The sequence below is a fragment of the Bos taurus genome, chromosome 29 (genome assembly GCF_002263795.3).
Source record: "Bos taurus isolate L1 Dominette 01449 registration number 42190680 breed Hereford chromosome 29, ARS-UCD2.0, whole genome shotgun sequence".
In the NCBI taxonomy this organism is placed as follows: domain Eukaryota; kingdom Metazoa; phylum Chordata; class Mammalia; order Artiodactyla; family Bovidae; genus Bos; species Bos taurus.
Genome location: NC_037356.1, coordinates 29144075 through 29214620, shown reverse-complemented (window position 1 = coordinate 29214620; position 70546 = coordinate 29144075). Strand labels below are relative to the sequence as shown.

Here is a 70546-nt window from a genome sequence, read left to right as displayed (position 1 = left end):
AACTCCAGTTAAAAGTATGTATTGTCCCAACAGATAAAAAGCAATATCCAACTAGTTGTCTATGAGAAATGCCTTATAAATTATATGACTTATAAATAATATTAATAGATATATTAAAAGTAAAAGGGGGTTGGGAGGGAGGCTCAAGAGGGAGAGGGTATATGTGTACTTATAGCTGATTCACATTGTTGTACAGCAGAAACTAACACAATATTATAAAACAATTATCCTCCAGTTAAAATTTTTAAAATACAAAAGAATTAACACCTAAATAAATAGATAACCAACAAGGACCTACTGTAAAAAATAAATAATTTTTTAAAGAAAAAAGTAAAAGGGAAGGAAAAGAGGTACCTGTAAACAGTAAGCATAAGAAGGGTAAAATTACGAAAAGAAGAATGGAACTGGAGGAATCAACCTGTCTGACTTCAGGCTCTACTACAAAGCCACAGTCATCAAGACAGTATGGTACTGGCACAAAGACAGAAATATAAATCAATGGAACAAAATAGAAAGCCCAGAGATAAACCCATGCACCTATGGACACCTTATCTTTGACAAAGGAGGCAAGAATATACAATGGAGAAAAGACAATCTCTTTAACAAGTGGTCCTGGGAAAACTGGTCAACCACTTGTAAAAGAATGAAACTAAAACACTTTCTAACACCATACACAAAAATAAACTCAATTCCCAGTGAAGAAATACTCACAAGTCTTACTTCCTGTCCTAGTCCCAGAGCCTGTAAAGGTGAACCCACTGGGGCTGGCTGGGGGAGAAGAGGAAAGCTTGTTCCAGAGGGAACTGTCTGAGGGATCATGAGAGTTCCTAAACAAGGCAAAGGGGGAATAAATGACTGATTGAAAGGCAAATACTTTTTTTTCCCCCTAGAAAAAAAAAAAATAAATAAAAAAAAATAAACTCAAAATGGATTAAAGATCTAAATGTAAGACCAGAAACTATAAAACTTTTAGAGGAGAACATAGGCAAAACACTCTCCAACATAAATCACAGCAGGATCCTCTATGACCCACCTCCCAGAATATTGGAAATAAAAGCAAAAATAAACAAATGGGATCTAATTAAAATTAAAAGCTTCTGCACAACAAAGGAAGCTATAAGCAAGGTGAAAAGACAGCCTTCGGGATGGGAGAAAATAAAAGCAAATGAAGCAACTGACAAACAACTAATCTCAAAAATATACAAGGAACTCCTACAGCTCGATTCCCGAAAAATAAATGACCCAATCAAAAAATGGGCCAAAGAACTAAATAGACATTTCTCCAAAGAAGACATACAGATGGCTAACAAACACATGAAAAGATGCTCAACATCACTCATTATCAGAGAAATGCAAATCAAAACCACAATGACGTACCATTTCACACCAGTCAGGATGGCTGCAATCCAAAAGTCCACAAGCAATAAATGCTGGAGAGGGTGTAGAGACAAGGGAACCCTCTTACACTGTTGGTGGGAATGCAAACTAGTACAGCCACTAGGGAGAACAGTGTGGAGATTCCTTAAAAAACTGGAAATAGAACTGCCATACGATCCAGCAATCCCACTGCTGGGCACACACACCAAGGAACCAGAATTGAAAGAGACACGTGTACCCCAATGTTCGTCACAGCACTATTTATAATAGCCAGGACATGGAAGCAACCTAGATGTCCATCAGCAGAGGAATGGATAAGAAAGCTGTGGTACATATACACAATGGAGTATTACTCAGCCATTAAAAAGAATACATTTGAATCAGTTCTAATGAGGTGGATGAAACTGGAGCCAATTATACAGAGTGAAGTAAGCCAGAAAGAAAAACACCAATACGGTATACTAACTCATATATATGGAATTTAGAAAGATGGTAATGATAACCCTGTATGCGAGACAGCAAAAGAGACACAGATGTATAGAACAGTCTTTTGGACTCTGTGGGAGAGGGAGGGGGGGATGATTTGGGAGAATGGCATTGAAACATGTATAATATCATATAAGAAACGAATTGTCAGTACAGGTTCAATGCATGATACAGGAAGCTTGGGGCTGGTGCACTGGGATGACTCAGAGGGATGGTATGGGGAGGGAGGTGGGAGGGGAGGTTCAGGATTGGGAACACGTATACACCCGTGGCGGATTCAGGTTGATGTATGGCAAAACCAATACAATATTGTAGAGTTCATATGTAAGTGATATCATATAGTATTTGTCCAACTCTGTCTGATTTGCTTTAGTTAGTATGATACTCTCTAGACCCATCCATGTTGCTGCAAATGGCATTATTTCATTCTCTTGTATGGCCAAGTAATATTCCATTATATACATATGTACACATTTTCTTTAAAAAATAAAATAAAATACAAAATAATTTACACCTAAATAAATAAATAGATAACCAAGCACCTACTGTAAAAAATAAATAATTTTTTAAAGAAAAAAGTAAAAGGGAAGGAAAAGAGGTACCTGCAAACACTAAGCATAAGAAGGGTAAAATTACAGTCACATTACTGTTAGATAAAGTTCCTTCAAAATAAAGAATATTTTGGAGGGGGATTGCAATGGCAGAGTAAGAACTTGGATTTCACCTTGTCCCATAAACACATCAAAAATACATCTACACGTGAGACAATTCTTATGAAAAACCAGCCGGAAACTGGAAGAAGATCCCTTATACAACCAAGGCTGCAAGAAAGATTTCCGTGTAACTGAGTAGGATGGGGGGAAAACAGCATTGAGTTGGGACCTGTGCCCCAGGAAGGGTCTAGGAGGGAAATAAAGACCACAGAGAGGACTCTGTCCATGGGGAGTGAGCAGATTGAGGCAGACTGGGTGTTCCAGTCCCAGAACTCCTGCATAGAAACAAACCAGCCCCCTTGGCTGGTGGGAGAACATTAGGACAGAGAGAAAGGCTGGAGAAGCCTAGACTCCACTCCCAGGGAGTGTGCAGGTGCTGGCTTGCTGACAGTGTTGAGAGAGGTTTGCCTTAGTGGCTGCCACCTGGCCATGCATACCAATCTGAGTTGGGTGAATCCACTGGTCCTGCTTGCTCCGTGCCACAGGTGAGCACAGGATCTAGGGCAGACACAAGATCTAGAACTGCCAGGCTGGGGAAAGATTCAATCAAGGGATACAGAGGCACCCTAGGAGCCTGGGGTGTGGTCCATGTGGGGCTACTGGCCATGGTTGGTACTTACTCAAACAGCATCAGGAAAACAGCTCACACCTCTGACAGCAGTGCAGTCACTTCAATTCCCACAACCATAATACCCCTTTCCCTGGTTCCAGCCTAGTGAATGCTCTGGCCCCTTTCACTCCAAGCCACAACTTTGCCCTGGGTCTGGGATGACCAAAACAGAAAAAAGGGTGACCTTGGGCTGTGTCCAGGCAGAGCTGTGGATGCCTACACAGGCAACACAGCACACGAGCCTCGTTTACTGCAGCACAGCCCCTCCTTTGGGCCAAAAGCCCTACAAGGAGAAGAAAAAACACATACTTAAAGGGAACACAGCCAGCTTGAGCCCAACCCTCTGCAATGACTGATATAAGAAAAGAATCTTAAAAAGTGAATATATGTGTAACTGATTTACTTTGCTGTATACCTGAAACTAACAGAGCATTGTAAACTAACTGTACTCCAATAAAAAATAAAAAAAATTTTAAAATGCTGCTGGCAGACTTAGAGAACGAACTTAGGGTTGCTGGTGGGAAGGATGGGGGGAAAGGATAGTTAGGGAGTTTGGGATTGACATGTACACACTGCTAGTTTGAAATGGATAACCAGCAAGGACCTACTGTATAGCACTTGGAACTCTGCTCAGTGTTGTGTGGTAACCTGGATGGGAGGAGAGTTCTGGGGAGAATGGATACGTGTATATCTGTGGCTGAGTCCCCTCACTGTTCACCTAAAACTATCACAACATTGTTTCCTAATTGGCTATTGTTTGCTGTTGTTCAGTCCCTAAGTCGTGTCCCACTCTTTGCGACCCCACGGACTGCAGCATGCCAGGCTTCCCTGTCCTTCACTATCTCCCAGAGTTTGCTCAGACTCATGTCCATTGAGTAGGTGATGCCATCCAACCATCTCATCCTTGTTCATCCCCTTCTCCTACTGCCTTCAATCTTGACCAGCATCAGGGTCTTTTCCAGTGAGTCAACTCTTTGCATCAGGTAGCTAAAGTATAGGAGCTTCAGCTTCAGCATCAATCCTTGCAATGAATATTCAGGGTTGATTTCCCTTAGGACTGACTGGTTGATCTCCTTGCAGTCCAAGGGACCCTCAAGAGTCTCCTCCAGCACTACAGTTTGAACACTTGGCTACACCCAGTACAAAATAAAAAGTTTTTTTTAATTAAAGTATAAAAAATAGTGCTGGGAAAATTGAACAGCTACATGTAAAAAATAAAATTTTTTAGAACATTCTTCAATATCATACACAAAAATAAACTCAAAATGAATTAAAGACTTAAATATACTATAAAACTGTTAGAGGAAAATGTTGGCAGACCACTCTTTGACATAAATCTCAGCAATATATTTTTCAGTCCATCTCGTAGAGTAATAGAAATTTTAAAAAATAAACAAATGGGACCTAACTGAACTCAAAAGTTTTTCACAGCAAAGGAAACCATAAGCAAAATGAAAAGACAATCTACAGAATGGGAGAAAATATTTGCAAATCATGTGGCTGACAGGGGATTAATTTTCAAAATTTACAGTTCCTGCTCTCAATATCAAAAAAACAAACAACCCAATCTCAAAAATGGGCAGAAGAGCTAAATAGACATTTCTCCAAAGAAGTTATACAGATGGCCAAGAGGCACATGAAAAGATGTTCAACATCACTAATTACTAGAGAAATGCAAATCAAGACTACAATGAGGCATCACCTCACACCAGCAGAAATGGCCTTCATCAGTAACTCTACAAACAATAAATGCTGGAGAGGGTGTGGAGAAAAGGGAACACTCCTACACTTTTGGTGGGAATGTAAGTTGGTACTTGGAGAACAGTACGGAGATTCCTTAAAAAACTAAAATAGAGGGACCATGAAAGTGAAAGTGAAGTCGCTCAGTCATGTCCGACTCTTTGCGACCCCATGGACTGTAGCCCACCAGGCTTTTCTGTCCATGGGATTCTCCAGGCAAGAATACTGAAGTGGGTTGCCATTTCCTTCTCCAGGGGATCTTCCCAACCCAGGGATCAAACCCAGGTCTCCCGCATTGCAGGCAGATGCTTTAACTTCTGACCCTCCAGGGAAGCACGACCATGTGACCCTGCAATCCCACTCCTGCATGGCTCAAAAGGTACATGCACCCCAGTGTTTATTGTAGAGCTATTTACAATAGCTAAGACATGAAAGCAGCCTAAATGTCTATTGACAGATGAATGGATAAAGATGTGGTACGTATATTCAATGGAATGTTACTCAGCCATTAGAAAGAATGATATAATGCCATTTATAGCAACATATATGAACCTGAAGATTGTTATACTAAATGAAATAAGTCAGAGAAAGACAAATACCATATGTATCACTTATATGTGAAATCTAAAAAAAAAAAAAAAAAGATACAAGCAAACTTATTTACAAAATAGAAACAGACTCACAGTCTTAATGAACAAACTTATGGTTACCAAGGGGAAAGGGTGGGAAGAAAGGGACACATTGGGAGTTTGGGACTGACATATACACACCACTATATTTAAAACAGATAACCAACAAAGACCTACTGTATAGCACAGGGAATACTTTGCTCAATACTCTGTGACAATCTAAATGGGAAAAGAATTTGAAAAATAATAGGTACATATACATGCGTAACTGAATCACTCTGCTGTATACCAGAAACTAACCCAACATTGTTAATCAACTCTCCTCTGGTATAAAATAAATATTTTTTTAATGTTAGTAATAAAAATGCTAACTGAATTAAGAAAGAGTAGTGATATAAACACAGATAATTTTAACAAAAAACTATAAACTACAAAGACACAATCAGAAATAGATAATGCCATTTCTGAGATTAAAAAAAAAACATTTAGAAACAATCAATAGCTGAATAAATGACAGACAAGAACACATGAATGTGGTGATATGAAAGACAGAATAGTGGAAATCACCCAATCAGAACAACAGAAAAACTAATGAAAAAAAAAATGAAGCAACATATGAGATCGATGGGATAATATACAAGGTGCCAACATCCACAGGCATTATAGGCTTTTCAGAAGAAGAGAGAGAAAAAGGAGTAAAAAACGTACTTCAGAACATTATGGCTGAAACTTTTCCAAACCCAAAGAAGGAAATATATCCAGGTACAGGAAGCATGTGCATGCATGCTCGATCTGTGTGGCTCTTTGCAACCCCCTGGATGATAGCCTGCCAGGCTCCCCCTCTGTTCAGGAATTTCCCAGGCAAGAATGCTGAAATGGGTTGCCATTTCCTGCTCCAGTGGATCTTCCTGACCTGATGATAGAAGCTGCATCTCCTGCATTGGCAGGCAGGTTCTTTATTACTGTATGACCTGGGAAGTCCAGAGGGTCCCAAAGCAAAATGAATGCAAACAGACCCATAGCAAGACATATCATAATGAAACGGGCAAAAGTGGAAGAGAGAATCCTAAAGACAACAAGAGAAAGAGTTATATACAGGGGAATCCTTACAAGGCATCACCCAATTGCAGAATCTATGCAGGTCAGAAAGGAGCAGCATAATATATTCAAAGTACAAACGGAGGAGAATGTGCAACCTAGCACGCTCTACCCAGAAAGATTATTATTTAAGAGAGAATGAGAGAGAAGCTGTTTCTCAGATAAGCAAAACCTAAAAGAATTCAGCAATACTAAACTTCCCTTAAAAGAAATGTTTCCTCTAAATGAAAAAGAAGAAAGAATCTAAAACCAGTGCATAGATTACAAAAGAAAGAAAATTGTAAAAGAAACTGTACAATAAACAGTGAAGGGATAGCATGAAGATATAGAGTTGTTGTTGTTCAGTTGCCCAGTCGTGTCCAACTCTTTGTGACCCCATGAACTGCAGCATGCCAGGCCTCTCTGTCCCTCACCATCTCTGGAAGTTTGCTCAAGTTCATGTCCATTGCATCGATGATGCCATCCAGCCATCTCATCATTCTCTAATGCCCTCTTTTCCTCCTGCCCTCAATCTTTCCCAGCATCAGGGACTTTTCCAATGAGTCAGCTGTTCGAATCAGGTGACCAAAATACTGGAGTTTCAGCTTCAGCATCAGTCCTTTCAACGAGTATTCAGGATTGATTTCTCTTAAGATTGACTGGTTTGATCTCCTTGCTGTCCAAGGGATTCTCAGGAAGGCTTCTCCAGCACCGCAGTTAGAAGGCATCAATTCTTCGGCCCTCCGCCTTCTTTACAGTCCAGCTCTCACATCGTACGTGACCACTGGGAAGACCATAGCCTTGACTATACAGACCTTTGTCAGCAGAGTAATGTTTCTGCTTTTCAACACACTGTCTAGGTTTGTCATAGTTTTCCTGCCAAAAGGCAAATGTCTTCTGATTTCATGGCTGCAGTCACCATTCACGGTGATTTTAGAGCCCAAGAAGAGGAAGTCTTTCACTTCTTCCACCTTTCCCCCCGTATTTGCCGTGAAGTAATGGGGCCGGATGCCATAATCTTAGTTCTTTTTAATATTTAGTTTTAAGCCAGCTCTTTCACCCTTATTACATTACATCCCTAGTAGCTATTCATCTTGTAACTGGAAGGTTGTACATTTTGACTCCGTTCTTCCAACTTCCCCTCCACCAGGAGTCTTACATAAGACATCTTATAGGTAAAGCAACCTAGTTCAAGTTGATAACAACTTAATTTTGAGTATCAATGAAAGTTTCACCCTTTTACTTCGTCCTTTTATATTTTGAAGTCATTATTTTCCTCTTTTTATATTTTGCTTCCCAGGTGGCACAGTGGTAAAGAATCTGCCTGCCAATGCAGGAGACACAAGAGACTTGGGTTCGATCCCTGGGTTGGGAAGATCCCCTGGAGTAGGAAATGGCAACCCACTCCAGTATTCTTGTCTGGAAAATTGCATGGACTCACTCCAGGTGGTTGCAAGGAGTCAGACACAACTGAGCACACACACACACACACACACACATTCATTAACAAATGATAGTAGCTAAATTATTTTAATGCTTTTTCCTTTGATCTTTGTAGTATAGTTCAGTGGTTAACAAACCATGCTATTAGAGTTTTCTGACTGTATATTTACCTGTACCAATGTGTTATATGTTTCCATATGTCTTCATGTCTTTAATTAGCATATTTTTATTTCACCTTGTATTAACTAACTCCTTTCTGTGTTTCTTGCAAGTCAGATCTAGTCATGATGAATTCCCTTAGCATTTTTTTTTTAACTAGGAAAGCTATAAGATTTTTTGTGTTCTTTTTGTGTGTGTGTGTGTGTGTGTTCTTTATACAAATTCTATAGAGGATATCAGTATTGCAAATATCTTATCCAAGTCTTTAACTTCTTTTCACTCTCTTAATGATACATTTTGATGAACCAACATTGTGCATTTTAGTGAAATCTAACTTATCAATTCTTAAAAAATAGTTTTGCTGTTTAGGTGATGTTTAAGTAACCTTTAGCCTATTCCAAAGTTATTAATACATGCTATGCTTTCTTCTGGAAGTTTTATTGCTTTACTTTTCACTTTAGACCTACAATCCAAAAAGTTTGAATTTGCTTTTTGTGTATACTGTGAGGTAGAGGTAATGTGTAGAAAAATTTAACTGAGTAGAGAACCCAGAGTGTTAAGTGCTAATGAAAAGAGGCATATCAAATTAGCTGAGAAAAATACAAACTTTCAAATAAATATTATTGGGTTAATTGGCTAGTCACATGGAAATATAGTAACTTGGATCAATTTCTTGCAAGGATAAATTCCAAATGAGTAGACAAAATGTCAATTTAATCCAAGAAACTATTAGCAGGAAACATGAATGAATTATTTTCTTACCCAAAGTAAGTGGAACTCTCATACAGTACTGGTAGGACTCTATATTAGTATCACCACTTTGGTAAACTATTTTGGTTGTTTCTTTTTAAGTTATGGATATGTCTACCCTGTGACTCATACATTTTACTTTTAATTACCTACACAAGAGAGATGAGGGTATATGACTGTCAAAATTCTTATGTGATACAAATTTTAAAAATTCCTGGGCACCCTTAGGGCTCAGAAATTCACATTTGGAGGGCTAGAATCACTAATGTCCAAGACATCCTAGTTTACGGATATGGCAGGAATACTCCATTTCTCACTGCTATAAAACAGTGTTCTTACCCATTTGATTGACTTATCATCACACTCAATGGGCTATTTCATATATCATTTATACATACCTCATTATTGGAAAGAAGTTTATGTATCTTTTGTCAAACAAATACTACTTGAGATGCTGTTTTTGTAGATATAACCACATAATAAGGGGCACTTTTTCTATTATATCAAAAATAGAAAGTATGATCCATTGGAAATAAAATGACTTTAAATATCCCACAACCACCCACCCACAAAAGAAAAACAACCCTGAAAATTATCAAAGAAAAAAAAAATAAAAATAAAAACGGCTCATCTGAGAATGTTCATAGCAGATTTCCTTACAATAGCCCAAAGCTGAAAACAACTCATGTCCATCCATAAGAGAATTGACTTAATAAATTGTAGTATATGTATGTGCTATGCTGTGCTTAGTCGCTCAATTGTGTCCAACTCTTTGCGACTCCTTAGATTATAGCCTGCCAGGCTCCTCTGTCCATGGGGATTCTCCAGGCAGGAATACTGGAGTGAGTTGCCATGCCCTCTTCCAGGAGATCGTCCCAACCCAGGGACTGAACCCAGGTCTCCCACATTGCAGGTGGATTCTTTACTGTCTGAGCCACCAGGGAAGCCCGGTGTATGTACACAATGGGAGAAAAAGAACAAACCTTTGGTATAAGTGAAAAACACAGGAGTCTTAAAAATATTATGGTGGGTGATCGAAACTAGACTCAAGACAGTACTTTCTGTATAATTGTCTTTATAATAAGTTCAAGAACAGATGAAATTAGTTCTATGGTGATGGAAGTTAGAATAATACTTCTGGGAGTAGATTGTTATTTGAAGAAACTTACAGGAATGATGAAAATGTTCTATGTCTTAATTGGGATGGTGGTTATATAGGTTTATCTGCTTATCAAATCACATCAAACTCTATACTTAAAATATGTGCATTTTATTATACATGAATTATACTTCAATTAAGAAGATAATTACCAGAAGTGGGAAGGAGATTCAAGAGGGAGGGGACATATGCATACCTATGGTTAATTCATGTTGATGTGTGACAGAAATCAAACTAATATTGTAAAGCAATCATCAATCAGTTAAAAATAAATATTACAAAAAGAAGATTATTATTCATCTCATAATGAATGAAGGATCTCGCTAATAATAATCAGTAGGAGCTAAAGCTGTTAGATGCACAATTGAAGGGAAACTTAATATTGCATAGATAAATCTGAGGGCAAAAAAACTTATATAATTAATCCTGACATTGTTAAAACCAGGAAAATGTCTGCCTTCAGATATTTCCAAGTGTTGGGCCAGATTAGCCTTTCTAAACTTCCAGGCCTGTTTTGTAAGGCTTTGATATAATAATAGTTTTAATTTTGAATATTGAAGTAAGTAATGAGTTTTGGAAGAATCCCATCAAAAAAAAAGTTGTTTTAAGTTAATGTATTTGAATACTGGAGGGTCCCATAATCAGAAATGTCCTTTTCATAATTTCTTTGAGGAAGACACATGGTATGTTGGCACTGGAGTGAACGTTCATGTCTGCTAGGGAGTAGTGGTTACCATTCTCAGTACACTCAACAAAATAAGTAAAAAACCAACAAGCCACGATAAACAAATGGACAAGAACAATTCCATCAGCTTTACTGGCAGCTCTTTTAAACCCAGTGAAGTCTAACTGGCCAGCTAAAGGCAACTAGAGATGAGTAAGACAGGTGTTCTTGCTGTGATTTATAACATTCTAGAACAAATTAGACAAACAGAAATGATTCCTTTTTTGTGAGGAAGAGGGAAAAAAAGTACTTATAAAGTGACTTGGGTATTCAGAGGAAGGAGAATTTGTGTAGCAATGGTGTGGGTCGCTGGTGAGTCAGAGTGGAAGCGGTGGCAAAAGAGAAAAGGAATTGAGAAAGACTAGAAGAGGAAGAGGAAGAAATGAAAGTCGTCATATATCTTGAACACACATCTTTCCAGGCCTAGAAGTGGCTGTATGTGAGCTGTGAATGCCACAGAGGCAAGAAGTCCTTTATTTGCTGCCGCCTACTAACATTGTATATACAGACACTTCGTAAATGCCAAGAAAATCATGACTGAGTGTGAGGTGGACACTGCCCACTGGGGACAATAATTTTTGTCCACAGAGGAAAATCTCAAGTGTCCAGCATCTGCTTTTTTGCTATTTCTGCTTAACTACAATCATGATGTGAGTTTCAGACAAAAACTTTTGTGAATTTTCAGCTGAAGAATTTCTAGTCCACCTCCACTAGCTAAGATACTCCACCAGGATCTAGAATGGTCTTATTTTAAAATTTTCTACTGTGCTTCTGAGGGTAAGCTTCTCGAAGTACAGAAATGCCAGTCCTTGTAATGGGAGAATTCTGTTGTTCAGGGTGGTAATCCTCTGACTGAGGTAGAAACCGAGCTTAGGCAATAGCAAGGCTACCACTGAGTTACAGAGAGGGCTGGGGTCGCTCCAGAACAGACAGGGCAGAAAAGCCAGGGCAGGCCAACTGTGAAGGCAGAGAAGTATTGGTAACATTTTAAAGGGACAACTCAGGAGTAGAAGTATTTTAGCGTTTTGAAGTTACAATAATTGTAGTTGCAGCATTTGTGAACATAAATTCGACCCTGGAAACTGTATGTCAGATCTCTGCAGAATCTCTGACACACCAGATACGATAACTGGAGGGTGCCACCTGTAATAAGAAGGAATCATAGAAAAATCAGCCAGCGATCTAAGTTCTTTTAAAGACAAGTCACATGTGGCACTAGTCCTGTCTGTAAACATTTAATAGGGCATCAGGGGTAGGTCTGGGGTTGGCTTCCCATCTTGTACTTCCCAAGGGGACTCAGGCAGGGAGAGGAAGACATCACGGGTCCCCTGCAGGAGTTATTTGCCTAAGTTCCCTGGAAAACCTCAACCCTCTGTACTCATGTTTCTTCCTCCTAGCTCGTTTCCCCAAGTCCTCTTCAATCTGCATGCACAGGGTCCCGTACCCAGGGGTATGTGGCACTTCGGTTCCTCTCTTGAATTTTGACCTTAGCCCGAGATAGATATTTGCTCTCCTAAGAATTTTCTAGGAATCTCACAGCACCTCCCTGGACCCTCTAACTTACCCTGGAAGATCTTTAAGATCATGCAGCTCTCATAATTCTTAGCAACACAGACTCCAAAGCCTCTTCTACAGCGATCCGTCTGTGTACGAAGGTGGCAGGTTATGCATCTCAGTGGTGTCACTGCTGGAGAGCACAGAGCTGGTGTAAGGCCAGGGGAGGCAGAGACTTAGAAGAAATGGCACCCCACTCCAGCACTCTTGCCTGGAAAATCCCATGGATGGAGGAGCCTGGTGGGCTGCAGTCCATGAGGTCGCTAAGAGTTGGACACGACTGAGCGACTTCCCTTTCACTTTTCACTTTCATGCATTGGAGAAGGAAATGGCAACCCACTCCAGTGTTCCTGCCTGGAGAATCGCAGGGACAGGTGAGCCTGGTGGGCTGCCGTCTATGGGGTCATACAGAGTCAGACACGACTGAAGCGATTTAGCAGCAGCCTAGCAGCAGACCAATCTAGACCTGGGAGTGGGCTTGCGGGTGTTTGGGATCAGGGAGTGAGCAGTTTGAGCTCTCACCAACTCCACATCCGGAAAAATGTCATTGTGAGAGCAAAAGGATTCTGACCCCCAATTTAGCCCTTTTAACCTGGTAAAAGTGAAGTGTCTACTCTTTTGTGACCCCATGGACTGCTCTCCAGTCTCCTCTGTCCATGGAATTCTCCAGGCAAGAAAACTGGAGTGGGTAGCCATTCCCTTTTCCAGGGGATCTCCCCAACCCTGGGATTGAACTGAAGGCGGATTCTTTACCATCTGAGCCACCAGGGAAGCCCCTTTAACCTGGTAACTTTGAGCAAAGATTTAGCCTCTGTGGCATGGATTTTCTGGCTTAAAGATGATTCTGTTAATGCTAACCTGGCTTACTTGGCAGCAATGTAGATAGAGTGGGATAATAAGGCTGAATGCTTTAAAGTGTTTGACCCATTACTCTGATGGGATTTCTGATATTCATCACTTAGATATGGTTAGGCGATATAGTCTGTTTTGAACTTCAAACTGAATCTATGTGAAAGCCTCCTGAATCATATACCGTAGTCAGTGCCACTTTATGTGGTACTGTGGGGTGAACTGATTGAAATAAAGTTTAATTTTAAAAAAATGCTCCTAAATACACCTATATGAGAAAGTATCATTTCTTGAGCATCTCGTTTGGGCCATGTTCTCTTTCCTTATTATCTGATTTAATGCTCACAAAAGCCTTGTAACTAAGTATTTCCCCATTTCCCAGATGAGCAGCCAGAGAATTTAAGACAGTGACTGAATTATTTTTTAACCTGTCTGATCCCAGTGCATCCAGTATTTTCTTTACTACAATCACTTGTTTGAATATAAAAATCCCTGGTAAGGGTATCAAAACCCTTGATGTCACTAAAGCCAACTATGAAATTATTCACTGCAGACTGACCAGCTCCCTCAGCAAATAGGGCACAGATTTATATATGGGAAGGATGTACTGAAGGATACCTTGCTAAGAGTTTTGATTATGGGGAATGGTAGGGACAGACTGGTAGGGGAGCCCTACAGGGGCAGCCATAGAGGCTTGAGCCCTTGGTGGGGAATGGTAGAATGTTATAAAGGTCAGACAAGTTGGCACGGAGGCCCAGGGAGCACTCTAAAGGCTGGCTTCCCCTCCCATATAAATGTAGTCAAGACTCAGCCCAGCCTGGACACCACCCACACATACAGAGTGTCCCAGGGAGCCCCCTCGATCCTGGCTCTGGAGCCCGCTTCTCAAGTCTCTTGACTCACCCAAGGGGCAGCCGAGGAGGAATAAAAGCAACAAGAAGTGTCTGCCCATCTTGACAGAGAAGTCCCTCGCACAGGAAGAAAAGAAGCCAGAGGCAGCACACACAGGCCTGTAGGCTACAAGAGGAAACCTTGCCCTTCATCACAGGGCAGGGATTATTCATGCCTGAGGGGAACCAGGCCCACAGTCATCTCTGGGCGCTGCAGTTTCTTGCTTTCTCTGCCTATCACAGAGGATGGTAGTTAAAAAATGTTGGCATTTACATGAAGTTAACTTTTTTTTTGTATATATATATACTATTCATCACAGTAATTATTATTAATGTAGTTATTATTCTTATTCTAATTTCACAGAGAAGGAAGCTAAGGCCTGGTGAGGTCTAGTATCTTTCCCAAGATCACATATCTAGTGACTTATAGTGCCAGGATTCAGAGCAAGATCTTCTAGTTCCAGAAGCCATACCTTTAACCATTTTGATTGAATGCCTCTTGGAGGTTTGTTCATACATTCAACTAATATTCATTGAGCACTTTTATTGGCCAAGCACAGTTTCATGTATGAGAGCAGGGCAACAAATAAGATAAAAAAAAAGCTCACCTAGCTGCACGTCTTATGGGTGAGCAAAAGAAGAGTGAAGGAAGTGAAAAGATGGGATCATCCATGACTAAGCTGGGCCTTCCAATTAGAACTTCTGATGCTCAGCCCAGAACTCTCTCATTTTACCAGAAATCTGTTTCCCAAGGCCAGGAGATATTTACTTTGTAGGGCTGTGAAATCGTCTCTAGGATTATCACATGGCTTGATCTTTTGAGAATTTATATTGTGTATCTGGCCAGTTTGGCCCAGATGCTTTAGGGATCTGTCTCTACAAAAATTAACTCAGGTGAGGTTCACCATGGGTAAACCACTGAAAACTATGACTGGTTCAGGCACTGTCAGTCTCTGACAGTTCACTGACCCATCAGTGAACATATGGTACTTTGGCTAGAGATAATAGGAATCTGCTATCGTGAACTCATTTAATGACATGTTCTTTAGCTGTAGGAACGGTATGTCCTTCAAAATGTCTCAAGTATGACATTTTTAGAGGACAGGTAACAATTGGGTGAAATCAAGCCTTAGCTCAAGTGCCATGAAATTTATGATGTTTCTTTTAAATGAGCACAGTGTTGAGTCCATCTCTGCCTAAGAAGAGAACCATAGGCCTTTAACATGAGTCTGTTCCTTTGAAAATAATTGATTCTAGAATCGAAGTCAACTTTGTGAAGTCTATGAATCCAGTTTTCTATCTTCTATCTTTCAGAAGAAGATGTGAGAAACTGGGATATCACTTTTCAAGAGTTTCCAAAGGCTTATCAAGAAGGCAAGCTTCTGAGCCTTTGTGTGCCACCTGTTTCCTCTTCTCTATCTTTAAAGAGAGTGACTCTAGAATTAAAGCAAAGGAAGAAGAAATTCTAGGTTAAACCACAGAGGGTTTGCCCAATTTCTATGCTACTGCCTTCAAGGTGCCCTCTGGCAGATATTTTCTGAAAGCCCCACTGAGTTTGGAACCTCTTTCCTATTTCCAGTTAGGACTGTAGAATTTTGCAATGCCACCCACGCACTAGGTTCTCTGGTCTTACTTCTCGTCCCTCACCCATCAAATTTTCTCTTGGAAACAATGTACTGTGGTATCTAAAGTAGAATGGATATTTGTAGATGTGAATCTGGAACTCAAAATAGAGGTCAGAGGTAGAGATGTAAAACTGGGCATCATCAGCACGTGGGTGACCTCAAGCTCGAGCTGTGAGAACAGACCCAGTTCTCATGCAGTCTTCAATGACTCAGAACTCAATTAGTTCCCAGCTGCTAACCCACCCAAAGCAAATTAATCAGTTTGTTCTGAAACTGATGGTGTCTCCAAAGTTCATTCCAGAAGAAGCTGTCAGTCTTTCCATCTTTTCCAACACCCAAAGCCCAAGGGAAGCCTTGATTAAACAACATATGACATGATGCTCCCAATTATCATCTTCACAGCTCTTGACCCTTGGATGCCAAAACCACAGCCACAGCTACTCCATCACCAGCTTTCCTGGCCAGGTGCCCTTTCCCACACGTGGCTCCTTTGACTGAAATTTCTGACACCTACACTAGCAAAAGGACCCAGACTGCTCCTTGCCGGGAGCCGATGAGGCATTCCACTCGTGACAAAGGTTATGAGGAAGGAGGCTCGACATACGCAAAGGTGGGATCGAGCCTCAGGAGTCCCCCCGGATATTCTCGAGCATCTACCCCCCAAAAAACCAGAGTCTGCCTACTTTATTGCTTTGTGCTCTCACCTCTGACTTTACTGGGGGCTGTTCCCTACCACCATCTCACTCTCTCTGTCAAAGAGTTAACTTACAGCTCCAATTAATAAAGTTCCTGGGCAATTAGGAGTGTTTAAATCCAAACCGCTCAGATGGCTCTCTAACTCGCCTGACAAATTTACCCGGACTCCTACAGCTATGCATACGATTGTTTACAGTCTCCTAGCCTCGAGAGGCACGGGAAGCTTAAGATATTCAAATAGCTTAGAGCCTCTCAGAGAGTTAAAAACTGTCAGAATAAGACTAGTAAGGGATTTCATTGATGAGCCAATGTTTGTTGCCAAGTTTTCACATCCCCTGAATTGTATCCTTGAATATGTATTAATTAATAGTTTGTATGTAGAAAAAATAAGTAGTGGCCTTGGTGTTAGTAACTTTAGACCCTTAAGGTAATAAATTCTTTCCTTTGTTGTAAACCCATTACACATCCGCCCTATAGGAATGCAATTTTATCTTCGGAAGATGGCGCCAAACCTTAAAATAATTACTCTTAGAGAAAATAAGTCTTTGTTGATAGGTCCTTGTCAAGAGTCATAAAATGTTAATAGGCCTTCTGGCCAGAAGATGATGTAAATCACCTAAACCATTTGTATACGATAAATTTGCAGGAAAGAAACCCTGGTTTTTGATAAGGATCAAAAACTGCTGACTTTGCATCCCCTATTATCCTCTATGTGTAACTTAGGGTATATAAGCCCCTGTTGAAAATAAAGCTACGGGCCTTGCTCACCAAAGCTTGGTCTCCCCATGTCATTCTTCCCTTTAACTTCCAGCTGAGTCTCCATCGGGAGTGCGGAACCCACCACGCTTACTAATTATGCCTGGGCTTCTAAGATCCGACCGGGGAGGCCTCAGTGTCTCCTCTCCTTCAGGAGAACAGAAGGACGCCTGCGGCTTATGTAAGTGGTGCAAACTTCTTGTCTTGAAGTTTTATTGGTCTCCCGCGTAAACCAAGCTACTCAGCCTCTTTTCTCCACTGAATTTTCCTACTGAGCTATCCTCATTCTATTACTCTTATATCTCTAATTAATATATAAATAGTCGCCTAGGCCATCTCTCCTTCGAATACCCTGGATCAGCCAGGGCTGGACCTTGGCAGCTCCTGAAGTTTTAAGCCCTGCACAAGGGATTTATGTTTGATAGTTTCCACGGCCTCCACGCAGACTTGAATATACAACTAACACCAATCTTATGATGAAAATTCATTCTCAACATTGGTAACATACCCAGAGTCACAATACTGGCAAGCAGCAGAGCCAGGATCTGAACCCACATGTGTACCAAACTTGAGCCTGGGATAAAGGAAGATGTCCTTTCTAGAATTCAGTATCGGTACAGAAGAGTGGTACTTTAATGTCTTATCCAGTCCTGGGAAAAATGATGCTTTTCATTGACATCTTGCACTTGTAATAGTGAGCAAGAACTCCCACTTTATGTGCATGGGACTAAGTAATCTCAGTAGCAAGCACTGAACATCGTCCCCTGCAGCCCCTCTCTCCACTTACCTGCCATCACCTCCAGCAAGATGCATCTCTCTGAGTTTCTTGCTCACCCATGTCTCTAGAACCACATGACCAGCTCTCATCCCCATGTGGCAGTTTGCTTGATATCTCTGCACTTTGACATTTGCTGTGCCTTTGGGTGCCTGTCCTTATTCACCACCCTATTGTGGTGCTGGAGAAGACTCTTGAGAGTCCCTTGGACTGCAAGGAGATCAAATCAGTCAATCCTAAAGGAAATCAACCCTGAATATTCATTGGAAGGACTGATGCTGAAGCTGAAGCTCCAATACTTTGGCCACTTGATGCAAAGAGTTGACTTATTGGAAAAGACCCTGATGGTGGGAAAGATTGAGGGCAGGAGGAGAAGGGGACCACAGAGGATGGGATGGGTATATGGCATCACTGACTCAATGGACATGAGTTTGAGAAAACTCTGGGAGATAGTGAAGGGAGGCCTGGTGTGCTGCAGTTCATGGGGTCATAAAGAGTCGGACAAGATCAGTGACTGAACAACAACAACATCAACCCTATTCACTTATTCTAGCTATTAATAACACATCACTAGATGGCACCCAACTCCAGTACTCTTGCCTGGAATATCCCATGGATGGAGGAGCCTGGTAGGCTGCAGTCCATGGGGTCGCAAAGAGTCAGATATGACTAAGCAACTTCACTTTCACTTTTCACTTTCATGCATTGGAGGAGGAAATGGCAACCCACTCCAGTGTTCTTGCCTGGAGAATCCCAGGGACAGGGGAGCCTGGTGGGCTGCCGTCTGTGGGGTCGCACAGAGTCAGACACAACTGAAGTGACTTAGCAGCAGCAGCAGCTTTCAGAGTCCTTCACAAGTATCCTTTCTTCAGGGACACCTTCCCTGGTCATGCAGTCAAATTTGAATGTCCTTTATCTAGGTCTCCAAGTCAACTGTGGCTGATGTACTTGTGTTCACCTTAACTAGCCACTAACCTTCGTGATGCTGCAGATTTGTGGCCTGATTTGCTTGGTATCTTCTCTTTTTATAATACTGCCATTCAGAGAAGGCAATGGCACCCCACTCCAGTACTTTTGCCTGGAAAATCCCATGGATGGAGGAGCCTGGTAGGCTGCAGTCCATGGGGTCGTTAAGAGTCGGACACGACTAAGCAACTTCACTTTCACTTTTGACTTTCATGCATTGGAAAAGGAAATGGCAACCCACTCCAGTGTTCTTGCCTGGAGAATCCCAGGGACGGGGGAGCCTGGTGGGCTGCCGTCTATGGGGTCGCACAGAGTCGGACATGACTGAAACAACTTCGCAGCAGCAGCAGCCATTTGGTATGTGTGTAGAAAATATTTACTTTTTAAAAAGACATCAATTAATAACACCTGAAGTCAAAGTAGGCACATCTCTCCTTCTCCTGAAACTTCCCTTTGCTACACCACAGCAGGGACACTTTGGTGTTTCCCTCACATTCAGACCATACTTGAAATCCTGGATTTAATTCCTGGTGCCTCAGTCTAGGGCTTCCCAGGTGGCACTAGTGGTAAAGAACCCGGCTGCCAATGCAGGAGATGAAAGAGACGTGGGGTTCGATCCCTATGTCAGGAAGATCCCCTGGAGGAGGGCACGGCGACCCACTCCAGTATTCTTGCCTGGAGAATCCAATGGGCAGAGGAGCCTGGTGGGCTACAGTCCACAGGGCGACAAAGAGTTGGATATGACTGAAGCACACGCCTCAGTCTAAGTGAGACAATGACAAATCTGATTATTCTGAGATTATCAAAAAGAGCTAAAAGGAACGAAAGTACCCAAACCCTGTCTTAAAAGGTTAAAATGTGGCAAAGAGACTTGTCTTTCCTTGCAGAGCACAAGGCTTAGCTATAGAGGAGAATTTTACAATAGATGGTTTATGGGCACTGGACTGGAGTTGGTGCTTTGGTTCTTTCTGGGAACACTGAGATACTAATTTTATGATTATATGATTTAGAAGAATAGCCCAAGGACAGAACATGGATGGAGATCAACCAGGGCCTTCCACAGGCAACTGCACATGACCAAAGTCCCAGGATGTCTGTTCTGTTTCTGCTGCACATTGTCATTGTAGTCTGCATGAGTAAGGGTGAGTCCTGGAGGCAAAGGGAGGGCTGGTTGCTGGTTAAGAGAAAGGAAGGCGCTAGGGGAGGAGAAACTTCCAGAATTGGCTCTTGGGGCTTTGGCAGATACATATGCAGCTATGATAAGAAAAACTTCTCTTTTCACAGGTGAATTTTATGAACACATGAAAGGTACGACCATGGCTAGTCTAAAGTCCTCGGTAAAAAGGTTATTGGTGACACTTTAGGAGTACCTCTCCCTCCCTCTTTCGAGAAAGCTGTAATCCATTCTTCCTGTAAAATCCTAGGAGTTTGATCTTACCAATTTAGTCCATTTTGTGAAGTTAGGGAGCTAAAATCCCTGTCTTTGCTTCCTTTTCTCCATTACTGAACAAAATCATCAGGCTAGATAAGGGGCTCATTACTTGGGGACCAGAGATAAATCTTTAGGGGAACTCTGACCTCTTGAGATTACATTCAGGGTTTGATTTAAACCTGTCTGTATAAGTTTGCTTTCACAAGATTATCAAAGGAGTCAGGGTCCCAAGAAAAGTTGGGGAGCACTGGGCGGTAGTAAGTTCCTGTTGGGAAGCCCCCCACCTGGAGAACCTTCACCATAAAACCGCATCCTATAAGCACCTCTTTCTGTGTCTGGCAGAGCCTTCAACGATGTGTTACAAATGTAAAAAATATCATCTCGGGATATGCTATGAAGCCATGAGGTCCTGCACCCTGAAGTACAAACAGACATGTGCTGTTGAAAACATCTACGTCCTTACCAGAAAAGGTAGTGTGGGCATAGAGTAACTGAGAAGTAGCCGCCTCTCCCCCACTTAGAGGCAGTCGCCTCCTTTCATCATTAGGACACATGGGTGAGTCGATGGGTAAGGATGGGATGGTCCTGCAAAGCTGGACTTTTCTTTAAGACAGTATTGAGTGAAGGAGAGGTGAATGTCCCCCTCTAAGTTAGAAAATAAAATCCGTTCTCTGGGTCAGTAATTAATAGATTCCGTCTTAGCTCACTAGGGTCTAGAGAAAAGTCAGTGACGGTCTGAAGAAAGGTGATTCCTAGGAATATGGTAGGAGAAAACAGAGTCATCATGGCTGTATTTCCTTTCTTTCACATCCTCAGGGCGGAGTATGTACTTTTATTCAAAACTGTCGTGTAAGGCCAACTGTGAGGACATCAACTTCTTAAGTTTTGAGAAGAGAACAGAGCTCATCTGTTGCAAACATAAAAGCTACTGCAACCTCCCTGAAGGTGTCTAGTTCTGCATCTCTTCTGGAGTTTTGATTATTCTTCAACTCATTATCCCCTTTATGTTTTTTTGCCAAACCTATATTTTGTTCTCCTTTTCTAACCAGTGGCAGGGAGTGAGAAAATCAGCAGGTAGTTAAAAGAGGAGTCATTATTAATGATGGAGCCCCAGACAGAATTTTTGCAAATCCCTATTTACAAGGTTTTGGGTTTTTTATGATGGTACTGCCATGGATATTGTTGAGATTTCAGTTGGTTATTCATTATGTCCTATATGGAAAAGCAAAGTGTTAGTCACTCAGTCACGTCCGCCTCTTTGTGACCCTATGGACAGTAGCTCACCAGGTTTCTCTGTCCATGGAATTCTCCAGGCAAGAATACTGTACTGGGTTGCCATTCCCTTCTCCAGGGGACCTTTTCAACCCAAGGATCGAACCTGGGTCTCCTGCATTGGCAGGCAGATTCTTTACAGTCTGAGCCACCTGAGAAGCCAACTTTAGGTAATGTAGTAGTATCAAATCTTATTTTAATCACATAAATGTCTGTTTTATTTATCCCATTCTGAATGGAAATGCAAAGACTTGTGTCAAAATCATCCCAAACCAGTACTGGGAATTCTGCAACCACACTTTATCCTCATTCATACTCACTGCTCTGGGCTAGGATTCTCTGGATTAGCCCTGGCACTCTCCTTGTGTCCCTGGGTTATGGCAATAAGAGAAGACTAACTCGACTTTTCTAATCTGCTGGCAACATGAGCCACATCTTTCTCTTGTAGACCTCTTGGGGGGAATCTCAGGCCAAGAAAAAACTGGACAAACATAGGAATGAGGCTTCAAGAACTATTTTAGGGGCATTTCAGTTTGTGGAAATTAAGATTCGAGAAACAGTTTGTTGTGGGTGGAGCTGCCATCACCCTCTCTGACCACTTGGTTGAACCAAGTGATTGAATTGGAAATGGAGACCTTGTGCCAGAATAGCTAATCTGTTTCTTCTCATAAAAATGTGAGAAAAAAGTGTTGATAATAAAGCAGGTGAAGATAATAGAACGTATAGCGACTCCATGCAGTAGTGTTCTAGTTACAGAGAGCCGTATGTAAGATGCAGTTATGAGTAAGCAGAAGGAGTGATACAGCGAAAGCTACTGGTGGTGGGAGATCAAGACAGTCAGCCCTACAGGAAATCAACCCTCAATATTCACTGAGGGGCTGAAGCTGAAGCTCCAATACTTGACTGCCTGATATAAATAGCCACTCATTGGAAAAGACCCTGATGCTGGGAAAGATTGAGGGCAAGAGGAGAAGGGGGCGACAGAAGATGAGATGGTTGGATGGCATCACTGACTCGATGGAAATGAATCTGAGCATGTTCCAGGAGTTGGAGATGGACAGGGAAGCCTGGAGTGCTGCAGACCTTGGGGTCGCAAAGAGTGGGACATGACTGAGCGACTGAACAACAACAACAGTGGTGGGAAGAGATGCAGATCCCTCCCCCGCCCCCTCCCTGCCTCCTCCCCTCCCCCTCCCCTCCCCACCTCCCCCTCCCTCCCCCTCCCCCTCCCTCCACCTCTCTCCATTTTTCCATCCCTCCCTCCCTAATATAATAAAACAGACAGGCAGAGAGAGACCACTCAGCATTGGTGGTGGAACTGCACACCTGTGGCCAAGGTGGCGAAGCCTCCTCGGGTATGAAGTAACCCCAGCATTTCTCTCCCTGTGAATGACGCATACTGCAGTTCTTGGTCCTGGATTTCCATGATCAATTTTCTCCCTTATTATGCCACATGAGATTCTTACAATAAACCGATCACCCCTCTACTTGAATAGTCTGGTGTAGTCTCTGCCTTTGCCTGTGTCTGAAAATATAATCCTTCCTGAGATATTCTCATTTGGGATTTTATCCATACAAAGCTGGGATAAAGAGAGACGTGTACATAACTTTTTAAAAATAGGCAGGCAGGTTGGAAAAGTCAATCGAACAGGGATATTTTGAGTTAAGGAAACACATATTTTAAAAAATTTTTATTGAAGTATATTTGATTTACAGTGTTGTGTTAATTTCTGCTATAGCAGAAATTACAGCTAAGGGATTCAGTTATACATATACATATATTCTTTTCCATATGTTTATCACAGGATATTGAATATAGTTCCCTTTGCTATATAGTAGGTCCTTGTTGTTTATCCGTCCTAAATATAATAGTTTGCATCTGCTGACTCCAAACTCCCAACCCTTCCGTCCCCTATACCTCACCCCCATTGTTAATCACAGCCTGTTTCATATGTCTGTGAGTCTGTTTCACAGATATGTTCATCTGTGTCATATTTTAGATTCTACGTACAAGTGGTATCATACGGTGCTTGCTTTTTCTGTCTGACTTACTTCACTTAGTATGGTAATCTCTAGGCGCATCCATGTTGCTGCAAATGGCATTCTTTCCTTCCTTTTAATGGCTGAGTAATATTCCATTGTACATATGTACTGCATCTTCTTTGTCCATTCATCTGTGGATGGACATTTAGGGGAAACAGCATATCTTTATTTCTGACTTTATATAGGCTCTCTCACCTGTTGAATTATGGGGCTGGGAGACATAATCTAGGAAAAAGAAAAAAAGAAAGAGAGAGATCATTGTTTTCTATTGGGTTTCAAAATAGACTTTAAAAAATATTTGTGAATCAATGTTTAGACAAAACTTGGCTTTGTTGAACAAGAAGTTTCTAATTTTTAAAAACTTTCCTTAATCTTTCAAGAACAAGCATTGGTACTCTCAGCATTAAAGCACTGAATATGACATTATACATGGATGACTTTTATTTGACCTTGGTGCCCTGCTGGAATCCTTTTTCCTGATCAGTGTACCTGTCACTCAACTGCACTGAGTGTTGGTCTATGACAACTCACAGCTATTTCCTTCTCTGGAGAATAGCCCTCTGCCAAATGGGAGCTGCCTCACCTGGATACTAAGCTCCCAACTAGAGCAAACACCTCAGCCAACAAATGGCCAACTCCTCCCATCAAGTTGGGACTAAGTCTGTGGCAGTTCTTGTGCCAGAGCTTTGCTGTGGGATCTGACTAAAGCCAGTCTCCAGTTGAGACCATGTTATTGCTAACATTTCCCCTGACCTCCCTTGCTTTCTTGACTCCCCCTGAAAATTTTAGGTTGAGAAGGCCAAGTGTTTTCTACCATCATAGGGCACAGAGCACTAAAACAAGATGAGGGAATTGCCCAGTGGTCCCATGGTTAGGACTCTGCACTTTCACTGCTGAGGACATAGGTTTGATCCCTGGTTGGGGAACTAAGATCCCACAAGCCATGTGATGTGGCCAGAGCAAAAAATTTTATAAGTACTAAAATAAAACAAGATGAGGTTGAGTTACAAATGTTACATTTTGGTACCTCTGAGTGATAGTGCGTGTGGTGTGTGAATTGCCCTTATTAGGCTTCCTTGCAGCCAGATACAGAGAAAGCGATGGCACCCACTCCAGTACTTTTGCCTGGAAAATCCCATGGATGGAGGAGCCTGGGAGGCTGCAGTCCATGGGGTCGCTAGAGTTGGACACGACTGAGCAACTTCACTTTCACTTTTCACTTTCATGCATTGGAGAAGGAAATGGCAACCCACTCCAGTGTCCTTGCCTGGAGCATCCCAGGGATGGGGGAGCCTGGTGGGCTGCTGTCTATGGGTCGCACAGAGTCGGACACGACTGAAGCGACTTAGCAGCAGCAGCAGCAGCAGCCAGATAACATTGCTCTAATCTTGGAGAGACTTTTCTTTTGGTTTACCACATCTTGGGATATTATTCCTATTTGCATTTTCCAACTTGAACAAATGAACAGAATAAGACCTAGGTGAAAATTTTATATAATAAATATAAACAACAACAACAAAAGACCTGTTACCATGATTGTCTATTGTTGTCAAAGAAAGAATTGTGGAAACAAGAGGAAAAAAAGTCTCCAATGGGTCAGAGAGCAGAGTGGAAAAGGATAGAGAATTGATCTCTGTACCCGTTTTCTTTCATTTAAGTGGAAACTACATTCCCAGCACAGGGAATGAAAAACTTCCCATTGCAACCTTGGGAGATGATAGCAATTCAGTCATATTTTCACCAAAATCTAGGAAATAGCTACCACCCAGGGCTCTTTCTGGACTTCCAGGTGGCTCAGTGGTTAAAAAAAAAAAAATCTGCCTGCAATGCACATGTTCAATCTGTGCAGGAGACATAGGCTCAATCCCTGTGTCAGGAAGCTCCTCTGGAGAAGGGATGGCTACCCACTCCAGTATTCTTGCCTGGACAGAGGAGCCTGGTGGACCACAGTCCATGGGGGTCAAAAAGAGTTGGACACAACCAAGCGACTAACAACTTTCAAGTTCAACTTTCAGGGCTCTTTCTAGTGGGAGTCAAGGGAGAGACTTGAAACGATCAAGCAGTGTAAATCTTTGATGCAGTCCTCACTTTTGTAACTGGACATGAGGCCGAAGATGACAGTCACAGCTGCACTCACACTGCCTGCTCCACCTTCTCTCACTTCCGCCCATGTCTCAGCTGGACAGGGCTCTTGACCTGATGGCATATTCCAGCCTTCAATCCTGTGTGATCTGAACTCTTGGTGGTTTTGTCCTTATAGCATCATTACAGGTTACTATTGAACAAGACTACTTGACAAGAGAGTACTAAAGATATTCCAGCATATCCTATGGTTTTCAAAAAAGTTCTTCATGCCATCATTGTGTAGTAACAACCTAAATTCCCTTGTAATCAAAATCAATTACCTCTTTTCACTGCCTGTGAGACTCTGATATTTTGCTCCCTCTCCTCCCCCTGCCCCCACCTTTGTCTTATCCTAGGGTCAAGCTGATGCAGGGGACTGGGGAGACCGGGCATACCCTTTACACTGTAAAGAGAATCATCCCATGGGTGTCTCCCAGGTTCCACCATAAACGAAAGGGAAAGGAATTTGGGAAACTCCTCAGAGTAATTCCCTGGCTTACTAGGCTATTGTCTTGTTGCAAAATATGTTTTAAAAATATAAAACCCTGCCTATTACAGGGCTTCCCAGGTGTACGAGACAGCAAAAGAGACACTGATGTATAGAACAGTCTTATGGACTCTATGGGAGAGGGAGAGGGTGGGAAGATTTGGGAGAATGACATTGAAACATGTAAAATATCATGTATGAAACAAGATGCCAGTCCAGGTTCGATGCACGATACTGGATGCTTGGGGCTGGTGCACTGGGACGACCCAGAGGGAGGGTATGGGGAGGGAGGAAGGAGGAGGGTTCAGGATGGGGAACACATGTATACCTGTGGCGGATTCATTTTGATATTTGGCAAAACTAATACAATTATGTAAAGTTTAAAAATAAAATAAAATTAAAAAAAAAGAAATTTGGAAAAAAAACCCAAAAACACTCCTGTTAATGCAGGAGATGCAGTTTCCATCCCTGGGTCCCCTGGAGGAAAAAATCTCAACCTACTCCAGTATTCTTGTCTGGAAAATCCCATGGACAGAGGAGCCTGGCAGGCTACAGTCCTTGGGGTCCCAAAGACTTGGACACAACACCGTGTTCTCTCTCTCTCTCTCTCTCTCTCTCACACACACACACACACACACACACACTGCATATTACTACATTATTTTAGCTTTCTTCTGTTTTATACCAAATCTTGTTTTATTCCTGGACAGAGGCTTACCCAGGATGCATTGGGGTCAGGTTGGTTCCTGCGGGAGGCAAAAGTGAAAAATCACATAAAAGATAAAACTGGACTTCCCTGGCAGTCCAGTGATTAAGACTCAGTGCTTCTACTCTAAGGGGTGTGGGTCAGATCCCTGGTCTGAGAGCCAAGATCCCACATGCTGCGTGGCCAAAATAAATAAATAAATAAAATACAACAGAGCTTTGCCTGGTACCACCTTTCGCAGTCTCAGAAGCCTTTACCACTGCGTGAGGGACTTGGGTTGCTGGGCTTCAGTGCCTCTCAACTAGGCTGGGTTTGGGTTCAGAATGTCAACTTGAGAGCCTTCAAGCTTCTCCTACCAACCAACATAGTGTTTCTTCTATCTTCTTCCTCTTTAATTAACTATAGTAAGCAGTGAGAATTTTCTAGGACCTCCTCATATCTTATGAAATCTAAGCTTCTACAGTACTATTTTTTAATTTATTTAATTAAAGGATAATTACAATATTGTGTTGGTTTCTGCCATACATCAACATGGATCAGCCATAGGTATACATATGTCCCCTCCCTTGTGAGACTCCCTCCAACCTCCCAACCCATCCCATCCCTCTAGGTTGTCACAGGGCCCTGGTTTGAGTTCCCTGAGTCATACAGTAATGTTTTGCTGTTAAAAGCCTCAGAAATCTTCTCGAGTCCTAAATTTCCCAACTATGTTCCTGTTTGCATGGCCTCCACCATAGTTTATCTAACTGCAGTATATAAGCAAAGATATTTTGAGTTTTTTTCCCCATAGGTGGCCATAAGCTAAATGTACTCTCTATGATACTATCCATGAAACCAAGTTTCTATTCTAGGGCTGTTGGACACTGGCCATCATCTACCCTGAGGCATTGACTGCTTTGAAGCCACAGGCAGTGAGCAACACAGGCCCAGAGGCTTTCTCACACTTGGCTGCCCCCCAGCTCAAGAGAGGACATGCTCCCACATTTGAACAGTTTGATCCAGCAGCAATTCAAAGTACTCCTCTTCAAGTTCTGTTTCTGAACTTTCTGCAAACTCTGTATTCACAGGGCTCCTCTTGCAAACATATTTGAGAATAAAGGAGACTTGGGGCTTCCCTGGTGGCTCAGTGATCAAGAATCTGCCTGCCAGTGCAGGAGACAAGGGTTTGATCCCTGGGTCGGGAAGATTCCCTGGAGAAGGAAGTAGCAACTCAGTCCAGTATTCTTGTTTGGGAAGTCCCATAGACAGAGGGCCCTGGTGGGCCACAGTCCATGGGGTCACAAGAGCAGGACACAACTTAGTGACTAAACAACAAAAACAAAGGAGAGTTAGTCTTATCCTCTCTCCTAATTTAGTTTAATCCTATAACTGCTTCTCAATGCAATCTTGTTTCCACAATAGGCCCTGGTTCACTGAATACTGTTCACCCTCTGGGACTCCTTCATCACCATCCTTCTTGATATAGTAACAATTTACTATAAGCTTAATTTTAGCATTCAGCATATAATGAGCATTTTCTCATGCCAATTGTTGCTCTAAGCCCTTGACACACAGTACCTCATTTTATTCTCACTGCAACCTTATGAAGTACCAGAATTTAAGATGCTTTGGTAAGGTTACATGTGTAGTCAGAGCTGCCATTTGAAGGCACAATTTATCAATTCAGTTAGTCAGTTCAGTCACTCAGTTGTGTCCGACTCTTTGCGACCCCATGAATTGCAGCACACCAGGCCTCCCTGTCCATCACCAACTCCTGGATTCACTCAGACTCATGTCCATCGAGTCAGTGATGCCATCCAGCCGTCTCATCCTCTGTCGTCCCCTTCTCCTCCTGCCCCCAATCCCTCCCAGCATCAGAGTCTTTTCCAATGAGTCAGCTCTTTGCATGAGGTGGCCAAAGTACTGAAGTTTCAGCTTTAGCATCATTCCTTCCAAAGAAATCCCAGGGCTGATCTCCTTCAGAATGGACTGGTTGGATCTCCTTGCAGTCCAAGGGACTCTCAAGAGTCTTCTCCAACACCACACTTCAAAAGCATCAATTCTTCTGCGCTCAGCCTTCTTCACAGTCCAACTCTCACATCCATACATGACCACAGGAAAAACCATAGTTTTGACTAGACGGACCTTTGTTGGCAAAGTAATGTCTCTGCTTTTGAATATGCTATCTAGGTCTGCCATAACTTTCCTTCCAAGGAGTGAGCGTCTTTTAATCTCATGGCTACAGTCACCATCTGCAGTGATTTTGGAGCCCAAAAAAATAAAGTCTGACACTGTTTCCACTGTTTCCCCACCTATTTCCCAAGAAGTGATGGGACCAGATGCCATGATCTTCGTTTTCCAAATGTTGAGCTTTAAGCCAACTTTTTCACTCTCCACTTTCACTTTCATCAAGAGGCTTTTTAGTTCCTCTTCACTTTCTGCCATAAGGGTGGTGTCATCTGCATATCTGAGGTTATTGATATTTCTTCCAGCAATCTTGATTCCAGCTTGTGTTTCTTCCAGTCCAGCATTGTTTTAAGCTGATATGACACTTCTTCCATAAAGTGGACCTCAATAAAGGAGTTAATGTATGAATGCTCAGTTCCTTTATTTCAACAATACCATCTTGCAGGGCTGAATGAATATATCAGACTTTATAGAGTGACTGGCCTAGGTGGAACAAAAAAGCAAACTATTGGTTTGGTCAAAAAGTTCATTCAGGTTTTCCATATGAGCTTACAGAAAAACCCAAACAAACTTTTGGGCCACCCAATATAAGCTAAATACGGCTATCTCCATATCTATGGTACATCCATAGTGTGGAATTTTGTTGTTCTTTAGTCGTCCAACTCCTCTGTGACCCTAGGGATTGGGGTATTCCAGACAAAAATACTGGAATGGGTTACCATTTCCTCCTCTAGGGGATCTTTCTGACTCACGTCTCCTACCCACATCTCCTGCATTGCAGGTGAATTCTTTACCACTGAGCCACCAGGGAAGCCCAGCTATCTCCATAGTCCAATAGAAAGAAAAGGAAAGTGAAATTTATCCTAGGCCCTCCTACACACAGGACCCAGGTCCTAGCTTTGTTCTGTCAACCTAAATAAAGATGGAAACCAGGGCAAGTTTCAATGACCAGAATTTGAGGTTATTCAGGAATAGCAGGGGAATTGCAATTCGGGAAAGGCATGCTGTCACAAGACACAAACGTATCTATTGAGGGCTTGGGGTGGGCTGTATTTACAGGCAACAAGTGCAAAGAGGGGTAAGTCCAGCCAGAGTTTGAGCAGTAAGTTCATTGGCTTGAGGATGGGGAGAGATTTCTGCTGAATGTTCATCGATCAGGAGATAATTCTCAATCTCCTGTAAATCAGGCATGTATGCAAAATCAATCTCTCAGTTATTAAGTTCTATACTTCTCAGGGAGCACACATGAGATTCTTTGTTACATATCCTCTGGTTCCATTCTTTAAAATTTGTTTATTTTTAATTGGAGGATAATTGCTTTACAATTGGCTTCCCTAGTGGGTCAGAGGGTAAAGAATCTGCCTGCATTGCAGCAGACCCGGGTTCAATCCCTGGGTCAGGAAGATCCCCTGGAGAAGGAAATGGCACTCCACTCCAGTATTCTTGCCTGGGGAATCCCATGGACAGAGGAGCCTGGCACTCTGAATCGAAAATGACTGAAGTGACTTAGCACAATTGCTTTACAATATTGTGTTGGTTTCTGCCATATATCAGCATGAATCAGCTGTAGGTATACATATATCTCCTCCCTCGCTCTTCAACCTTCCTCCCACCTCTCTCGCAATCCCACCCTTCTAGGTTGTCACAGAGCCCTGGATTTAAGCTCCCTTAGTCATACAATGAGTCTCCACTGGCTATCTAATTTTCCATATGGTAATGCATGCTTCAAGGCTACTCTCCTAGTCTGCCCCACGTCCCTCCCTGTGCCCGCAACTCTGTTCCCTCTGCCTGCGTCTCCATTGCTGCCCTGCATATGGGCTCTTCAGCACCATCTTTCTAGATTCCAAATATAGGCATTAATATATGATATTTGTCTTTCTCTTTCTGACTCACTTCATTCTGTATAATAGGCTCTAGGTTCATCCACCTTATTAGAACTGACTCAAATGTGTTCCTTTTATGGCTGAGTGATATTCCACTGTATATGTGTACCACAACTTCTTTATCCATTCATCTGTCAATGGACATCTAGGCGGCTTCCATGCTCTAGCTATTGTAAATAGTGCTGTGATGAACATTGGGGTGCAGGTGTCTCTTTGAATTATGGTCTATTCAGGTTATACACCTGAGTGGAATTGTTGGGTTATGTGGTAGTTTTCAGAGAAGGTGATGACACCCCACTCCAGTACTCTTGCCTGGAAAATCCCATGGACGGAGGAGCCTGGTAGGCTGCAGTCCATGGGGTCGCGAAGAGTTGGACATGACTGAGCGATTTCACTTTCACTTTTCACTTTCATGCATTGGAGAAGGAAATGGCAATCTACCCCAGTGTTCTTGCCTGGAGAATCCCAGGGACGGGGGAGCCTAGTGGGCTGCTGTCTCTGGGGTCGCAGAGTCGGACACGACTGAAGCGACTCAGCAGCAGCAGCAGCAGTGGTAGTTTTATTCCTACTTTTTAAAGGAATCTCCACACTGTTCTCCATAGTGACTGGATCAGTTTGCGTTCCCACCAACAGTGCGAAAGGGTTCCCTTTTGTCCACACCCTTTCCAGAATTTATTGTCTGTAGGTTTTTTGTTGACGGCCATTTGACCGATGTGAGGTGATACCTCATTGTAGTTTTGATTTGCATTTCTCTAATAATGAGCGATGTTGAGCATCTTTTCATGTGTTTGTTAGCCATCTGTATGTTTTCTTTGGAGAACTGGTTCCATTTTAGATCAAAATCCCTTCCTCAACTCATTTGAAAAGACCCTGACGCTGGGAAAGATTGAGGGCAGGAGGAGAAGGAGATGCCAGAGGATGAGATGGTTGGATGGCATCACCGACTCAATGGACATGGGTTTGGGTGAACTCCGGGAGTTGGTGATGGACAGGGAGGCCTGGTGTGCTGCAGTTCATGGGGTCACAAAGAGTTGGATATGACTGAGCGACTGAACTGAACTAGCCCTCTGAATCCTTCTTCAAAGCACTGTTTCCCCCTCTCCTTGTCTCTTTTGTTCATAGTAGTATCTCCAGCACCACAAACAATTCCCAGTATCTATCAGATGGCAAACATCCACTAATATTTGCTGATGGTTGAGTAATCGACTATTAATTATTACTCTATTAGACCTGCTCCCTCCCCAGCAGTCTGATGGCAATACTTGACAACCCACAGAATTTTGAATCTAAAGCACTGAGTTGGACCATACTGCTGTGGGCTTGAGCATGTATATTTCAGGACGGTCTCCAAATTGAGCCCAAAGTGCAATGAATAGTTTCAGCTCCCCAAACCCTATTGCCTTTGAGATCTTTCCAGCAATACCAGGGGAGGCTAAACCCCCTCAATCATGGTGAATTTAGGACTTCTCTGGCAGTCCAGCAGTTGAGAATATTTCTGCCAGTGCAGGGGACATGGGTTTCATTCCTGGTTCGGGAAGATTCCATGTGCTATGCAGCAACAAAGCCTGTGCTTAGTTGCTTTAAATTATATAATTTTCATGTATACAACATTATATTTCTACTTCTATATACATTAAAGCATGCTCAACACCAAAAATTTAGTTTCCATTCATCATCACACACTTGGTTCCTATACTCATTTCATCTTCTAGCCACCCCTTCCTCTCTGGGGTGACCCTTGAACAATGTCAGGATTGGGGTGTCAACCCTCCACCAGTCAAAAATCCACATATAACTTTACAGTCAGGCTTCCTTATAGAAGATTCCACACCCAGAGATTCAGCCAAAAGAGGACTGTGTAGTGCTGTGGTATGTACTTAATTTTAAAAATCTAGGAATAAGTGGACCCACGCAATTCAAACTTGTGTTGTTCAAGGGTCAACTGTACTCTGTTTTCTGTATCTGTGTGTTTGGTTTCTGGTTAGGTTTGTCATTGATTTTTGTTTTTGTTTTATATTCCATCTATGAGTGAAATCATACAGTATTTGTTTTTTTCTATCTTATATTTCTCTCAGTGTAATACTCTCAAGATCTATCCATGTTGTTACAAATGTCAAGATTTCATCTTTTTGAAAGGCTGAATAGTATATCATTGTACATATATTAATATATATAATGTATGTATGTGTGTGTGTGTGTGTGTGTAGTGTCCATATATATAAATGGGCTTCCATGGTGGCTCAGACTGTAAAGAATCTGCCTGCAATGCAGGACACCTGGGTTATATCCCTGGGTCAGGAAGATTCCCTGTAGTAGGAAATGGCAACCCACTCCAGTATTCTTGCCTGGATAATCTTATGGGAAGAGGAGCCTAGCGGGCTGCAGTCTATTGGGTCACAAAGAGTCGGACACGACTGAGCACGCGTGCAACTCAAATCAAAAGTTTTCTTTATCTATTCTTTATAATAGAATAAAGAATTTTCTTTATCTATTCACTCATTGATGGGCACTTAGGCTGTTTCCATATCTTAGCTAACATAAACAACACTAAGATAAATGCTGGGGTGCATATATCTTTTCAAAGTAGTGTTTTTGTATGTTTTGGATAAATACCCAGAAGTGGGTTCTGGGAAAGTGGGATAAGTGAATCATATGGTAGTTCTTAACTTTTTGAGGAATATCCATACTGTTTTCCATTGCAGCTACACCAATTTATGTTCCAACACTGTATGAGGGTCCTGTTTCCTCCACGTACTTGCCAACACTTGTGATTTCTTGCCTTTTTGGTAATAATCATTCTATTTTGATAATAGCACATCCATGGGTGTGAGATAATATCTCACTGTGGTTTTGATTTGCATTTCCCTAGTGATGAGTGCGGAGAAGGCAGTGGCACCCCATTCCAGTACTCTTGCCTGGCAAATCCCATGGACGGAGGAGCCTGGTGGGCTGCAGTCCATGGGGTCGCAAAGAGTCAGACACGACTGAGTGACTTCACATTAACTTTTGACTTTCATGCATTGGATAAGGAAATGGCAACCCACTCCAGTGTTCTTGCCTGGAGAATCCCAGGGACCGGGGAGCCTGGTGGGCTGACGTCTATAGGGTCACGCAGAGTCGGACACGACTGAAGCAACTCAGCAGCAGCAGCAGTGATGAGTGATGCTGAACATCTTTTCATGTGCCTGTTGGCCATCTGTATGTCTTTGAAGAAATAAAAGTCTATTCGATAAACAAATCTGTCTATTCAGATCCTCTGCCCATTTTTTAATTGAGTTTTGTTAAGTTGTATGAGTTGCTGAGTTGTATAATTCTTTATATTTTGGATATTAACACTGTACTGAATGTATTATTTACAAATATCTTCTCCCATTCGTCAGATTACCATCCTTTTTTTTCCCTTGGCCGTGTTTCACATTCTTTCTTTGTCTTCGACTTTTGACCGTCTGTCTTGAAGATGGTCTTTTTGCATTGAAGCAATTAGATGTTCTCTTAGTTTCACGGACTTGTGTGTCCAGTTCCTTGTCAGGTTCAGGAAGTTTCAGATATTATTTCTTTAAGTAAACTGTCTCCTCTCTTCTCCTTCTCCTCTTCTCCTTTTGGGATAACTGTTACCCTAATGTTGCCCTTCCTAAAAGATTTAGTTAACTCTCATAAACTTTCCTCATTTTTTTTTTTTTTAGATCTTAATTCTCATTCCTTTTTACCTGTACCACTTCTAGATTTCCATTGTCTAGCTTGCTAATTCTCTCTTTCATATGATCTGCTTTATTGCCAATGGATTCCAATGCATTGTCTATCTCATTAATTGAGTTCCTCAGCTCCAGAATGATTTCTGCTTGCTTCTCCCTTAGAATTTCAATCTCTTTGGTAAGGTCCTCCTTCTGCTCATTACTTTCATTCCTGAGCTCATTGAATTGCCTTCTTAGCCTGTAGCGCATTGAATTTCATGACACCTATTTTGAATTCTCTATCAGTTAGACCGTAATATTCTGTGACTTTTTTAATTTCTGGAAAGTTTTCATTTACTTTTTATGTATTATGTGGTTCTTCATACTGCTTGATGGTTCCTTTGCCAGCACATTTGAAGTAGCAATCACCTTTTTTCCTTAAAGATTTTTTTAAATTTGATTCCAATGATACAGCAGGTTAGACATGAGAGGCTTCTCTCTTGTTTTCCAATGAGTGGCCCTATGGCAAGTTTTCAGTTTCCTATACCGGCACTGCCTCTGGCTGTGAGTCTGCACTGTGTCACAGGTGGAGCCCACTGTGCTCCTGAACGCTGCTGTGTCTCTGGCCTCACCTCCTGGGGCACAGAGACGGCAGGCACTTCCACAGCAGCTACGGTCTCCTGAATGTCACTCTCTGCTGCTTAGGGGAAGAGCGGGAGCTGACATCAGGGTACCTCTGCCATCTGCGGTACCGTTGGGTTGGTGGGAGCCGCTGCTAAGGGTGGTGGGTGGAGACCAGCATTGTGGATGCCTCTGTGGCTGGAGGGCAGGGTCCCAGGCTCCTCTGTCGCTGATACCCACTGGCCTGTGTGTGTGGGCACCGCAGCAGCGGGAGCCCCAGGGCATATGGCCATCTCTTCAGCTGCCACCGGGTTCTCTGGGGCTGCAGGCTCAACCAGAGTGGCTGTGGGCCGGGACTGTGGGCACCACCTGTGCTGTGGTCCTGGTTCCAGCTCTTCTTTGTGTTCCAGCCCACCTACCTTTAGATATACCGATATGTGGATTTTCCAGCGTCCTGAGTGTGTTGGGCAGAGCTGCTCTGTTGAGTTGTGGATGTTTAACTGGTTGTTGATTGAGGGGGAGAGACAAAGGGTGCATCTCAATCCACCATGATGCTGATATCAATACCATTGTCTTTTTTGGTTTGTTTTTGGCCACACCTTGCAGCATGTGGAACTTCCCTGACCAGGGGACCAGGAATTGAACACGTGCCCCCACAGTGGAAGTGGGAAGTCTTAACCACTGGACCACCAGGGAAGCCCAATACCATTATCTTTTTAACAAATATTCTATGATTTGAAAGCCCATGACTAGCTGCAAAAGTCTGAGCTGGTTTTCTTTTTTTTAAATATTTTATTTATCTATTTGGCTGCATTGGGTCTTAGCTGTGACACGTGGGGTCTTCACTGCAACACGTGAGCTTCTCTCTAGGTGGGACCGGCTCCAGGGCACAGGGCCTTAGTGGTTGCTCTGCAGCATGTGGGGTCTTAGTTCCCTCACCAGGGACTGAACTCATGTCCCCTGCATTGAAAGATGGACTCTTAACTGCTGGACCATTAAGGAAGTCCTGGAGCTGAAGTTTTGAATCTACTACTTTGCTTTGGGAATAATACTGTTGTAGGCAGGGGATTACTATATTGCTCTCTATGTGTGAAGAGAGATAGCAAGAGAATTAAATAGTATTATATCCCCAAATGAATCAGGAGTCAGAGAGGTGGTTATGTAGGTGTTAGCATATGTGCAGCGAGATGGGTATTAGAATAGGTTGCTCATCTAGATGCATAAATTTTGTGAAACAGCATAATAGTTTCTCTGTCATTTCTTAATTTGATGCATTCAAAACTTCCCAAGAAGTCTTTGCTTTAAATTCATATAACAAATATTATCAAAATTATAAGATGCTTGGGATCTTAAGTGGCTTTTATGCAAGTGAAGAGAGAAGCCAGTTAATCCAGGACAAACATGTTGTTTGCAGAAATAGGAGCCTTCACACTGGGCTACAATGCAGAGATAAAGGAACTCCCCTTACCCAAATTGGCTGGGAAGAGTGATGTCACTGAATGAGAAAGCAAAGGGCCTTCCAAGAAGCTAGGGTAGGTAGGAAGAGAGGTAGAGGGACTGCCAGTGACAGCAAAGGCATGCACGTGTGAGAATCTGGAAAGTCCAGCAGCGGGAGTCTGATAGCGACTTATAAGCAGTGTCAGGGAATAGAGTATGAGATGGTTGGATGGCACCACCAACTCAATGGACGTGAGTTTGAGCAAACTTCGGAAAACAGTGAAGGACAGGGAGGCCTGGCATGCTGCAGTCCATGGGGTCTCAAAGAGTCAGACATGACTGAGCGACTGAACAACAACAACAAATCGGAGAACTTCCTGATTGGAGGGCAGCAGCCTGCTCTTCACTGCCTCTGAGACAGAAGCTCTCCACTACTGTCGTGCTGAGTTCTTGGTTCCCGCCATGAATGGTAGTATGAGTGAGGGAGTTTTTGATCTTCCTATCTACTTGAGGGTAATATGTGAGTTCACAGGATCTGTGAAGCCATCAGAAAATCATTGAGTAATTGATAAGGTTCCTGCTCTGATGTGTTAAGGCTCGGGAAATTTTGCCTGACCTAAACTTAGCTGGGAAATAGATTGTCTCCCAAGAATCCTGACCCTCCCTGCAGGCTCTCTCCTTCCTTTTACCCAACAAGCCCCTCTTCTCCTCCCAAGTAATGTAGGGAATACTGCCAATTCCCAGAAGTTTGGAACATCTAGAAGGGCTCCGGTGGGTTGCCAGAATTCTCTGGGAGTTGGAAACCCTAGAAATGAAGAGGAGACAGAGAGAGGCTTTCTAGACATTTAACACAAGCTTCTTGGGACCTCTATGCATCCTCTGGCTGTTTCCTAGACTGTGACCATCCAGAATTGTCAGGTGGGGTCCAGTCTCGCCCAGATACACTAGCAGAGCTCAGTGAACACCTTTGATGTCCACCCACCAAGGAAAACCAGACAGTCTGCTCTGAACCTGAGCCTCCATCTTCAAAGGTCATTGTAGAAGAAACTGTTCCTGACCTTCCTGTTCACTCGGAACAAGCAAGTCAGATCTAAGCCTTGGTGGCAGTTAAAATTTAACAGACCACTCTTGCAGCCACCCCCACCGCCAAGCTCTTCCTCATCCCAAGCCAGAGCTTTAGCTGCAGGCCCCTAGCCCACTGTACTGTCTGGGCAGACAATATTTTTCAGAGAGTGGTTCCTGCTGGTTAAGGTTTCTGACATCTGTCCTGGCTGGGAGGTCAACGCTATTATGCATATGTGCATGCTAAGTTACTTCAGTCATGCCCGACTCTTAGCAACCCCATGGGCTGCAGCCCACCAGGCTCCTCTGTCCATGGGATTCTCCAGGCAAGAATACTGGAGTGAGTTGCTGTGCCCTCCTCCAGGGGATCTTCCCCACTCAGGGATCGAACCTGCATCTCTTATGTCTCCTGCATTGACAGGTGTGTTCTTTACCACTAATGCCGCCTGGGAAACCCCCAAGGCTACTATGGAAAACTATTAAAAGCATTCCATGTTCTTCCATTCAGTTCAGTCGCTCAGTTGTATCCAACTCTTTGCGACCCCATAAATCGCAGCACACCAGGCCTCCCTGTCCACCACCATCTCCCGGAGTTCACTCAAACTCACGTCCATTGAGTCAGTGATGCCATCCAGCCATCTCATCCTCCGTCGTCCCCTTCTCCTCCTGCCCCCAATCCCTCCCAGCATCAGAGTCTTTTCCAAGGAGTCAACTCTTCGCATGAGGTGGCCAAAGTATTGGAGTTTCAGCTTTAGCATCATTCCTTCCAAAGAAATCCCAGGGCTGATCTCCTTCAGAATGGACTGGTTGGATCTCCTTGCAGTCCAAGGGACTCTCAACAGTCTTCTCCAACACCACACTTCAAAAGCATCAATTCTTTGGCGCTCAGCTTTCTTCACAGTCCAACTCTCGCATCCATACATGACCACTGGAAAAACCATAGCCTTGACTAGATGGAGCTTTGTTGGCAAAGTAGTGTCTCTGCTTTTGAATATGCTATCTAGGTTGGTCATAACTTTTCTTCCAAGGAGTAAGTGTCTTTTAATCTCATGGCTGCAGTCACCATCTGCAGTGATCTTGGAGCCCAAAAAAATAAAGTCTGACCCTGTTTTCACTGTTTCCCCATCTATTTCCCATGAAGTGATGGGACCAGATGCCATGATCTTAGTTTTCTAAATGTTGAGCTTTAAGCCAACTTTTTCACTCTCCTCTTTCACTTTCATCCATGTTCTTATGCTATGCTATGCTAAGTCACTTCAGTCGTGTCTGACTCTGTGTGACCCCATAGACGGTAGCCTACCAGGCTCCCCCGTCCCTGGGATTCTCCAGGCAAGAACACTGGAGTGGTTGCCATTTCCTTCTGCAATGCATGAAAGTAAAAAGTGAAAGTGAAGTCCCTCAGTCGTGTCCGACTCTTAGCGACCCCATGGACTGCAGCCTACCAGGCTCCTCTGTCCATGGGATTTTCCAGACAAGAGTACTGGAGTGGGGTGCCATTGCCTTCTCCGCATCCATGTTCTTACCAGAGCCCAATCATGCAGGTTTTTATTTGGGTAGTCTTGGTGAACACACACTTGATTCACTCCTGGCTTGGGGAAATAGAGATATTGGACCCCACAGTGTCACGTTTGCCAGCCACTTCCCAAGGAACCCTTGACGTCAAAGTCAGTGTTATTACCCTGGCGGACATTGTACTTGGGTTTAGCAGGGTGGGCTCCGGGAGAGGGGGTAAGCAAGAACTGGCAGAAATGCACCACTAGGGGGCAGTATAACCTCCACTCCCTCTTCTCCAGCCTGGCAAGTCAATGTCCCAGAAGCCCTGTGCAGTAGGAAGGACTGGGTGAGCATCTGTTGTGACTGCAGTCCTAGACAATAGGTTGGGGACTGTTGTTTGGGGCGGCTTACAGGAGCCTCCCATCTGTACTCATCACTCCTAAAGTTGGTGGGTTACTCTCAGAGCACGGGACTGGAAGGTGACAACTGGGTGAAGGGGTGGGGCTTGAGGGAATGGCCTCAAGGGAAAGCCTTCTCTACCTTCGAGACTGAGACCCTGATAATTCATTCCTGGCAATGTCTCAGGAGGGGGTCATGGAGAAACGTTTCAGAGGAGTCCTTGTGAAGCAGCTAGTTATTATTCCTGGTCTTACCACAACTGATCCCCTCCCTTTTCATGTGTTCCAGGAGTTAATCTCCTAAACCCAGCATGGAGAAGAGCTGAACTGATGAAAAGTGGTGACTCAAAACCCATATCTGACTCCAAGTTCACGTTCCTTGCTTCTGTTACCAGTCAGACATGATCTCTGCCCTGCTGACTGAGAGGACATGAATCAGCATCTCCCTCTGGCCTTTACACTGCCTTGAAATCTGAATCCAGTCCTGTTTCATAGGTGTAAAGTCAAGGCGTTGGGCAATGATGCTTCCATGCCCAGCTCCGCGAACCTTCGAGACTGTCCAAGCCTAGAAAGTTGAGAAGACAGTTAAAGGAGGGTAAGTGGGGCCAGGTCAGGAGGCTGATTTGGGTTGACTATAGAGGAAGAGCGGGTGGGTCAGTGGTTTCTGGGGTGAGATCCAGACGTGCAGGGCAATGTCCTGAGGTTGATCCAGGCAGCTTGAGGGAGCAGGGGTTGGAGGTGGGTCTCAGCATCAGGAGATCAGCTGGTCTGGTAGTGAAGCAGGAGAGAGGGAAGAAACGTGACTGTTTCCCTAACCCACACTTTCCTTCTCCTACTTGGCCAGGAGCTCTCATGGAACCCAGTGGTAAAATAAGTCTGTCTCCTCTGACTCCTCGGGGACAAGGTGATCCACTCTCGGCCCTCCTCTCTGCTGAGCAAGGCCAGCAGCAGTGCTTGTCTGAGGTTGGCTGAAGTAGTTGAAGACATTGCTGAATGCAGGAAATACTTGTTTGTTTGTTTGTTTGTTTACTTTTATGCTGCACCTGGCAGCACGAGAGATCTTCCTTTCCCAACCAAGGATCGAACCCACACCCTCTACATTGAAAGCACGAAGTCTTAACCACCAGGGAAATCCCTGAGAATTGTTATTTTCCTTTGCCCTCCATGTCCTTTCACTGTCCTCATACAGGGGCAAAGTAAACCCAGCTTTGGGCTGACTACAAAGGAGCCTGATTTGGCCTCAAAGTCATTCCTTTCCCCTCCTTCTGTAGTCCCAGCGGATGGGTACAGCTTCTGCTCTGAGGAGGACAGTGCAGGACGCCATGTCCCACAGCACCGCCTCCACCCACGTCTAGGGAAGAGCAGCAAGTGTCCGCCCTTGAGTGGAGGCCAGGGGTTCAGGGAGCAGGAGCAGGCCCTGGGCGTCAGGAAGCTGGGGGTGCTGCGAATCTAGTTCTTGGGACTCATTTAAAGGCAGTGTGAAAAGAGAGGTTGGAAAGCATGTCCTCATCTATCAGTGGCAGGGAGAGGTTCCCTAGCTGTCCCGGGTCCATCTGTGACCCACACTGAGATCCTGGGCTGAGAGGTGTTTGAAAGGAGGTGTTTCAGTTAAAGTTTGCCCATAAATAATGTTTTCTCTGTGAGCAAGAGAGAGGTTTTATATTTTTATGAAATGGTATTTTTCTTAGCCATTCTCCCCATCTCTCACTGCCATGTGATGATTCAGGGTGCAGGTCACTCTAGAGCTAGAGCCCTGGGAGCCATTCTCCAGATTCTAGAGAGAAGGAGACACCATGATGGAGTGGATGGATAACAGTCCACTAAATCAGGCATGTGCACCTTGTGATACCTAGAGAAAGATGCTGCAGCTCTCAGTGCTCCTGGGTCAGTGGTGAGATGGAGTCAATTATTCCCAACCTACGAAGTTGTTCGGAGAATTCAAAAGATGAAGTGGGTCTCATGCCCAAAGACTGTTTGAGACGCCCAGCAGGTCTTCATGTTTGGCTCCTCCCCTTTGCCATTACGCAGGAGTGAGTCTATTAAGTCCTAACAAAGGTATCAGATATAGCTCCGAGAAGTCCTGTCTCACCTATGCAGTCACAGGGGCACAGAGACGTTCAGTAACTGTTTGAGGTCACACAGCAGACAGGTAACATGCTTGGGCTCCCATTCCAGGTGTGCATGGGGTCCTCTCTGGATGAAGATTACGTGAGGGAATCTCCCTTGGGTAGACTGTGTGTGTGGCTCTGGGGATGCGCTCGTTCAGGTAATCAGCCCCCACCCCTCCCTCCCCCAGAGGGGCGACCTGCCATCACCACTGCCTGTCTTCTGTGCTGTGACTGCTAACCGCAAGGGGAAGGCCAGGAACTCGAAATCAGGCTGTCACGGCAGAGGCCCCATTCCCTGTGCCTCTCCGGTGAACCGCACTCATCGTGCCATCCAGGTTATCTGATCTGTGCAGGGCATCACTCTAGCTGCTGAGAAGAAAGCAGCGCAACACACGAAGCTCTTGTGTTTGTGGAACTCCTGTTCTTGTGAGGGGAGAGAGACAAAGGAAGGAAGGAGAGGCTAGAGAAGGACAAAGTGGGTAAGTACTCTGGAAGTGAAGTGAAGTCGCTCAGTCGTGTCCGATTCTTTGCGACCCCATGGACTGTAGCCCACCAGGCTCCTCCGTCCATGGGATTTTCCAGGTAAGTACTGGAGTGGGTTGCCACTTCCTTCTCCAGGGGATCTTCCCGACCCAGGGATCGAACCCGGGTCTCCCGCATTGTAGGCAGACACTTTACCATCTAAGCCACCAGAGAAGCCCAAGTACTCTGGAGAAGATGCCAAATAGGAAAGGGGCCTGCGAAGTGTGGTGAGGGAGTTTGGGGTGTGCGCATGTACACATGTGTATCCTTAGCTCTAACTTTCTAATCCCGCCACAGCCCTTCCGAGCAAGTAATCGAAGCATCTCTTCCTCTTTCTCCCCATCACTCTGAGCGTTTGTCTCTCCATTGTAATCATTCTTGGTCTTTGTCCCCACTCAAAATTTTAATGAATAAAGCTGGAGGGAAGTGGGGATCACTTTCACCTCGTCGCCTGTTTTCCTGGGCTGTCCCATCCATCTCAGAGAGGGATGCTCCACCGGGCAGTCAGACTGTATCTGGGGAATCGGCTGAGGTGAGTGTCCGGGAGGGTTGTGGTACCTAAGGGACCTGAGAAATTCACTCCCAGATGCTCAGGGCCCCAGCCCTGTTGTAGCTGAGTGGACATCACATGGATGTGGACAACACCTGTTGTGTAGACCAACAGGCAGAAATACAATCATGTGAAGAGGTACTAGGGAAAGAGATTCGATACCAGCATTAATTAGCATTTTATGATAGATCTAATAAAATGAAACAGGACATCTGCTCAGCCTGAGTTCTAAGTAGGTGGAAATAGACAGGATGTACTGTCTCCTGGGAACACTGGAGAGAGAGAATTCAAGTCGACTGACCTGAAATTTATGCCTTTGCGATTCTAGTGGGACGCCTGAGGGCAGGTGGTGGGGATAAAAGAGGCTGGGGCCTCCTCCTGGGACCTCTGCAGGAATGGGCCCCTGGATGTTCAGGTTGCTTCTGATGAGCATGTTCATGGAGCTCTTCGTGAATGAGAGTAAGCCTGGTGAGGGTGGTACTTGGTGGGCAAATGGGCGGGCAGAGAATGTATGGGGAGGAAGAGTGGGACTTGGTGACTTGACTGGTGTGAAGTGGTTCAAGGAGAATTTTTCTTCTTCTCTTTACAGGAGACAGAGTCCTGGGTGCAAACAAATGTACGGAGCAGTTCATTTTCAGTTCTTGGATAAATAACGCCACAAAGGGAGGGAACATTTTTGAGTTCTTTTCATATTATCTCTCTACCCTCCCTGGCTACACTCCCCTTTCCCCACTGACTGTTCTAGTGTCTTCTTTTAGCCCCCAGCCTTGGGTGAGAGGGGGAGGTCTTTAACTTCTTGAGGGGAGTAATGACCCCCTGACAGAAGCTGGGAGGATGTCCGCATCCCTCCTGTGTGTGTTACACCACTCGAGTGTAAAGGTTTCCAGGTGGGGGTGGGCTTCTGAACAGAATCCCTGTCCCTAGAATTCTGCATCAAAGCTTCCTCTTTTCCTTTAGGGTTTCGACTTTGCCATTCTTGTGACTATTTTAATGGACTGCAGTGTCTCAAGCCTAAGAAAGACTGTTGGAAGTTGAATATACTGATCACTAACAGGATTGTGCCACAGAACACTTATACAATTGTGTTACGGATAAGCGGGAATGCTGCTGCTGCTAAGTCACTTCAGTCGTGTCCGACTCTCTCGACCCCATAGACAGCAGCCCACCAGGCTCCCCCGTCCCTGGGATTCTCCAGGCAAGAACACTGGAGTGGGTTGCCATTTCCTTCTCCAATGCATGAAAGTGAAAATTGAAAGGGAAGTCACTCGGTCGTATCCGACTCTTAGCGACCCCAGGGACTGCAGCCTTCCAGGCTCCTCTGTCCATGGCATTTTCCAGGCAAGAGTACTGGAGAGGGGTGCCATTGCCTTCTCTGTAAGCAGGAATAGAAAAAGACAAAAGATACTATCAGTGGTGGCCACGATCCCTGGATTCAACACGTGGAGGGAGACTGGGACCATGGGCCGGTGGGAAAGTGGGACTCTCCGTACACAGACCTGGGATGGAGGCTGTCTAGGAGGCAGATGTCTTTTGCCTGGTCCTGTTGAGAAAGACGTAGATGAGATGCAGACATAGCCTTGGGGCAAGTTTCCTGTGTATAAGAGACTTTTGAGGTTCTGGGGAGATGTCATTGCTTGGAACATGGTGAGATCAAGCAAGGTGATCATACTTGCTTTTCTCTTCTCTTCTTTTTGGTTCTGCTGGTAAAGAATGTGCCTGCAATGCAGAAGACACGGTTTGACTCCTAGGTCGGAAAGGTCTCCTAGAGAAGGAAATGGCAACCCACTCCAGTATTCTTGCCTGGAAAATGCCATGGACAGAGGAGCCTGGAAGGCTGCAGTCCCTGGGGTCGCTAAGAGTCGGATACGACCGAGTGACTTCCCTTTCAATTTTCACTTTCATGCATTGGAGAAGGAAATGGCAACCCACTCCAGTGTTCTTGCCTGGAAAATCCCATGGACAGAGGAACCTGGGGGTTTATGGTCCATGGGGTCGCAAAGAGTCGGACAGGACTGAGGGACTAACTTTTTTTCTCTTCTCTTTAGGCAGACAGCTCTACCATTACTCAGTACTGTCTTGTAAGGATGGTGAAGGAGTGCAACTCCTACATCATGACTTACTAAGAGAAACGTACTGCTGTATAAATGATGACAGGTGCAATGATGGAGGTAACCTCCCAGAGAAGTCAAAGTTTGGACTAGAGGGAAGGGAAAGTATATATGATCTTGAACCAGTTGTCTACAAGTAAAATGATTAACATTTTGAAACCATCCCCCCCAGTAATTTTTGCCCTTCCCTTACCCAGTGGTAATACCATCTTACATCTTCTTCTTGTTAAGAATGTTTTATTAAGAGCAGTCTGAAAAGTGCTTGCTTTCTTCTCATTGTATAACTTATAATATGGAGTAAGCATCTTAGCTCTACTTTAGCAAATTGTCACATTCCTTTTAAGTTTGAATCAGCTTCCAAAATTTTATTCTTTGTGCTGTCAATGTATTGCAACATCTCTGGGAGTTCCTTCAATGTGAAATTGATCAACAGCATCACTTCCTCTGAGACTGGTTCATCCTTTACAACTGTCTTCCTCAGGTAAATCTTCATGTTTGCTTTCACCAAGTTCTTCCTCTTGCACATCTAGAGCTTATTCTTGACTGGCCACAATGTCAACATTCACCCAGGCATCCTTATCTTCTAACTCCATTTATATTCTATTCAAAGTGTATAGTTTTTCACACAGTACAGTCTCTCACTGCTGTGCAAAACAAGGGCTACCTGTAATTCTTGGTGCAAATTTGGGTACACCCAAATGCAAATTTGTACCAAATGCAAATCTGGATGCAAATTTCACAGTAACATCCTTATCTGCGCTTGTAGTTTCACTGAATAGCTTAACATAATTCATGTCAGCTTTGAAACAATGAAACCAGCCTTTATCGGCAGTAAATAGATGTCCTTGTAATTACCATTTTCCTTCAGCACAGCAACTAACTTCAATAACAAAAGGGTTGGGGATTTGGTTTTGACTCCACTCCTCAATCCAAAGTAGAAGTAAATGCTCCATTTCAACCATAAGTGACTTTCTTTTCCCAGTGTAAAGTAAACGAAAAGATGTTGAAGCAAATTTATCCTGTTTTTATATTCATCAGATTTTTAAAATATGGCTTGTACTGCAGCTTCATGTGGCCCTAGGTCTCATTCTATCTTTGCTTTACTGTGGCCATTTTCCAATCTCCTAATCCAGTCTAATTTCACTTCCAGTACATCACTTTTCATTTCTTTGTTCTGTCATATTTGTTGACTAGTTCCCTCTTTTGATTATCGATTTTTGTAAAACACCACATCAGTTTATCACTGGGAGACAAGGAGGAAACACAACTACATACTTCACTATCTATGTATAACTAATAGCTCTTCAGTGACCAATCATTAAGACTTTGAAAGAAGTTATGTAGTGTTATGTAATTGTTCATGATGCATATCTTTTATCTGCATAATGATTTTTAAATAAAGGCCAGTAGCAAAACTAATGCAATTGCTCACGGTTAATATTGTGACAGCTAAAAGTCCAGCCTCGTCGGGGGACAGATGTTGCTTAACTACACTGTGAAAACTGATATTCATGCATGTTGAATTGGTGCAAAGGATTACCTGTAGCTTATTATATAAATCTTTGAATTGTTTATAAATCCAACAGTGTTCTCTAAGAAAACTATCCTTCAATTTTATTCCTCCATTGCATGTTTCTGGCAATTATCTCCCAAGACCCAAGAATCTTTTTCCAACATCTCCAAGAATATAAATTCTTTGAAATGAATCTTTTCAGCTAGAATCTGGATAAAATAAACAAAAGAAGGAAAAAGAGCAATCTTGCTTGGAAATGTTGAATTCATTCTTGCCAGCTTATTTCCTCTTTAATTCCCCCCATTACTGCAAAGGATCTTGCAGAAAAGAAGCTGTTGAATTAAAAGTTGACTTCTTTTGGTATTTGATTCTCATTCAAGCTCTTCTAGGTCATGTACCAGAGAAGGTAATGGCACCCCACTCCAGTACTCTTGCCTGGAAAATCCCATGGATGGAGGAGCCTGGTAGGCTGTAGTCCATGGGGTCGCTAGGAGTCGGACACGACTGAGCGACTTCCCTTTCACTTTTCACTTTCATGCATTGGAGAAGGAAATGGCAACCCCCTCCAGTGTTCTTGCCTGGAGAATCCCAGGGACAGTGGAGCCTGGTGGGCTTCCATCCATGGGGTCACACAGAGTCGGACACGACTGAAGCGACTTAGCAGCAGCAGCAGCAGCAGGTCATATACCTACAGTCAACCATACATTATGGTTTCTACATTACCTCCATGTCAGAGAACTGGAGACCCATTGGCATGCCTCTGGATTCACCTCCACATTGGTCCTGTCTTTCCCATCATCTCACATTTTCTCAGAAGCCAGACCCCACCACTGTATTCCAATGGATCAACTATGGCAGCTCTGTCTTTCCTCTCATATTGCATCCATTAACAGGAAAGTGCAAAGCCATAATCCCCCAAAGTCAATGCTGCCTTCTGGTTGGATTTCTCATCTATTAACTACTTGACATCTCCAGGCAATCTTTACTTGCCCTTAGGTTTGGTGCTAAATTCAGAGTTCTAAAGTTTCTGGCAAAAAGGAGCGAAGTATTTTTCTGAAAGAGCTTCTGAGAGAAGGTCAGGAGAAAGCAGAGGGAATAAAATTAAGGACAAGAAATCACAAGAGATTGTGTGGATATTTGGGAGGAGAATAGAAGAGGTATTTGGTGAGGGCTAGAAAGGGCTGGTATTCTACAGGGGCTCGGGAAAATCAGTGAGAAATTAGAAAACACTAACTTCCATGAAAGGAATAGTCAGTATACTAGACTCATGCGCCAGCCATCATTTTGGGGAAACCGTACCAACCACGGCTACTCCTGACCGTGTAGCACTGGGTCACTATGTTTCTAATCATGTTATCTAATTTTCATGTTCAAAGCCAAGTATATCCAGATGGGCACTTAGCTGAATGGTAGTCAGTTACCCTGTCTCCTGGCATGTGAGCAGTACTCGACCACCCAGTCCTCAAAAATATTTAAATACTACCTTGCATTCAGTGTGCTCATGGATAGAAGACTGAGGTATTTTTGGCTCTTAGCACAGCCCCTCAACAGAAAATGTCAAAGAGAGATAAGAGTTTCAGATCTTCACTGTAGTTTTCTTTACAAACAATTAGTTGTGAAATGAAAATAATGAATTCCCAAGTTATCATTCACTCACCTTTGGTGAAAAAATTTCTTTTATCATATTAACCTTTCTATATGCTAAAATCTACGCATGTTACTATTCTATTTTTTAGCTATGTATTTACATACACATATATATTAGTCTAGATGTTGTCGTATTCCTCCTCATATGCAGACCTCTGATTAGCTATTAGTTTCTACCGTATTTTATTTGCCCAAATAAAAAATTTTAATACAGAAATTAATTTTAAAATATTTCCAAGTTATGTCTGGTGGAATTTCCCCCAAATTGTATCATGTTAGAATGAATATTTGGAGAAGGCGATGACACCCCACTCCAGTACTTTTGCCTGGAAAATCCCATGGATGGAGGAGCCTGGTGGGCTGCAGTCCATGGGGTCCAAGAGTCAGACACGACTGAGCGACTTCACTTTCACTTTTCTCTTTCATGCATTGGAGAAGGAAATGGCAACCCACTCCAGTGTTCTTGCCTGGAGAATCCCAGGGACGGGGGAGCCCGGTCGCGCAGAGTCGGACACGACTGAAGCGACTTAGCAGAATAAATATTATACTTTAACATCTTGCAAAGTAGAAAATACAGTAGAGTCTTCCATTGGTTTATAAGAGTAGAATGGAGATAGTAGCAGCAGGCTCCAAGTATGAAATGATTCATGGGAGACTCACTGTGGTGTGTGATTAGTTTCTAGAATGGTACAAGAGGCAGCTTCACGCTAAAGTCGAGCTGCAGCGTGAGGACAGTAGCTGGCGCAGGGAGGGCAGCAGGCACACACTGAGTGACAAATGGAGACCTCCGCCACGGCGACAGCAAGGCAGAAGCCAGGATTCTGCGGAGCGCCGGGGCCACGCCCCTCGGGTTTCCTCATCGCATCCGGAAGACTCCAGGTCCAGGCTTCCCGAGTCTGTCCTGTCTGCTTCCTGTCTTGGGTTTCCATGAGATTCTGACTCCCATACTGCCCCATGTTACAGCCCCCATCACCCTCTAATTTTCTGGGTCCAGTTGTGGTACCGCCTCACTCCTTACATTTTACAGAAACAAATGGGAAGTAGAGGGAACAGGGAGGGAGGCCAGTCCCTGAGCAAGTGCAGTTACTCTAGATGCAGGTCCAGTGTTCTCTTCCAGCCAATGGTGCCTTGGTGGGTGGTGAACCTAAGCTGGCAAAATGGATCAAATAAAACAACCAATTGTGTGGAACTTTCAAGCTGAAGGGTTTAATAATATTAGGAAACAGGGTTTCTAAACAAGAGACAAAAACAAAGTCAATGAAGCCAAGTGGTGTTTTTTTTTTAAGATTAATAGAATTGACAAAGCTTTATCCAGGCTCACCAAGAAGATAAGAGAGAAGGCCCAAATGAACAACAACAACAACAAAAACCCGAAGAGGTGAAATAATACTCGATGCCATAGAAATACAAGAGATCATAAGAACATTTACATGCCAACAAATTGGACAATCAAGAAAAAAAAGAATAAATTTCTAGAAATATACAGCCTGCCATGATATAATCAAGGAGAAGGAGGCAATTTGAACAGTCAGATCACTAGAAGTGAAATTGAATTTATAATAATAATAATAATAATAAACCTGCAAGGAAATGAAAGTCTAGGGCTAGGAGGCTTCAAAGGGGAACTCTACTTACCCATCTCAAACTATTCCAGAAAAACTGAAGAGGAGGGGACACTGCCAAATTCATTTTATGATACCGCCATTATCCTGATAGCAAAACTAGGCAAAGACACATCAAAAAGGAAAATGACAGTCCAATGTATTTGATTATTGTAGATGCAAAAATTCTCAGCAAAATATTTGCAAACCAAATCCAACCATATATAAAAAGGGTCGTATACTGTGACCAAGTTGGATTTATTCCAGTCACAAGGATGATTCAACTTTCAGAAATCAATCAATGTGATACATGACATTAGTGAAAGGAAGGATAAAAACCATACGATCATCTCCATAGATGCAGAAAAAGCTTCTGACAAAGTTCAGCATCCATTTAAGATAAAAAAAATAATAATAATAACTCCCATCAGAGTTAGTATAGGGCTTCGGGACACCAATTCAATCCCTGGTCTGGGAAGAGTCCACATGTCAAAGAGCAACTAAGCAACTAAGCAATTAAGCCACAACTATTAAGCTGACACGCCCTAAGGCCCATGCTCCACAGCAAGATAAACCACCACCATGAGAAGCCAGCACTGCAGCTAGAGAGGAGCCCCTGCTCACCACGACTTGAGAAAGCCCACACACAGCAGCGAAGACCCAGTGAAGCCATAAGTAAAGAAATAACTTTTAAAAGTTGGTATAGAGGGAACACATCTCAACATAATAAAGGCCACTTATGACAAACTCACAGCCAATATCACAATGGTGAAAAGCTGGGACTTCTAGCTAAATTCAGAAACAAGACAAGGATACCAGAAACAAGACAAGGATGCCCATTTTTGCCACTTCTTTTTAATGTAGCAGTGATAGTCCTAGCCAGAGAAATCAGACAGAAAGAAAATGAAAGAAGAGATACCCAAATTGGAAGAGAAGACTTAAAAGTGTCACTATTTGCAAACAACATGATAACTTCATATAAAGAATCCTAAAGTCTCCACCTGGAAATGATTAGAACTAATAAATAAATTCAGCAGTGCTGCAGGACACAAGATTAATAAATAGGAATCTGTTGCATTTCTATACATTAATAATGAAATATCAAAATGAGAAAATAAAGAAACAATCTCATTTAAAATTGCATCAAAGAGAATAAAATACCTAGGAACAAACTTAAGGAAAGAGGTAAAAAACCTCTACTCTGAAAACTATAAAATATTGAGGAAGGAAGTTGAAGATGATACAGATAAATGCAAAGATATCCTGTGCTCTTGAATTAGAAGCATCAGTATTATTAAAATGACCATACTGGCCAAAGCAATCAATAGATTTAAGGCAGTCTCTGTCTATACCCAGGACATTTTTCACAGAACTAGAACAAATAATTTAAAATTTATATAGAACCACAAAAGACTTGAACATAGATGTGATCCTGAATAAAAAGAATAAAGCTGGACATATAATCCTCCCAGACTTCATACTATACTGCAAAGCCATAATAATCAAAACAGGTGGTATTGGCGCAGAAACAGACACAGATAAATGGAACAGAATAGAGCCCAGAAATAAACCCATGCACTGATGATCAGTTACCTACAACAAAGGAGGCAAAAACATACAATAGAGAAAAGACAGTCTCTTCAACACTGGGTGCTGGAAAAACTGGACAGCCACAAATGATAGAACATTCTTTCATATCATATATAAAAATAAAATGGTTTCAAAATCTAAGTGTAAGACATGAAGCTATAAAGCTCCTAGAAGAGAACATAGGCAGAACACATCCTAATAGAAATGGTAATGCAATTATTTTGAATAAAATAAATATAAAATAAATAATAAAATAAAATAAAATTTTGTCTCTTAAAAGAGATAAAAGCAAAAATAAACAAATGGGACCTAATTTAACTAAAACACTTCTGCAAGGCAAAGGAAATCGTTGACAAAGCAAAAGACAATTTATGGAATGGGAAAACATATTTGCAAATGACATGACTGACAATGGGTTAATATTCAAAATATACTAACAGCTCATTCAACTCAATATCAAAAAACAAACAACCTGATTGAAAATGGGCAGAAGACCTAAATACGCATTTTTCCAAAGAAGAAACATACAGATTAAGCTAACAGACACATGAAAAGATTCTCGACATTATTAACCATCAGAGAATGCAAATTAAAAAACCACAGTGAGATATCACCTCACACATGTCAGAACGGCTATTGTCAAAAAGAGCACAAATAACAAATGCTGGTGAGATGTAGAGAAACCCACATCCACTGCTGGTGGGAATGTACATTGGTGCAGCCACCGTGGAAAACATGATGGAGTTTTCTCAGAACACTAAAACCAGAACTACGCTGCTGCTGCTTCACTTCAGTCATGTCTGACTCTGTGAGACCCTATGGACTGTAGCCCACTCGGCTATTCTGTGCATGAGATTCTCCAGACAAGAATACTGGAGTGAGTTGCCACACCCTCTTCCAAAGGATCTTCCCAACCCAGGTCTCCTGTGTTTCCTGCATTGGCAGGCAGGTTCTTTACCACTAGCACCACCTGGGAAGCACAGAACTACCGTATGACCCAGCAATTCCGTTCCTGAGTACATATCTGAAAAAAGCAAAAACACTGATTTATAAAGATACATGCAGCCCAAATGTTGTGAAAGTGCTGCACTCAATATGTCAGCAAATTTGGAAAACTCAGCAGTGGCCACAGGGCTGGAAAAAGTCAGTTTTCATTCCAATCCCAAAGAAAGGCAATGCCAAAGAATGCTCAAACTACCGCACAACTGCACTCATCTCACATGCTAGCAAAGAAATGCTCAAAATTCTCCAAGCCAGGCTTTCGCAATACATGAACCGTGAACTTCCAGATGTTCAAGCTGGTTTTACAAAAGGCAGAGGAACCAGAGATCAAATTGCCAACATCCGCTGGATCATGGAAAAAGCAAGAGAGTTCCAGAAAAACATCTATTTCTGCTTTATTGACTATGCCAAAGCCTTTGACCATGTGGATCACAATAAACTGTGGAAAATTCTGAAAGAGATGGGAATACCAGACCACCTGACTTGCCTCTTGAGAAACCTGTGTACAGATCAGGAAGCAACAGTTAGAACTGGACATGGAACAACAGACTGGTTCCAAATAGGAAAAGGAGTACGTCAAGGCTGTATATTGTCACCCTGCTTATTTAACATATATGCAGAGTACATCATGAGAAACGTTGGGGTGGAGGAAGCACAAGCTGGAATCAAGATTGCCAGGAGAAATATCAATCACCTCAGATATGCAGATGATACCACCCTTATGGCAGAAAGTGAAGAAGAACTAAAGAGCCTCTTGATGAAAGTGAAAGTGGAGAGTGAAAAAGTTGGCTTAAAGCTCAACATTCAGAAAACGAAGATCATGGCATCTGGTCCCATCACTTCATGGGAAATAGATGGGGAAACAGTGGCTGACTTTATTTTTCTGGTATCCAAAATCACTGTGGATGGTGGTTGCAGCCATGAAATTAAAAGACGCTTGCTCCTTGGAAGGAAAGTTATGACCAACCTGGACAGCATATTCAAAAGCAGAGACATTACTTTGCCAACAAAGGTTCATCTAGTCAAGGCTATGGTTTTTCCAGTAGTCATGTATAGATGTGAGAGTTGGACTATAAAGAAAGCTGAGTGCAGAAGAATTGATGCTTTTGAACTGTGATGTTGGAGAAGACTCTTGGGAGTCCCTTGGACTGCAAGGAGATCCAACCAGTCCATCCTGAAGGAGATTAGTCCTGGGTGTTCATTGGAGGGACTGATGTTGAAGCTGAAACTCCAATACTTTGGCCACCTCATGCAGAGAGCTAACTCATTTGAAAAGACCCTGATGTTGGGAAAGATTGAGGGCAGGAGGAGAAGGGGACGACAGAGGATGAGATGGTTGGATGGTATCACTGACTCGATGGACATGGGTTTGGGTGGACTCCGGGAGTTGGTGATGGACAGGGAGGCCTGGGGTGCTGCAGTTCATGGGGTCACAAAGAGTTGGACACGACTGAGGGACTGAACTGATACTGATATTGATATGCAGCCGAATATTCATAGAAACATTATGTACAGTAGTCAAGATATGGAAATAACCAAAGGGTCCATCAGCAGATGAATGGATAAAGAAAATCTGGTGTATATAGTGAAAGTAGTAGTGTTAGTCAGTCAACTGTTTATGACCCCATGGAGTATAGCCCATCAGGCTGTTCTGTCTATGGAATTCTCCAGGCTAGAATACTGGAGTGGGTAGCCTTTTTCTTCTTCAGGGGATCTTCCTGACCCAGGGATTGAACCCGGGTCTCCTGCATTGTGAGCAGATTCTTTAGCATCTGAGCCATTACAAACTGCTCAAATCTGGTGTGTGTATATACACCCAAAGAATGTGATATTCCTTGGCCATAAAAAAGAATGAAATTTTGCCATTTGCAGCAACATGTATGAACTTGGAGGGTATTATGCTGAGTGAAATAAGTCAGACAGAGAAACATAAACTGTATGACGTTACTTACATGCGGAATTCAAAAAATAAAACAAATTGGTGAATATAATGAGAAAATAAGCAGGCTCACAGATATAGAGGACAATCTAATGGTTACCAGTGGAGAGGGGAAAAGTTGGAAGGGCAATATAGGGGTAGAGGATTAACAGGTACAAACTATTATCTATAAAATAAGCTACAAGGATATACTGTACATCAAAGGGAATATAGCCAATATTTTATAATAGCTATAAGTGGAGTATAACCTTTAAAAATTGTGAACCATTATATTGTACACCTGTAACTTATATAATATTGTACATCAACTATACTTCAATATTTTAAAAGGTATAGGAGGCAAAAGAGAAAATAAATTGGAATACATCAAAATTAAAAATTCTGTGCATCAAAGGAAAGAATCAACACAGTGAAAAGGCTGCTTATGGAATGGGAGATTGTACACCTGATAAGCGGTCATATTTGGAATGTATAAAAAAAACCCTCCTACAACACAGTAACTAAAAAACAGTCAGCTGATGAAAATGTGGACAAAAGGACTCGAATTTTTCCAAAGAAGATATGCAAATGGCCAATAAGCACGTGGAAAGATGCTCAATATCACTAATCATTAGGGAAAAGCAAATAAAAACCATAATGAATAACACTTCACACTCAAAACGATGGCTACTAACAAAAACAAAATGACAAGTGTAGGTAAGCATGTGGAGAAATTAGAGCCCAGGACACTCTTGGTGGGAATGTGAGCCAGCACGGCCGCTGTGGACAAGCGCATGACAGTTCCTGAAAAGTTTAAACACAGAACTACCACCCAATTTAATCATTTCACACACGACTGAGCGACTGAACTGAACTGGACGGGATGTATATATCCAAAGGAATTGAAAGCAGGGTCTTGAATGGACATGTGTATACCTGTGTTCATTGCAATGTTATTTGCAATAGCCAAAAGGTAGAAGTAACCTAAATGTCCATCCGTGGATGAATGGATAAACAAAATGCCGTAAGTACATACTATGGGATATTATTTAGCATTAAAAATGAAAGAAATGCTGGCACATTCTACAAAGTGGATGAACTTTGAGGACATTATGCCAAGTGAAATTAGTCACAAAAGGACAAACACTGGATAATTGCATTTATATGAAGTATCTAATATAGCGAAACTTAGAAAGTAGAATGTGACTGCCAGGGGATTGGGAGTATTGTTTGATGGATACAGAGTTTCAGTTTTGTAGGATGAAAAAATGATGGATGTAAGATCCACGTGGAGATGGATGGCGATGATGGTTGTATAACAATGTGGAATTAGTTAATGCCACTGAACTGTATATTTAAAATAATTAGAATGGCAAATTTTGTGTTAAGTGTAGTTCACTACAATAAACACCAACACACTGGCAATAGTAGCATAAGCAGCAGAAATGAGAAAGTGGAATCAAATTCTTATATTCAATAATATTATTGAGTTGCTAGTAAATTGGCAAATGTACCAACTTAACGTAGCATGTAAACAGTCAGGTAGGCATATCTATTAAAAGAATTTTTAAAGAATGCATAAGGTAACAGAGAAGATAAAATGACAAATACTAGATTAATCCCAAAGAGTCCAAAGAGTCCAAGAAAGAATGAGAAAATAGTCTATAGTTGCATAAAACAAAATATTTTTGGTCATAAAGCAAGTTCTGATGAAGTACACTGAAAACATCCACAAAGTATCATTCTTATTCTCTTATCCATGGGGAGGAAGTTATAAAACATTTTTTGGTTAATGTTTTTTCCCTTACCAAAAGATTTTTTAAAGAACTTTGACTTCAAAGAATGTTGGAGTCTTCCATGAAAATACCTATCTTAATTAGCCATCTGCTATGCCAGAAACAACACTTAGACATGACTTTTTCTGAATTTATACACTCTTTTAAGTCTCTTTGTTAAGACTCTGGCATTTATTCCTTATTTGTTTATGCTTTTTATGCTATATTTATTTATTGGAGGATAATTGCTTTACAATGTTGTGTTAGTTTCCGACGTACAAGGTCAAACAGCTGTATGTATACACATATTTCGTCCCTCTTGAGCCTGCATCCCACTCCTCCCCAACTATCTCTAGAATTCCAAACACACCCTCCTTTCTTCTCCAACCCCAAACCCCAGAGAGAGTCTCATTCTATACGGCAGAAAATCTTTCACTCTTCATGGTTCAGGCACGAATTTCTTTCTCCATTCTGCCCTTCTCCTCACTCTGGGAATAACATTCACGAACAAAATTCAAGAAAACTCAAGTCATATCTTTTCATGTCACCCCCTCCTTCCTCATGAGGCCAGGGTTGTGCGCTTTAACTGGAGTGAGACAAGAAGAAAAATCCCAAGAGAAAAAAATGAACATATTCTGCCTCAGAAAGAAGGGATGGAGCAGGAACAAAAAATTGACTTATCCTCTTCTGCCTTTTCTTTTCCTAAATTGATTTTGTAATTGGAGGATAATTGCTTTACAAGGCTGTGTTGGTTTCTGCCATACAACAACACAAATCAGACATAATTATGTGTGTATGTATATATATATATCCTCTCTTGAGCCTCCCTCTCACCTCCCCCATCCCACCCCTCTAGGTCATCACAGCACTAGGCTGGGTTCCCTGTGGCTACCCTAGTTATCTGGGCTTCCCTGGTGGCTCAGATGGTAAAGAATCCGCCTGCAATATGGGAGACAGGTTTGATCCCTTGGTTAGGAAGATCCCCTGGAGGAGGGCATGACAACCCACTCCAGTATTCTTGCCTGGAGAATCCCATGGACAGAATAGCCTTGCAGGCTACAGTCCATGGGGTCACAAAGAGTCAGACACGACTGAGTGACTAACACAGCTAGCTATCTGTTTCACACCTGGCAGTGTGTATACGTCAATGCCACTTTCTCAATTCATCCTACCCTCTCCATCCCCCCTTCTTCCTTTCTGAAGCATCTTGGGTGTTCAGTGAATGCACTGGATTCTATACCAACATGCAGGATGTATTGATCTTGTGTTCAAGATGTTCCCCATACACCCCCTCCCAGGGGCCATGGCAGAAAATCTGGAAAGAGAGAGGGCTTTCTTCTTACATGTGCAGAAGGCAGAGTTGTGTATTTCCAATCTGAAATGTATTTTTTAGATTACTGTGACGAGGTGGAGCCAAAGATGTCACCTACCCAGAGACTGGAGCCAGAAAAGAACCAGTGATTTCTAGATGTCTTCATTGCACAAGTCGTGGCTCCTGCAACACCTGAAGTTCACCAGGTAGACACTCCACTTTATGTTGTTCACATTGGCGCAGTTCTTTAGGCAACCCCTGAAGGTTAACCAGAGAGTGCCATCATCTGCAGAAGTAGGAGAAACTTATCAGCACAGAGGTTTCTAAAACCAAAACCCAAACAAAAAACTTCCCAGCCTGCACCAGTGAACAAAACACAACCTCGTGTCATTCAAGTCTCGGTTGTTTAAACGTGAAGAACTGGAAGATGTGGCAGTCTGGGTACTTCCCAAAAGAGAGACAATAGCAGAGCAGTTTAAAGCAAAAAAATTAAAAAAAAAAAAAAAATCCCTGAATGTGGGGCTGTAATGAGAGCAGAAACTCAAGGATTGCCAGAGCTGGGCGTCTCCACTGAGCATGTTGACACTGGTATAAGTAAGGGTTAGAAATACTAAGGTATCGCTCAGCACAAAGGATAGGAAAACCGAGAAATCATGCTGTTCAGACTTACCTATGAAGGGCCACTTAGCCTGTATCTATTGCTGACCCTGGCCCCTCTATTTTCACGGTTTAAAACTTCCCACAGGGAACGGCCAGGCCGGGAAAAAACAAAGTGCCCGCCTCACTTCAACACTTAGCTCTGTTCTCCACTGGCCCTTCCTTTTCCGTCAACTTAGTCTCCTCTGTTTTGTTCAGGCTTCTCAAAATACTGATTCCATAGCTATAGATCCCCACTCCGTAGAGACCACCTGTATCTATTTTTCATCATGGCACGTGATGGGGTAGAGATATTCAGTCATCCTAGGGCTTCCGTGGTGGCTCAGACAGTAAAGAATCTGCCTGCAATGCAAGAGACTTCCGGTTTGATCCCTGGGTTGGGAAGATCCCCTGGAGTAGGAAACAGCAACCCACTCCAGTATTCTTGCCTGGAGAAGTCCATAAACAGAGGAGTCTGGCGGGCTGCAATCCATGCGGTCCTACAGAGTCCTACACAACCGAGTGACTCACACTAGGGATGCTAGGATTGGTCTGAAGCAGGGTCCCTCCTTTCTCCTGTGGCCAGCATGTCCCTGTCTGCTTCCACCACCCCGTCCTCCCGCCCCCCACCCACAACTTACATTTGAAAATCCTCCCAGTCGTGCAAGCCTCTTCTTTCACTGCAATACATAGTCCTCTGCCTCTGGAACACTTCTGTCTTGGAAACTGGATGTGGCACATCCTACACTGAATAATTTCTATAATTTGGGCCAGAGAGTAGGGAAGTAGATGTGAAACCGCTGCTGCCAACGGACCCATCTGCCCTTTCAAACCTGAAGTCCTCTGAGAGCCCCGAGGGCTTTCCCGAGACCCGTGAAGGGAGGGCATCCACCTCTATCAAGTGGTGGCTGAGCCGAGAGAAGGGCTAGAGTTTCTGGTCTCTGGAGTTTAGCTCATAGAACAGGTGGGAAGATAAGGAAAAGAGGAACAAAATCAAGGCTGAGCGCGTCAGACCGTATCCTCTCCATACTCACCAGGAAAATGGCGATCATTAACAGATAGTTCATTGACTGTGCTGGCAAAGAGAAATAACACTTAGTAGCAATTTTCTCTAAGATTTGCTCTTGCCTGCATGTCGCTGTAATCCTTGTGTAAATACACAAGGTCCATTCTGAACTCTTCACCTGGAGCCACTCTGGGCCCTTCTGTCCCTCCAAAGCCTAGTTCCCATCTCAGGGCATCTCTGTATCTCTCCCTCATTTCAACTCTCTTCACCTCTAGAGGGCCTCTCAGCCTCTCCACTACCCCTTAGGATACAGCACAGACTCGAAGGAGAAAGATAAATGAACATTTTGTGTGTGCGTGAGTGCCTCATTGCCTTCTTTTTTTAAATTACTTTATTTTGGCTGAACTGTGTGTCTCCCTTGCTACACACCAACATTCTCTAGTTGCAACGAGTCGGGGTTACTCTCTAGTGGCAAGGCCCGGCCTTCTGATTGCAGCGGCTTCTCTTGTTGCTGCTCACGGGCTAGATAGAGAACTCGGACTCAGTAATTGCCCTGGGGTGTGTAGGATCTTCCCAGACCAGGGATCTAGCTAGTGTCCCCTGCTTTGGCAGGCAGATTCTTAACCACTGGACCCCCAAGAAAGTCCCACATTCCCTTCACTTTAACTGACCTCTCTGACTTTCTTACCCACAAGTAGCTGAAAGCTGCAAGGTGACAAAGCCTCTGAAATTCATGAAATTGCTACTCTGTGGATTTAGCCAGCTAGCACCTGAAAAATCAACATTCTACTTCCCCCTTTCCCGTTCCCTCATCTTTTAACACACGGATCCTTTGCCTTGGCAACTGCTGCTTGTGCTTTTCCATCAGGCTCAAAGTCAGTTCCCACCCCAGCCCCATCCTGCTGGAAGAAGTGGCCGAGTGCTGGAATCCAAGGTTAGTCTCCGGATTCCTTTCAACCCTCAATGCTCATGCATCCCCTCTCATCTCCCCCTCCCCTCAAATTGGCCTTCCCACATGACTCTTCTGTCTCTACTCACTTTCATGTTCTTGGTCTGCAAATGACCCGCACAGTACTGTTAAGAAAAAAAAAAAAAAAAAGATATACTCTCTGCAGACCTCATTTTACAAACTCACCTCACAGCTTTTATGAAAATCTTGTCAGTTCCCTTATAATCTACCTATTTTCTTCTGCAAGCACACTAAGATTTTGCTGAAGGTTCCAGGGATGGGATGCATCGTGTGTGAAAGTCATGGCGTTAGAATGACAGCTGCTGTTACCTATGACTCTCATAAAAGAACCTCTGTCATGGGAACCCCAACCCATTCCAACATCCTGGACACATCTCTCCAACTGTCAACCACTGGGACTCTCACCTCGAAAGCAGCAGAGGAGGACAGGGAGCCCTAGCAGGAGGGACTTGTCCATCTCAGAGGGAGGAAAGAGCAGGTTGGAGCAGGAAGCTGCAAGGTGCCTCTTTATATATCTACCAGGTTGGGCTTCCCCAGGAAGGGCTAGGGGTGGGGACATTACAGAAGTCCTTCAAAGGTGTTTCCTGCTTCAAGGGAAGCCAAGAACTCTAAAATGTTTCTTTTTGGCAAATTGTGAGGAAGAGGGACTGCCTAGGTAAGTCCTGGGTCTGATTCATTTCAGTCCTAGCATTCAGGAAGCTTTGATGCCGTGTCCTGCGGTCTTTTCACTAGAGCACACTGTGGGAGAAGACCAGGATAAATCAGGGCACGGGGAGTTAGATTCAGAGACATTTACACTGAGACGCTCATTGAAGCTGAGAGAAGGGACTTCCCTGCCTGTCCAGTAGTTAAGACTTTGCCTTCCAAGGCAGAGGGGTGAAGGTTCAATTCCTGGTTAGGAAGCTAAGATCCCACATGCCTCACAGCCAAAAAAACCCAAACATAAAACAGAAACAATATTGTGACAAATTCAATAAGACTTTCAAATGGCCCATATCAAAAAAAATTTTTCAAAAAAAAAATCTGAGAGAATATGAGTGTAAATAGTTGGACTGTAGGAAGTCCAAAAGAGGGGTAACCAAAGAGCCTTTAAAAGGCAGTACTATAGGAAATGGGGAAGAGAGATGGAGAGGTTCAGTGCAGATGAGGTGACAGGGTACTCGGGAGGGAAATAGTTTCCCATTTTTCCGTCATACTGGAATGAAACAAACAGATCAGATTACTCTCCTGAAGGGAGGTCAGCTGGTCCCTCCCACTTGATGCCGAGCGAGCCAGGTATGAGGAGGGGCAGTTTCCTCAGCTCTGAGAGTGACAAGTTAACCAAACTGGGGCAGTGACTGAATGTAGAATTCCTGTGGAGGAGATTGAGACTGTGTAAGAAAATCCATGGGATTCTCCAGGCAAGAATACTGGAGTGGGCTGCCACTTCCTCCTCCAGGGGATCTTCCCGACCCAGGGGTCGAACCCGCGTCTCTTGAGTCTGCCCCATGGACAGGCAGGATGTTTACCTCCGAGCCACTTGGAAGCCCTGTGTTCCCACTGGCAGACCTGTCTCTCTCCTGCTCTCAAGCCGGGAAACTTAGCGTCGTCTCTTACCTCCTCACATTCCTTTCTTTGACCTTTGAGATCTCCCCTCCTTTCCTTCTAGGAATCCTGTATTTAATTCTTTGGCTAATGGCAGCCCACACAAAAGAAGGGAAGGTTTTCTTCCTCTGCCCCACCGGAAACTGTCTCCTCACTTCATAACTCTCTGTTGATATTATTATACCCCTTCTCCTAAAGCAGAAATGTTCCCTTCTCAGCTTTACCAATCCAGCTGAACTCCGTGTTTATATTTGAACACTATATTTTTAAGTATTTAGTTTGTTGTCCTAAGTCTTAGGTGTGGCATGTAAGATCTAGTTTCCTGACCAGGGATCAAGCCCCAGGGCCCCTGCATTGAGAGTGCACATTCTTGACTACTGGCCACCAGGGAAGTCCCTGAACTCTATTTTATTAGCTTATTTTTCTCCTAAAATCTCCTCAAATCCACATTCCTGGTCTTAGTATCCCATAATACCTGATTTTCTTGCTGGGTCACAGTCCATACTTTTCTCAGTGTTCCTAATCCTTTTTCTTATCCTCTTGCTGGTGCTGGTGCTGCTGCTGCTAAGTCACTTCAGTCGTGTCCAACTCTGTGTGACCCCATAGACAGCAGCCCACCAGGCTCCCCCGTCCCTGGGATTCTCCAGGCAAGAACACTGGAGTGGGTTGCCATTTCCTTCTGCAATACATGAAAGTGAAAAGTGAAAGTGAAGTCGCTCAGTCATGTCTGACTCTTCGACGACCCCATGGACTACAGCCTACCAGGCTCCTCCGTCCATGGGATTTGCCAGGCAAGAGTGCTAGAGTAGGATGCCATCACCTTCTCCTCTTATCCTCTTAGGGCACCCAAAATAATTATTCTTATGTCATAAATTATAGACCCATGACTTAAAAGTATTCAGGAAAGAATCCTTTTTGCTTATTGCTCCAAACCTCACATGGAGTCAGATCTTATGCCTTGGCTCAGATGGTAAGGAATCCACCTGCAATGCAGGAGACCCATGTTTGAGCCCTGGGTCAGGAAGATCCCCTGGAGAAGGGAATGGCAACCTATTCCAGGACTCTTGCCTGAGAATTCCATGGACAGAGGAGCCTGGCAGGCATCAGTGCAAAGAGGTGGACACGACTGAGTGACTAACATTTACTTTGTTCCCATGGAGTCTGGACCCCTGTACTCACGATGCCCTTCTCTCCATCACTGTACCGTCAGGGTTCTGGAGGTACGGTTAGTCCAGAGGAGCAGCCCTGGCCCTGGATTTTTCTCACCTCTGAAGTGATTAGCTGAGTACTCAGTTATACCTTTATGTAGATGATTAGAAGATGTTTAGATGATGAGCTAGGATTTTTGGTTTGCATCTCCGTTATCATGCAAAACAATAAAAATGGTATTTCTTGAATAGACATCCACTTTCCAACGGTTACCATTATTTTCAAAAGACATATCACTACTCTCCAAGGTGAATACAGTAAAAATATCCTGAACTTCATTGATAATTGAGATATTTTCACACAATGTCATTTCTAAAGAGCTTAATGGGGTGGGTGATTGCCAGGATTTGATTTGAGGAAAAAGCTCTCAGCTTAGGCAGATGCTACCTTGAAAGTGAAAGTGTTAATGGCTCAGTCATGTCCAACTCTTTATGACTCCATGGACTGCAGCCCAGCAAGCTCCTCAGTCTGTGGAATTCTCCAGGCATGGAATTCTCTAGGCAAGAATACTGGAGTGGGTAGCCATTCCCTTCTCCAGGGGATCTTCCCAACCTAGGGATCGAAGCCATGTCTCCTGCACTGCAGGGCGGATTCTTTACCATCTGAGCCACCAGGGAAGCCCCTTGGGGAAGGTCAACAAGATGAAGAACCACAGTTACTATTCCAAGGCAGCCCAGTGACCATAAGCTCCTGGGGTTTTTCCAGTACCCATAGGATTTATACCAGTCGATCTGACAGAAAAAGAACAGTTTCTTCTGGATCAGGGTTTGAAGGAACAGTTCAGTCAGAAAATCGTGTCTCTTTTTCCCTTAAGCAAGGGAGCAGCACCGTTCTGGTTGACTGAGACTAGATGAAACCAGAGAAGTTCTACCCTCTTGAGGAATATGAAAATGGAATTTTCAGACAATATGTGGATATCCAGGAAAGAACATAAAAGAAGTGTTTCTGGGGAGACCTTCTATGTGTATTCTTTTCTACCATGAGACTCCCCATCCCCAAGGATTTGCTGGGAATCTCAAAATTGTTCAACATGTCCACAATTCTCTAGATAGTTCATGCCAACGGTGCTGAGGGTGGGAAAAGATAAAACGATGTTAAAGTGACTAGGGAGGTAGTCAACAAAAACAATGAAGAAGTAGCCAATAATCTATCTACCCATTGTTCCTGTTGTAGCTTACAGCTCAAATAAAAGGCCCTAGGCTTTCAATCTGCCGCGTCAGCCAACTCTGGCTATTCACCAGGAGAACTCTTTCCAAGGGTGACTTCAGCAAAGGAGAAATAAGAGATTCCTCTTCCACTTTTCATGGTAAATTCACCAGTATGTGAAAGCCATGCTCAGAGACCAGCAGTCCCAAGGGGGCGTATAGCCCTCTGTTTTGCTGAGTTTATTACTAAGGTTTTACATGTATCCCTTTAAATTCTGCTCAATGTCATGTGACAGCCTGGATGGGAGGGGACTTTGGGGGAGAATGGACACATGTATATGTATGGCTAAGACCCTCTGCTGTTCACCTGAAACGATCATAACATTGTTAATTGGCTATACTGCTCCTGCTAAGTCACTTCAGTCGTGTCCGACTCTGTGCGACCCCATAGACAGCAGCCCACCAGGTTCCCCTGTCCCTGGGATTCTCCAGACAAGAACACTGGAGTGGGTTGCCACTTCTTTCTGCAATACATGAAAGTGAAAAATGAAAGTGAAGTCGCTCAGTTGTGCCTGACTCTGTGCGACCCCGTGGACTGCAGCCTACCAGGCTCCTCCATCCATGGGATTTTTCAGGCAAGAGTACTGGAGTGGGGTGCCATTGCCTTCTCTGTTAATCGGCTATATTCCAATATAAAAAAATTTTAAAGAAACAAAAATAAATGGTATCCCTTCAGATTATAAAAACAATTTGTGTTCAGAGAGACTATCCTTGACCAGTTTCCTGAAGTTCTGTATATAGATTTCCCCTGTTATTTCCTGTGTGTGTGTGTGTGTGTGTGTGTGTGTGTGTAGATGGAGGGAGCAAGTTAGGAGAAAAGCTATTATTTTAAAAATGCCACAAAACTTTCCTACCATGTGGAAACTGTCTCATTCAGATTCATCCTTTCTGTGGTTGCTGTAAACCTGAGATGAAGTTGATTGTGATGACTTTTACTCTTGTGGTCAGTGTTTCTCTGAGGGGGACTGTCCTTCAGAGCTCCCTCCTCTGTCATTTCCACTGATGATGTCTCCTGGCCTCCTCAAAAGCTATATTTTAAAACAACTAAATAGCTCACATGTGCTAATTTATCCCTCACAATTCTTCTTGATAGATAAATACATATTTTCTCTAGTGAAAAAAAAAACTCCACAGGTCAGAGAGGTTAAAGGACACACACAAGGTCACACATCCAGCAGGTGAAGAATCAGATTTAAACAGAGCTTCACCCAACCCCTGAGCACGATGCTATAATGGTCTCCTGTGGGAAGAAAGCAGTTGGTTTCCATGGGCCAGGGATTCTTAATCACTTGGCAAGACTTTTAAAACTCTTGTAACGTTCTTGTGTTTCAAGTGGTTGGCCGTAAAATTCCCAAACTGAGATGTGTGTCAGTACTATCTTTCCAGATTCCATATATATGTGTTAATATCCGATATTTGTTTTTCTGAGCATTTGTTGAATTACATCCCTCGAAAGGGAGTCTTAGGAGCGTTGGGTAGAGAAGCAAGCTTTGCTTCTGGCCCTTGGAGTACTGTCGCTGGACAGCTGTCGTTTCAGAGCTGGGATGCTGAGGCTGCTTGGAGGAATGAAGAAAGAAGGAAGGAAAGCTGGAAAGAGATTATTTTAAGCTCTTCAACCTGGGAGAAGGCTCGGAGGAGGGAATACAATGATGAAACTGCAGGAGGTGTTGCCTAACCCAAGTCAAGGAGATGAGACCCTGAGAGAAGCACATCCCTTGGTCATGACCTACAGTCCCAGGGAGAGTTAGATTGGATCCTGCTTTCAAAGAGGGGCAATAATGCAGGGAGTGTTCTTGGGAGTTTCATATAGCCCAGATAGGGTAGGAGGCAGGCTGTGGACACAGTAGTTCGGTGTATGGAAGCCTGTTAGGCCTGGGAACTAAGACTCGGACACAGCCTGCGGGGTTAGGAGAACAGAACATCTTCTTGAGGTCTAGAGATGAGATAGTTTCTGGTCATTAAAGTCCAAATGGGCATCAGATGAGAGGTGAAAAGCTTAGTCAGGTGAGACAAGGAACAAAGCAAGAAGTCTTGGCACCATCCAGAAGTGGGTGGAGAAGGAACAAGAGGGCATGGATGCATTTAGAAGATAATAAATATGCTTGAGAAAAAAAAAACCAACTCTTGTAATTTCAAAGACTTAAACTGTGCCAAACTGTTGACAATGCAAAATTAGAGGACTCACTCTCCTTTCTATGTCTTAGAAATTTCCTGAGAATGTGTGCTCATACACAGGACAAGAAAGTGAGGGACTTCCCTGGTGGTCCAATGGCTAAGACTCTGCGTTCCCAAAGCAGGGGCCCAAGTCTGATCCCTGAGCAGGGAACTAGATCCCACTTGCTACAACTAAGAGTTTGCATGCTGCAACTAAGACCCAGCACAGCCAAATAGATAAATTTTTTTTTTTAAAAAGATTCCTGTGACATCTCCATTCTCCCCTCCTCATCTCAGAAAAGTTCCTCTCCCCGGTAGAAGTCTGGAATTCAGGTTCAAAGATATCATGATAAGGACTTTCTGCTCAGGTCTCTATGATTTCAAAATTGATGGAATAGTACCACAGGTATACTGGAGCTTAATTTGAATCATAATATATGCATATTTAATTGTCAGGTTATTTATTATTGTGTGTTGCTGTTGTTGTTGCTGCTGTTATTATCTGCAGTGCTATTGTTATTGTTACTTTGTACAGCTCTTCTGTGCTGGCCTGCACAGAGGCCATGCCCAATAAGCACAGTGTTTTCAGTCTGGCTCTAACAGTGCGGCCTATGCTCCTTGCCAAGAATCCTCCTGAACAAGTGCAATCAGATTTGTATCTGCCGATTGTCTTCCGAGGATCAGCCCAGAAGAACAGGGGGAGTTGGGATAATGGAAATAGCAGAAATAGGGCCCCCAATCCAATAGCCCATAAAGCCAAGCGGTGTTACCGACTGGTGGGAGATGGGACAGAAGACAGAGGGTAGACTACTGACGCAGAGTGGTAGTGGCTTTATGCGCTATTGGCATTTCTTTAAAAAAAAAAACTTTCTATTTTATATTCGAGCAGAGTTGATTAATAATGGGATCTAAGATTTGGCTGGGACCACATTCCAGGCCCTCCAGGCTGTCTCCATGCAGCTAGATTCAGTTCTCTCCCAGAGCTGCAGATTAGGAAGTGCTTGGAGTTGGCCTTTGCCAGCGTCAGTCTCTCTATAGGTACACGTTCATGTTCCTGATGAACAGTGAGGCCAAACAAACTAAGTTTGGAGCAGAGAGAGATTTACTGCAGGGCTTGCAATGAGTCTGGTGGTTCGTGCTCTTAAAAAAAAAAAAAAATGCTGAGCTCCCTGAAGGGTTTTTGTTTTTGTTTTTCCTTTTTTAAAGTATTGAATTTGTTACAGTATTGCTTCTGTTTTATGTTTTGGTTTTTTGGCCACAAGGTATGTGGGATCTGAGCTCCCCAACCAACTAATCCTGTTGTCTTCGCAACCTGAAAGTAGAGTTATTTCTTTTGTTGGGAACGTTTAGGACTCCCAAGCCTCCCCAGTGGAAGCCTGGGAGACAGGAGCTCAATAGCTCTGAGAAAATTGCTCCAAGGAGGTGAGAGGGGGAGTCAGGTTATATACAAGTTTGCAACAAAGGAAGCAGGCATCTGAACATCAAAGATTAGGTGTTAATTTAAGGAATTTAGCATTCTATATATGGGAAGATGCAAGCCTCTGGGCTCATGGAATTCATTCCTTTCATACGCACCTCAGCTATTTGGGGCCAAATCCTGTTTCTTTTTTTTTTTAATTAGTTTATTTTAATTGGAGGATAATTACTTTACAATATTGTGGTGGCTTTTGCCATACATTGACATGAATCAGCCACAGGTGCACATGTGTCCCCCCGTTTTGAACCCCCTTCCACCTCCCTCTCCACCCCATCCCTCTGGGTTGTCCCAGAGCACTGGCTTTGAGTACCCTGCTTCATGCATCGAACTTGCACTAGTCATCTGTTTTACATATGGTAATATATACATGTTTCAGTTCTATTCTCTCAAATCATTCCACCCTCACCTTCTCCCACAGAGTCCAAAAGTCTGTTCTTTACATCTATGTCTCTTTTGCTGCCTTGCATATAGGACCATTGTTACCATCTTTCTAAATTCCATATATATGTGTTAATATACTGTATTGGTGTTTCTCTTTCCAACTTACTTCACTCTGTATAATAGGCTCCAGTTTCATCCACCTCATTAGAACTGACTCAAATGCATTCTTTTTTATATTGAATATTATGTTGACTATTATTCCATTTGTATATGTACCGCAATTTCCTTGTCCATTCATCTGCTGATGGACATCTAAGTTGCTTCCATGTCCTGGCTATTATAAACAGTGCTGCAGTGAGCATTGGGGTACATGTGTCCTTTTCAATTCTGCTTTCCTTGATGTGTATGCCCAGCAGTGGGGTTGCTGGGTCGTATGGCAGTTCTATTCCCATTTTTTAAAGGAATCTCCACACTGTTCTCTGTAGTGGTTGTACTGATTTGCATTCCCACCAGCTGTGTACGAGGCCCTCTTTGCCATACCCTGTCCAGCATTTATTGTTTGTAGACTTTTTGATGGCAGCCATTCTGACCGGCGTGCGATGCAAACCCTGTTTCCTTGTTCATTTAAGCAGTGGCAGATGGCTGCTTCTTGCATTCCTCCAGCTCCTCTGCAATCTCTGGGCTGGTGGGGGGAGCACTCACTGGATCGAAGTTTTGGGACTCTCATTCACATGTGGAGGCCAGAAGTCACTGATGGCTGTGACATTTCTTGTTTATTGGTACAGCAGGAGATATTTTCATTTCACAGAGTCTTCAAGGGAAAGTAAGTAAGGCATATATAAGGAGTTAAAGTTTGGGAAACAAATGTTTTCCGGGTCATTCAAAGACAATGGGACATAGAGAGGATTTTGATAAAATAGGGTTTGCTAGGTTCCTTGTGCTGGACATTTTTTAATGATAACTGAATTTATAGTCTCCAACTCCATTAATTAATTACTTGTTTTTTTGGCTGGGCTGGGTCTTCACTGTTGTGTACAGGCTTTCTCTTGTGGTGGTGAACAGGTCTTATCCTCCCTGGAGAGCAATGAATACTGCGGTGGCTTCTTTTGTTGCAGAGCTCAGGCTCTAAGCGCACAGCCTCATTAGTTATGGCACCCGGGCTTAGTTGCTCCACAGCACATGGGATCTTCCTGGATCAGGGATCAAACCTGTGTCCCCTGCATTGGCAGACAGATTCTTAACCTCTGAACCACCAGGGAAGTCCCTCCAAGTCCATTCTTATCAGACATTCCCCAAATCTGAGGTGAGCCAGTTACTTACCGTGACCTGAGTGGCCTCTCCTTTTACCAGCCCAGAGTGACGTGATTTGGCTAAATCAAGGAACCCAACACAACACGGGAGTGTTCCGCACACTTGTGATGCCTGCGAAGCAAAGCCCTATACCTGGGCTCAGGGGAACAGTCTGCAGCTTTACACACAGTAAGTTGAATAAGCAGAAAATGTGGACTCTGAAGGTGACTTCCATCTCTGCTTTACTTAGATCCCCTGTCTTCTCTGGGATGAGATTCTTACTATCTTGAGGAAGGTCACCTCTTTCCCATGTAAATTCCTTGATTGAGTCCCCGCGTTGGCGGTGGAATGAGAAGAGGAAGCAGGACACCCACGACCTTACAGTCAGGGCCTCCCAATATAGGGAGAGAAAGTGCAGCTCTTACAGCCCAGGGCATAACTCACAGAGGAGGAGATGAGGAGGGAACCGCAGCTGTAGCTCCATTCTGCATCCTGTCTGGGGCACCATCGCTGAGCATTTCCGGGAGATTGACTGCCTGCCTCATTGTCCTCTCTTCAGTCTGTATGGATTGGCTCCTATTCCTCCTGCTCCCCGGAACGCTCGTGCTTCTGTGCTGGTCTTTCAGAGAGCGTGAGTCCAAAAGCAGGGAGGCAGAGGGGCAGGGTGATGGGGGATGGGAGTAATGTCCAAAAAGACCTGATTGGGGAGCAGGAGCTACAGAGACAGCCTTTGCTGGAGCCAGGCCCCTGAGCCTCAGTGGCTGATACTTCCCTTCCCCATCATGAAAAACGTTCCTGAAGACTCCGCTGCTCCTGTCGCCCAGTAGCTCTCCACACTCTCACTCCCAAGAATGGTGTGAGGGAAAGGAATGATAAAGAACTACTGGGGCTGAGCAAAACCAAATCTAACTCTTGAACTGAAGTGAATGAAATTGAGAGTCTGCCCATCATGTCCAACTCTGTGATCCCATGAACTGTAGCCCACTAGGCTCCTCTGTCCATGGAATTCTCCAGGCAAGAATACTCGAGTGGGTAGCCATTTCCTTCTCCAGGAGATCTTCCTGACCCAGGGATTTAACCTGGGTCTCCTGCATTGCAGGCAATTCTTTACCATCTGAGCTACCAGGGAGTTATTTCTTATAAATGCCTCTGATAATCAAAAGAAACTTAAGTCATCTAGGGATTCCCAGGTGGCTCAGTAATAAAGAATCTAC

General features: G+C 43.3%; 3 protein-coding genes, 2 long non-coding RNA genes and 2 other non-coding genes across 12 annotated transcripts; 4 read left to right on the top strand and 3 right to left on the bottom strand.

Annotated features, from left to right (window-relative positions):
* The first annotated feature begins 690 nt into the window (after window positions 1–690).
* On the top strand, window positions 691–816 carry LOC112444958 (small nucleolar RNA SNORD22). Its single transcript, XR_003033363.1, has one exon. It is a non-coding gene; the product is annotated as a small nucleolar RNA SNORD22 (small nucleolar RNA).
* Window positions 817–11773: 10957 nt separating this feature from the next.
* On the bottom strand, window positions 11774–14257 carry LOC100847905 (prostate and testis expressed protein 3). 2 transcript variants are annotated; one of them, XM_024987447.2, is made up of 3 exons: window positions 14174–14257; window positions 12432–12554; window positions 11774–12010 (listed from the first exon to the last, which is right to left on the bottom strand). In XM_024987447.2, exons 1-3 carry the CDS (start codon window positions 14220–14222, stop codon window positions 11868–11870), a joined length of 315 nt encoding a protein of 104 aa, XP_024843215.1. In that variant the 5' UTR covers window positions 14223–14257; the 3' UTR covers window positions 11774–11867. The 2 variants fall into 2 exon arrangements, with proteins under 2 accessions (XP_024843215.1, XP_024843216.1); XM_024987448.2 differs by having other exon boundaries at window positions 12432–12551.
* Window positions 14258–19900: 5643 nt separating this feature from the next.
* PATE2 (prostate and testis expressed 2) lies at window positions 19901–21435 on the top strand. Its single transcript, XM_024987636.2, has 4 exons — window positions 19901–20120; window positions 20263–20286; window positions 20753–20881; window positions 21227–21435. The coding sequence occupies exons 1-4, from the start codon at window positions 20015–20017 to the stop codon at window positions 21361–21363; spliced, it is 396 nt and encodes a 131-aa protein (XP_024843404.1). The 5' UTR covers window positions 19901–20014; the 3' UTR covers window positions 21364–21435.
* An 8290-nt stretch (window positions 21436–29725) lies between these two features.
* Window positions 29726–29783, bottom strand: MIR2285CE (microRNA mir-2285ce). Its single transcript, NR_162326.1, has one exon. It is a non-coding gene; the product is annotated as a microRNA mir-2285ce (primary transcript).
* Window positions 29784–43345: 13562 nt separating this feature from the next.
* LOC132344186 (uncharacterized) lies at window positions 43346–45224 on the top strand. The gene is made up of 2 exons (XR_009493332.1): window positions 43346–43413; window positions 43544–45224. It is a non-coding gene; the product is annotated as an uncharacterized lncRNA (long non-coding RNA).
* PATE1 (prostate and testis expressed 1) lies at window positions 43413–60529 on the bottom strand. Of its 5 annotated transcripts, none has more exons than XM_059883062.1 (6): window positions 60438–60529; window positions 60101–60136; window positions 59091–59126; window positions 58698–58814; window positions 57539–57706; window positions 43413–43554 (listed from the first exon to the last, which is right to left on the bottom strand). In XM_059883062.1, exons 1-5 carry the CDS (start codon window positions 60487–60489, stop codon window positions 57573–57575), a joined length of 375 nt encoding a protein of 124 aa, XP_059739045.1. In that variant the 5' UTR covers window positions 60490–60529; the 3' UTR covers window positions 43413–43554; window positions 57539–57572. The 5 variants fall into 5 exon arrangements, with proteins under 5 accessions (XP_059739045.1, XP_059739046.1, XP_024843340.1 ...); XM_059883063.1 differs by lacking the exon at window positions 43413–43554 and adding an exon at window positions 44450–44494; XM_024987572.2 differs by lacking the exon at window positions 43413–43554 and adding an exon at window positions 49282–49371.
* On the top strand, window positions 45407–46819 carry LOC112444866 (uncharacterized). Its single transcript, XR_003033253.2, has 2 exons — window positions 45407–45543; window positions 46512–46819. It is a non-coding gene; the product is annotated as an uncharacterized lncRNA (long non-coding RNA).
* Window positions 60530–70546: the final 10017 nt, after the last annotated feature.

Bases quoted from the DNA above. Each gene is read 5' to 3' on its own strand.
- PATE1 (XM_059883062.1), bottom strand. From the start codon at position 60,489: ATGGACAAGTCCCTCCTGCTAGGGCTCCCTGTCCTCCTCTGCTGCTTT. The intron at 58,815-59,090 runs GTGAGTATGGAG...CCCAAATTATAG, and splicing joins TAATGATCGCCATTTTCCTG to AAATTATTCAGTGTAGGATG. The intron at 57,707-58,697 runs GTAAGTTGTGGG...CTACTTCTGCAG, and splicing joins GACTGGGAGGATTTTCAAAT to ATGATGGCACTCTCTGGTTA.
- LOC100847905 (XM_024987447.2), bottom strand. From the start codon at position 14,222: ATGGGCAGACACTTCTTGTTGCTTTTATTCCTCCTCGGCTGCCCCTTG. The intron at 12,555-14,173 runs GTGAGTCAAGAG...TGTGCTCTCCAG, and splicing joins CCTCCTCGGCTGCCCCTTGG to CAGTGACACCACTGAGATGC. The intron at 12,011-12,431 runs GTAAGTTAGAGG...TTCTTATTACAG, and splicing joins GATCTTAAAGATCTTCCAGG to GTGGCACCCTCCAGTTATCG.
- PATE2 (XM_024987636.2), top strand. From the start codon at position 20,015: ATGGAGATCAACCAGGGCCTTCCACAGGCAACTGCACATGACCAAAGT. The intron at 20,121-20,262 runs GTGAGTCCTGGA...CTCTTTTCACAG, and splicing joins TGTAGTCTGCATGAGTAAGG to GTGAATTTTATGAACACATG. The intron at 20,882-21,226 runs GTAGTGTGGGCA...TCACATCCTCAG, and splicing joins CTACGTCCTTACCAGAAAAG to GGCGGAGTATGTACTTTTAT.